The sequence below is a fragment of the Cucurbita pepo genome, chromosome 2, assembly GCF_057944985.1.
Source record: "Cucurbita pepo subsp. pepo isolate OVF chromosome 2, ASM5794498v1, whole genome shotgun sequence".
Taxonomy (NCBI): Eukaryota; Viridiplantae; Streptophyta; class Magnoliopsida; order Cucurbitales; family Cucurbitaceae; genus Cucurbita; species Cucurbita pepo.
This window is the reverse complement of record NC_141799.1, coordinates 6836839-6908927: the sequence shown is the minus strand read 5'-3', so window position 1 is coordinate 6908927 and position 72089 is coordinate 6836839. Positions and strand designations below refer to the sequence as shown.

Sequence of the window (72089 nt, the reverse complement as noted above, 5' to 3'; positions counted from 1 at the left end):
CGTCCACTTGCAAGCGCAAGGATTGTGGCACGCCGTCGAGAAGGAGGAAGGAGAAGCGATCAAGTACTGGGAGGATCGACTGACGTTGACCACCATACTGTTGGTTGTGCCTTCGGAGATGCTGGCGTCTCTCTCCACCAAGTGCACTGCACAATCAGCCTAGGAGGGGATCAAATCCCGTAGGGTTGGTGTGTTGCGAGTGTGGGAGTCCAACGTCGAGCAGCTGCAGAAGGAGTTCTCAGAGATTTGCTTCAAAGATGGCGAATCCGTTGATGATTTTTCATGAGGATCACGGGGCTCGCCAACAACATCACCACTCTCAATGGGAGCATCAGCGTGACGGAGATCGTGAAGAAGATGCTGCTGGTCGCCCCATATCACCTCGAGCAAGTCGCGATTTCAATCAAGACATTGCTAGATATGAATGACCTAACAGTGGAAGAATTGACCGAAAGATTGCGCAATGTCGAGTAGAGGAAGAAGAATGTCGCTTCAGCTATCAATAAGCAAGGTCGTCTTCTCCTCATTGAGGAGGAGTGGCTTACACGCCTGAAGCTCCGTGACAACTCCGGTGAGAGCGGTGGGTCCTCTGGCGGCAAAGGCAGTAAGAAATAGTGGAAACATCCCAGGCACACGCGGGGGAGAGAATAGGAGCAGAAGAAGGAGTCGGCGGATGGCGGGCCAATCTAGTGCTCAAACTGCGAGAAGAAAGGCCACTCGAGTAAGAATTGTTGGAGCAAGCCTAGGAACAAGGAGAAGGCTCATGTGGCCCAACCTGAGGAGGAAGAGTTGACACTTTTCATGGTGACCGCATCGGTGTTATGTAACGACCCAGGCCCACCGCTAGCAGATATTGTCCTCTTTGGGCTTTTCCTTTCGGGCTTCCCCTCAAGGCTTTAAAATGCGTCTACTAGGGGAAGGTTTCCACACCCTTATAAATGGTAGTTTGTTCTCCTCCCCAACCAATGTAGGACATCACAATCCACCCCCCTTCGGGGCCCAGCGTCCTCGCTGGCACTCTTTCCTTCCTCCAATCGATGTGGGACGACCCCAAATCCACCCCCCTTTGGGGCCCAGCATCCTTACTAGCACACCGCCTCGTGTTTACCCCCTTCGGGGAACAGCGAGAAGGCTGACACATCGTCCGGTGTCTGGCTCTGATACCATTTGCAACGATCCTAAATTTTACCTATTTAATTTAAGGTCATTACCATACCTTGAAATGCGAAATTTACATTAAATAGGCTCTTATCATAAATGCGCCTTACAATGGCCTTTTATTACCTCATGAAAAACGAATACAAGGGAAAGAAAGGAAAAAAAACAACACCAAAACAATTGACTTATACTACCCTATGGTTTATTATGCGATTACAATTCAACCTATTCTAACCAATACTAATGATGCAAACGGGAATTCAACCTAATCTAACCTATTCTACGAAATGAAAAATAACTATCCTATGCATGTGCCACGGTCTCGTGGTGAGCGATGCCGCCGTTGATCTCACATGAGTGCCTTGCCTTTATAAAAAAGTATAGTAGCACAAGACTTGAGTATTTCTAGAATACTCAGTAAGTGACCCCCTATCGGGGTTATGCAACAATCACATGCAATGAGATGATGGGACCTATCATTCAATCTGTCTTCCTACGGAGCTCCCAGAGTATGCTCGCCCGACAAGGAAAGTGGCTCGGTGGTGTGCGAACTAGTTGGTGAGCCCATACTTGCACGTATGGGCTCTGGGAGCTCACCAACTAAGTGACCCCCTATCGGGGTTATGCAACAATCACATGCAATGAGATGATGGGACCTATCATTCAATCTGTCTTCCTACGGTACTGTTCTAACGGGTAACTTTGAACGTGTACCATATACTCTACACACAGCCCATACGTGCGAGTATGGGCTCACCAACTAGTTCGCACACCGCCGAGCCACTTTCCTTGTCGGGCGAGCATACTCTGGGAGCTCCTTAGGCCGGAGACCCGTTAGAACTAGTAACCATCACGGCAGCGCTATGCAAAGCATAACGATCGTTGTCCTGCCATTGGATGTACGAGTCCGTACCCTCGTGATGGAATAGGGGTATCCCCCCAAATGCATGAGCACACATAACGCTTGAGGTCCCCATTACTTCTACTTTTGTCATTAATGAATATAACTCCACTATCATAATTCATGCTTAACACGTCATTTCTCATTTTCAGTCTACTTGTCATGCATATTCCTAACAGGGTTATAATTCAAGCAATTTACCATGTTTCATGTCATACATTTCATGCCATAATCATTCAAGAACACCATAAACATCATAAACATTACATATCGCATCATGCTAAACATACATTCACGTTCATGTCATACATTTCACGCCATAATCATTCAAGAACACCATAAACGTCATAAACATTGCATATCACATCATGCTAAACATACATTCACGTTCAAAAGGTTACGTACATAAGCACAAACAATGTAGCATACTATTTAATGACACATGCGATTCCACGGGCACGTGCCAACATACAACAAACAACGCGTAACCTACGACGGGTGAGCCACTTACTTGGTAGGCCTTAGCCGAAGTACTTCCTAAAATATAAACGTAAGCTCCTAGCTCCTCGTGAACGTCCTACGCTTTCATTGGTGGTTGGTTCCTATCGGATCATTCGACACCTTCGTTAGTATTTCACAAACATAATTAATTTTCAACTTGAATTTGTGAAATACGACCTTAAAATGATCTATTTTACCTTAAATGGGGTCGAAACTAAGTCCGAGAGGGTCGAAACGGTGACAAATAGGTCAGAAACAGGTTTCCCAAACCGAATAAGCCGCCAGAGCCGAGAAGTCATCGTCGAGCCGATTAAGCCGCCGGAGCCGAGGGGTGTCGCACTGCAAACGTGCCACATGGCACAACCAGAGGGGGACGCATGTGCAGCGGTCTCGAGTCAAGGTCCGAGTTATCGGGTTGTGCGCATGGGGTTTTTAGTCGTAGTCGCGGGTCTGAGTTGACCGCGGGTAATGGGTTGAGCCTGGACTGAAAGGAAACGTCTGTAGGTGGGCTGGGTTGTGAGCATCGGGTGTTGGATTGGGCTTGCGGGTCTCGGGTCGGTTGGGTTTTTGCGCTCGGGTCGTTGCTGCTAGCTTAGGCCGTAATTGGATTTCTGGGTTGGGCTGAGGCGATTGGGCTGCGGGAGTGTCGTCGGCCATGGTTTGGGCTGGAGTGGGTTGGACTCGGTTCGGATCACGGGAGTTCGGGCCTCGGGTTGGACTTCGTCTTCTTCAACCGTTACCGCAGTTTTCCAGCGATCTCTCTCTCACCTTGGTAACGTCGTTTTGACGTCCTTTTTCCCTCCCTTTTCTCCATTTCCGAGTCTCCTTCTCCCCCTCATTCCGTTTTTGGTATTTTTTGGTTCGTAAAGGCCTAACACTCCTGGATATGAGAGGTTTCAGAAATCTGACGTTCTGTCTCCCTTGCCCGATGGTGTACAACGTGTAGGACTCGTCTAAATCTACCCCTGGTGTGTGTAAAAGTCTTTGGGATTAATCTTGTTGCCTAAAACGGAGGTTCGACGTCGATTTCGTAGTGTCTGGCTTTGCCGGAGCTTCGTCGGATTTTCTCACTGTGTTTCTCGTTTTCACTATTTTCCTTCTCTAAAGGTGTCTTGAGGGTGGTTGAAGGTCGGGTTTTGTTTCCGTGGTGACCTCGACATCGGGCGTCCTTTGTGGGTCGTGCGTGAACGTTTTTGGTCCTACCGACGACCGTTTTTTTTTATTATCTGATCCGTTACATTATCTACCCCTAAAAAAAATTTTCGTCCTCGAAAGTCTCAAACTCTTGGATCAATTTAGGATATTTTTCCTTTATTTCTTCCTCTCGTTCCCATGTCGCTTCCTCGATTTTGTCGTTTTGCCACAATACCTTGACGAACCTTATGTTTCTATTACGTAAGGCTTTCACTTCTCGGGCTAGGATTTTAATCAATTTCTCCTGATAACTTAAGTTTTCCTCTATCTCGAGGGGTTTGTAGTCACGTGCGTAGGGTTTGTAATATATTTCCTTAACATGGACACATGAAATACATCGTGTACGCTCGAGAGTGAAGGTGGTAAGGCTAGTTTGTATGCTACTGAACCTATTCTTTCAAGAATTTTGAACGGTCTAATAAATCGGGGGCTTAGCTTCCCCTTACGTCCGAATCTTAGAACACCTTTCATAGGAGCTACTTTTAGGAACACTAGGTCCCCCTCTTCAAACTCCAAGTTCCTACGCCTAACGTTCGCGTAGCTCTTTTGCCTACTTTGTACGGTGCGCATCCTTGCTCTAATTTTCTGTACCGCCTCGTTGGTGATGCAGACCAGCTCGGGTCCTACCAGTTTTTGTTCTCCTACTTCGTCCCAGCACAATAGGGATCTACACCGTTTTTCATACAATGCTTCAAATGGTGCCATCTCGATGGTTGCTTGAAAACTGTTGTTGTATGAGAATTCCATTAAGTGTAGTTCAGTGTCCCAACTCCCTGTGAAATCCATAACACATGCCCGAAACATGTCTTCCAGGATTTGGTTTAATCGTTCTGTTTGGCCATCAGTTTGTGGGTGGAAGGAAGTGCTAAAGTCGAGGCGGGTACCCAACACTTTTTGGAGTCCGCGCCAAAAGGCCAACGTAAAACGTGAGTCCCGATCCGACACTATAGACACCGAGACTCCATGCAGCCTCACAATTTCTTTCACATACAGTTGAGCCCAGTTGTCTACTGTATATGTTGCCTTATCCGGTAAGAAGTGTGACAACTTTGTCAGACGATTGACCACTACCTAAATTTCCGTATAGCCCTTTAGTGTCTTGGGTAGGCCTACTATGAAACAAACGAATGGGTAGATCCCGAATCAAACAGTGTCAATGCAAAGTGTCCTAGTATAGAAAGCGTACCTGTCACCACGGTGCCAGACATTCTCGCCTTTTACTGGTCGTTGCATATGCCCTGGTCTGTTGGCGAGTTTGTATGATGGGTTCTCGATTGACTAGTCCTCCAAGGGGTTCCCTTGGGTTTCCCGTGCCCTTTACAGGGCAAGCTCTGGCCAAGTGACCTGCACGACCGCAAACATAACACATACCAGAGCCTGCTAAACACCTACCACCATGTTGTTTTCCACAGTCGTGGCACAGGGGTTTCTCCGGTACTAGGTATCGAGCTATTGGGGGTGGAGCAGGTGGCCTGTTCTGATGTTGAGATCTCTGGAGCGGTGGTTGGAATTCTGTGGGTCTGACCTCGGTAGGACGTTTATTTCCTGTGACAACCGTTGACTCTCGATTTTTCTCCTCCAGAGGTTCCTCCAGGCCTTGGCCGTCCTCAGGGCCTCTTCGTAAGTTTTAGGGTTAAAGGCCTCCAACATGCGGCAGGTCTTCGGGTTCAACCCTAACACAAATTTCTCCATCTGTTTCTCTTTTGTGTCTGCTAGCGACGGTGCAAACCTTCTTAATCTCATGAATTCCTGATCATATTGATCCACCGTGCGTTGACCTTGGGTTAAGTGGTTAAATTCTTGTTGTTTCTTTATATGGGTTTCCTTTGGATAATAATACTTCAGGAAGGCTTCCTTAAAGGTTTCCCACGTTGTGATCCCCTCTCCTGGGTTGATACTCTGTTTATTATCCGCCCACCACACTTCTATGTCTTTTTGCAGTACATACGTTGCACACGCCACCTTATGTTCATGAGGGCATCTCATTGATTTAAAGGTTGTTTCCATGTTTGCGATCCACATCTGAGCTACTGTGGGATCTTCCTTTGAACCGACAAATGGATGGGGGTTATACCGTCTGAAGTCTTTTAACCAACTCGCCCCCTGTCCGGTTACAGGTTTCTGGCTGGTTGTATGGCCACCGCATCCACCAGTTGCGTGGCCGTCGCGTTGGCTAGTTGCGTGGCCATTGCTGCGACTTGTTGCGTAACTAACAACGTGGCCTGTTGTGTAGCCAGCATTGTTTGCATTGTCGTTTGGAGTGACTCCAACATTAATCTTGTGGTGGGGTCTAACCCGGCCTGTGGTGCAGCTTGAGGGGGCGGTGCGTATTCAGGAGAGGGTACAGCTTGTGGGGGAGGTACGTATTCAGGAAGGGGTACAACTTGTGGGGGAGGTACGTATTTAGGAAGGGGTACAGCTTGTGGGGGAGGTACGTTGTACATATTCAGGAAGGGGTTCAGCTTGTGGGGGAGGTACGTATTCAGGAAGGGGTACAACTTGTGGGGGAGGTACGTATTTAGGAAGGGGTACAGCTTGTGGGGGAGGTACGTTGTACATATTCAGGAAGGGGTTCAGCTTGTGGGGGAGGTACGTATTCAGGAAGGGGTACAACTTGTGGGGGAGGTACGTATTCAGGAGGTGGTTCAGCTTGTGGGGGAGGTACGTATTCAGGAGGTGGCTCAGTTTGTGGGGGAGGTACGTATTCAGGAGGTGGCTCAGCTTGTGGGGGAGGTACGTATTTAGGAGGTGGTTCAAACGCATAGGGTCTTCTTCTTCCCCCTCTCCTAATGGGAGGTCGTCCTCTCCCTCTCCTACCTCTTCTACGACCTCTGTGCAGCATGGTTCTAGAAACCAATAAAATGATTCTATCTAAGTTTATACATTCCTTACATTCTACTATATAATTCAGGGAAAAGAAAACGTAAATGCCGTAACGTGGAGACATATATTGACAAGATCACATCACAATACCAAATCATACAGTATCATAGCATTCAATATTTATAGCCAACCACATTAAATATATCACACAAAAGATCCGTCCTTCCCTCATCCTAGCAAGGTGTACCTGACAACGACGGAGCATCGCTAATTGGACCGTAGAACATGTCAAGTCTACGGACCGTGGAACATGCCAAGTCTACTTCGTAGGCTAGTCTACAAGATCTATGACCTAGGACTCTGATACCAACAGTAACGACCCAGGCCCACCACTAGCAGATATTGTCCTCTTTGGATTTTCCCTTTCGGGCTTCCCCCCACCACTAGCAGATATTGTCCTCTTTGGGTTTTCAAAAAGGTCTGCTGCTAGGGGAAGGTTTCCACACCCTTATAAATGGTGGTTTGTTCGGCCCACCGCTAACAGATATTGTCCTCTTTGGGCTGGGCTGGGCTTTCCGTTCCGGGCTTCCCCTACCGCTAGCAGATATTGTCCTCTTTGGGCTGGGCTGGGCTTTCCCTTCCGGGCTTCCCCTCAAGGATTTAAAACGCATCTGCTAGGGGAAGGTTTCCACAACCTTATAAATGGTGGTTTGTTCTCCTCCCCAACCAATGTGGGACATCACAATCCACCCCCCCTTCGGGGCCCGTCCTCGCTGACACTCTTTCCTTCCTCCAATCGATGTGGGACCGCCCCAAATCCACCCCCCCCCTTTGGGGCCCAGCATCCTTACTGGCACACCGCCTCGTGTCTACCCCCTTTCAGGGAACAGCGAGAAGGCTGGCACATCGTCCGGTGTCTGGCTCTGATACTAACTGTAACGACCCAGGCCCACCGCTAGCAGATATTGTCCTCCTTGGGCTTTCCCTTTCAGGCTTCCCCTCAAGGCTTTAAAACGCGCCTGCTAGGGAAAGATTTCCACACTCTTATAAATGGTGGTTTATTCTCCTCCCCAACCAATGTGGGACATCACATGTTTTCTGTCTTCCCCAATTTCGATTCCAAATCTACAGAAGCAATCGAAAGTGGCATCGTTCCGGTGAGTGTCATCGGTGAGGGTTCGATAGATCTTAAGGAAGAGCTCCAGCTGGGCGTGGAAAAGGCACCGATTGGGGAGCTAATTCAGCTGAAGAAGGAGAAAGTGTTCGCTCAGATCAGCGAAAGGGGCGAGCAACCCGAGCACTAGCGATGGGTCCTCGACACAGGGGCAACAAACCATATGACCGAGGCCAGGTCTATTGGATCGATATGGCAACCCTAGAAGGGGTGAATAGGGTTTCAACAATATAATAATTTAAACGTGATTAAAATTTTCTAATTATCGATGTTTTTTTAAATAAATAGAATATGATAATTAATACAATAAACTAAACGAACAATTAAAAAAAAAAAAAAAAAAAAAAAAAAAAAACTTAAAACATGCAATAAAACTTATTAACAATTTAGAATTTAAATAGGAAAGGGTTAGAAAATATAACACCGTAGTTTTATAGAGGTTCGGTCAAACTCGACCTACTCCACTCCCCAAGCGCCTCTTGGAATTTGAATAAACCTATCTTAGCTCTTTCCTCGGATCAGAACCCAATTCCTACACCGCTCTTTTTACGAGTTTAAGAGCAAACTCAATCCTTTGCACGGCTCAGGATCAAACCGGTACAATTGTCTGAATTTTATAGAAACACACCACAACTCTTTGAAAGAGTAGATTTACAATTTGATCGCTCACCTCACAACTATCTTCTCACGATACAATAAATATCTCTCTCAAGAATAAAATAAATAAGAAATAAAATTGGAAGCGAAAGAGCAACAATGGAGGCTTTCAAGATGTCAATTTTGCCGCCGGTCAATTTTACCACCACATCATCACGTCAGGTATCTTTTTTTTACTGAAACTTCTTCGTTTTAGCTCTAATTTGAGTGAACAAAAAAAAAAAAAACGTTGAAATAGTAATTCTCAACTTTACACTTTGGACAAAATACTGAGAATTGTTAATAATTGAAGGTATATTTGTTATCATCAAAACATCAATTAATTAATTTAAGATGAAGGGCCAAAGCCAACCATCTCCACTTTATTAATGATGACAAACCATTTCAAGAAAAATAGTATGAAATCCATAAATCCATAAAACTTAAAACAATGCACATGTTCAAATAATAATATCATGCATCTATCATAGACATTCTAATATTTCATTATAAATTTGAAATTCACTCAAATCCATATTCTCTCCTATGATATAGCCTCAATGAATTATGAAACATCACAAAATGAAGTGATTCATTAATTATAAAACAACAAACTTAGAGCATATTTTCCTAATTTTCTCCGCCTCTTTAATCATAAAAAAAAAAAATAATAAAAAAAAATAAAAGAATGACATGCTCCCCTAGGAATATGCCTCTAAACAAGATTATAAAATTCAAGATATATCACGAATAATACCAAACTCAAGCCTATCTTTGCAAAAAAAATTATTCATTTAAGGGCTTGGTAAAAATATCTCCTAATTGATTATTAGTGTAATAGCCTAAAAATAAATAAAGAAATAAATAAATAAATAAATTATAAAAAAAACATAGTTAAAATAATAATAATTAATTAAATAATTAAAATTATATATATATATATATATATATATATTTCCCCACCTCTCTCCACTAACCTCTCGTCCCTTCCCACAATTATCTCTACTCGACCCATCTTATGCCAACTTGCAAAAAAAAGAAAGAATAGAAAAACAACAATGGTCAGATTTGAGAAGTAAAATGGCTTTCAACAGATTGCAGATTCAGAGTTTGTCCGTTATTACGGTAAAATCATATCTCATATTTCCTTTTACTCTATAGTTATGGTTATAAGAAATTAATTTAGTTATGGTTAGAAGAAATTAATTTAGGATCAAATCTTTTTTGGATCAAATCTTCTTTCCTATATAAGAAATTAATTTAGATCAAATCTTCTTACGATCAAATCTTCTTTCCTATCTTACCATTTCTAATAATCAGATCCCATATACAATTATTAGATTTTTGTTAGCATTTTAGTTATACCAAATAAGGTTATAAGATTAGATTCAATAAAATTTTAGGTGGCAGATCTATAAACTAAAATTGGCCGGTAATATCTGTTTACACAATAAAAAAAATGAGAGAGAGAGAGGGAGGGAGATTGAAGAAAGATTTGTTAAACAGTATTTAACCATAAAAGGAAATATTAGAGGGCAGTCAGCTCTATAGCTCCTTCAAATTTTGTCTAAGAGAAAAGATCATAATTTTTATCAGAGGGTTTAAATTTTGTCTAACAAAAAAAATCATAATTTTAAGATGACCAATGTAAATTACGAAAATAATGTTATAGAGTTCAAACTTGAAACTGATGTCTGAGCTCATATAGGTTGACTCGAATTTCAAAGGACGGAATCGAACTTTCATTAAAGATATATTTGTGACAATGACTTAAGCGAGCCAGGTAAGTGACCTTACTATCGGCATGGTTATTTTTTATGTTGACACGTGCCCTGTGGTTCTGCACGTGTCATATATGTTGATATGTGTGAATTGTCTATGGATCGATATGCTTCCTATATGTTATGTTATGTTATAATATGTGGATTGTATGATAATAATTATGGTACGATGTGCTTTAGGAGATGTTTGAGATAGAATACGAGAAGGATGCACAAAACAAAATGTAACAATAGGAGTAAGATATGTTCATGAAACGTTAAGGTTAGGTTACATACTGGAGTGGTATGGATAGGAGAGATTGATGAAAGAATACGGTTAGGTTATGGGTAGAAAGGGATAGGTTTGTGATAGATTGATAGAACGATGGCGTTAGGATACGTTCTGGTGATGATATGACTAAGGTACGTTACGTAATGATATGTCTGTGATAGGTATAAGAACGTTAAGGCTATGGTAAGTTAGAGAACGATATGACTATGAAGTGTTTACGTTATGACTTGTTTATGATATGATGCATTGTATGCTAGATTATTGTGCTTAAGTACGTAGTTATGTGAACGTGAATGTATGCTTTTAGTCTGATGTGATGTGTAATGCATGTAACGATGTGTGGTCCTTGAACGATTATGGCTTGTTTGTATGAATATTTGAATGTAATTGCATGAATTGTATGACATGAAATACGGTAAATTGCATGAAACATAACCCCGTTAGGAATATGTATGATATGTAAAGAAATGAGAATGAGAATGACATGTAAGCATGAAAACGTGACAGGGGGTTATGTTCATTAATGATAACTGTAGGACTAGTGGGACCTCATGCATATTGTGTGCTCATGCATTTGGGGGGATACCCCTATCCCATCACGAGGGTACGGACGCGTACATCCAATGGCAGGACAACGATCGTTATGCTTTGCATAGCGCTGCCGTGACGGTTCTAGTTTTAACGGGTCCCGGTATAAGGGCTCCTAGAGCATGCCCACCGGCTAGGGACAGTGGCCCAGCGGTGTGCGAACTAGCTGGTGAGCCCATACTCGCACGTATGGGCTGCGTGTAGAGTATATGGTACATGTCCACGATTACCTGTTAGGATTACACCGTAGGAAAAACGAAACGAAACGAAAGATAGGTCCCATCATTTTACTGCATGTGATTGTTGCATTTAACCCCAATAGTGGGGTCACTTACTGAGTATTTCTTTAAATACTCAAGCCATGTGCTACTACATTTTTCAGGTTAAGGCAAGGCATTCCTGTACGGCTGACGACGACATCGCAACTCGAGATCATGGCACATGCATAGGATAGTGGTATTTTTTTCTTAGACTTACGATAGAATAAAATGTTTTAAACTTAAACGCTTATTTATTTTATTTCAAGTCTTTTGTTGTGTCGTTTTAAAGATGTTTTCGAAACACGTAAGTCCATGACTGTGTTTTAAGTTAGAGGTTATGTTTTATGGAATTTAAATGAAATCTTCTGCATTCAATGTTTATGGTACGTATACAGTAGCGATCTTAAATTAAGTAGAAAATTTTTTGTCGTTACAATTAGAGTTTACAAAATCAAGAATAATATGTCCATTTTGCACATGCCCTCTAATAAAATGATATTTAATGTCAATATGTTTAGTTCTAGAATGATGAACATGATTTTTGGTTAAATTAATAGCACTATGTGTTATCACAAAATATAGGCACACTATCAAATTTTAATCCAAAATCACAAAGAGTTTGTTTCATCGAAAGAATTTGAGCACAACAACTAACAACCGCAGTATATTCCGTTTCGGTAGTAGATAAGGCAACCAAGTTTTGTTTTTTTATTAAACCAAGAAACTAATGAACTACTAAGAAATTGACAAGTTCCACTAATACTTTTAGGATCAAGTAAACTTCCCGCAAAATTCGCATCATAATATCCGAATATTCTTTTAACGGCATGTAAGTGAGATTCCTTAGGACAAGATTGAAACCTAGCACAAAGACATACACTAAACATAATGTCACGTCTACTAGTAGTCAAGTAAAGTAAGGATCCAATCATACCTAGATAAGATTTTATATCTACACATTTACCTTTTTCATCATTGTCAAGCTTAGTAGATGTGCTCATTGGAGTTTTTGCAATCTTACATTCATTGAACTTGAACCTTTTGAGTAAATCCTTGGTGTATTTCTCTTGATTTGTGAAGATACCATCTTTCAGTTGTTTGATCTGAAGTCCAAGAAAGAAACTGAGCTCTCCCATCATACTCATCTCAAACTCATTATGCAGACATTTAGAAAATTCTTCACATAAAGAAGGATTGGTAGAATCAAATACAATATCATCTACATATAAAGAAAGTAGGGTCGATGTAACGACCCGAAATTTTCTACTTAATTTAAGGTTGCTACGGTATACATACCATAAACATTGAATGCGGAAGACTTCATTTAAATTCCATAAAACATAACCTTTGTCTTAAAACACAGCCATGGACTTACGTGTTTCGAAAACATCTTTAAAACGACACAACAAAAGACCCGAAATAAAATAAATAAGCGTTTAAGTTTAAAACATCCTATTCTATCCTAAGTCTAAGAAAATAAATACTACTATCCTATGCATGTGCCATGATCTCGAGTTGCGATGTCATCGTCAGCCGTACAGGAATGCCTTGCCTTAACTTGAAAAATGTAGTAGCACATGGCTTGAGTATTTAAAGAAATACTCATTAAGTGACCCCACTATTGGGGTTAAATGCAACAATCACATGCAATGAAATGATGGGACCTATCTTTCGTTTCGTTTCATTTTGTTTCGTTTCGTTTTGTTTCGTTTTCCCTACGGTGTAATCCTAACAGGTAATCATGGACGTGTACCATATACTCTACACGCAGCCCTTACGTGCGAGTATGGGCTCACCAGCTAGTTCGCACACCGCTGGTCCACTGTCCCTAGCCGGTGGGCATGCTCTGGGGGCCCACCGGGACCCGTTAAAACTAAAACCGTCACGGCAGCGCTATGCAGCGCATAACGATCGTTGTCCTGCTATTTGGATGTACGCGTCCATACCCTCGTGATGGGATAGGGGTATCCCCCAAATGCATGATCACACAATATGCCTTCCCCTTACTTAACCTAATGGGTCTCGCTCATTGCTTCCCGAGGTCCCACTAGTCCTACAGTCATCATTTAACGAACATAACCCCGTGTCACGTTTTCATGCTTACATGTCATTCTAATTCTCGTTTCGTTACATATCATACATATTCCTAGCGGGGTTATGTATCATGCAATTTACCGTATTTCATGTCATACAATTCATTCAGTTACATTCCAATACTCATACAACAAGCCATAATCGTACAAGGGCCACACATCGTCACATGCATTCATATCACATCAACTAAGCAGCATAAATAACATACATTCAAGTTCACATGATTTCGTACTTAAGCACAATAATCTAGCATACAATGTATCATATCATAACCAAGTCATAACGTAAACACTTCATAGTCATATCGTTCTCTAACTTACTATAGCCTTAACGTTCTTATACTGTAACAACCTAAAATAATGATAATATGTATTTATTTGTTGTGTGTTTGGTGATGATGATGATAATAATAATAATAATTAAAAAAAAATATATATATATATATCGAAACGAAGCAGCTGCGTCAAGCAGCTGCTGTAAAGGGGGATGAGGGGCGGCGAACGCGTAGGCTGGAGGCGTGGGATGGATGAGTGGATTGTTAGAGGGTATGGAGGCGTATTAGGGCCTTGATTAGGTTTTAAAAAGGAAGAAAAACGAAGAAGAGTGATTAGCGAAAAACCCAGAAAACAGAGGAGGAAATTTTTGAGAATTCGAGTTTTGGTTGCTTAAAATTGGACATCAATCGAGGGTAAAGGAAGAGGGGTTGTTGCTGAGGAATCATTTGAGGAAGGGGATACGGCCACGAGCTGAATCGGACGGTGATTCGAAGGTAATGAAAAACCCATATCACCGAACCTTTAAATCTCGATATCTTGATTCATACTGCATAATAAGTTATGAAATAAGGCTTGTTAGAACCGTAGTTAGAAGATCTATAATGTTGTAGAAGAAATCAGAACGAAATTCGAGCGGTAGAGATGAAATTTTTGCTTCGGGACACAACGGGTATTAAAGGAAAAGATTGGGAAAAAAAATGGCAGGGAGGAGAGGTTGAAGACGAGCGCGTGAAGGACATGCGAGGCGCGTGGGAGGCCGCGAGTGGAAGTGCGATTGCGCGCGGATCAGGCGCGTGAGAAACGAACCCGACCTTGTCTTGGCGCGTGAGGGCGCGTGAGCAGGTATTTTGGCTTCCGGTTTGTCCCGTTCGACTCCTTTTGACCTGTCCTATCAAAATTGGTCTATACTTATGTTGAGATTGATAAAATATAGGTCTAATAGGAAGGAATTGTGTTGAAATACTATTAAACGTACATTCAAGGGGGAAAAGGAGTTCGAAACCAAGTAAGTAGCGTATCGATCTATGAACTAGTTCTTAACTTGTTTTACAACATGTGAGTATGTTGTTTACCTGATTAAGAGCTTAGTATGTTATGATGAGCTTTGATGATATTGAGTGTTTATTGTATATTGTGACTGCTTGCCTGTGATGTAAGCATAATATAAATGATTGTCAGAATGTTCTATGTGTTGAACATGATACATGTATGAAAGCATGCAGTAACAGTAACTGTAACAGTAACTGTGAGTATGTTATGCATGTTAATGGAAAGGTTATGACTCTAGATATGCTTATTGGTTGTTGAGCTATGGCTTATTTATATGAGTATGATAGTCTACTAATTCCCGCGGAGTTCCTGGCCAACGCGCTGTGTGCTAAGTCAAGGAGCATGAGTACTCCTGACCGTTGGTATATGAGATAAACAGGCCGCCAGAGCAATTAGTAGACGGGCCGTATTTGACCGAGAGCGAGTCTTACATACGAGTCCGAAAATTCTAGATAAGCATATCGAAGGAGAGTCAGTAACCTAGCTGGAGGTAGCTGAGATACCTCATTAACGAACAGATGACCCTAGTAAGAGAACTAGGAGTCAGTGATGAATAAAGCTTAAAAACACCTGGAAAGATTAGTTATGAACCCGTGAATGATAAGCTAGCTACTTACTGAGTAATCTAATTACTCATCAAAATTATTATAACTTTTCTTTCCAGATTTAGATGATGCAGGCCAACCGAGGACGAGACCAGCGGGCTAGAGACTACTGGGAATCCATGTCTGGGTCTATTTATGTAATTATGGTTTCGTTGTCGAGAATCTACTTCGGTTGTTTTAAGTTTAAATAGCACTCGTTTTAAATGTTTTACTTGATGTTTTTGGAAATATTTTTTTGAAATTTATCATTGGTTGTCGGAGTTTATTATCGAGGTCAGTAGTAACTCCTGTGAATCGCGTTGACGATGAGCGGGGTGTTACATATACCTATCACAGACATATCATTACGTGACGTACCTTAGTCATATCGTCACAAGAACGTACCCTAACGCTAGCGTTCTATCAATCTATCACAAACCTATCCCTTTCTACCCATAACCTAACCATATTCTTTCATCAATCTCTCCTATCCATAGTACTCCGGTATGTAACCTAACTCTAACATTTCATGAACGTATCTTACTCCTATCGTTACATTTCGTTTTGTGCATCCTTCTCGTACCCTATCTCAAACATATCCTTGAGCACATCGTACCATAATTATTATCATACAAACCACATATTATAACATAACATAACATATAGGAAGCATATCGATCCACAGACAATTCACACATATCAATATATATGACACGTGCAAAACCACAGGGCACGTGTCAACATCAAATATAACCATGTCGATAGTAAGGTCACTTACCTGACTCGCTTAAGTCATTGTCACAAATATATCTTTAATGAAAGTTCGATTCCGTCCTTTGAAATCTGAGTCAACTATGAGCTCATGACATGAGTTTCAAGTTTGAACTCTATAAAATTATTACCCTAATTTACATTGGCCATCTTAAAATTCTGATCTTTTTTGTTAGACAATGTTAGACAAAATTAATGAAGCTCACTGCCCTCTATAAAAATTCTGATCTTTTCTGTTAGACAAAATTTAAAGGAGCTAAAGGAGCTAAAGGAGCTCAAGGAGCTCACTGTCCTGTTCTCTGATATTTCCTTTTATTGTTAAATACTGTTTAACAAATCTTTCCTCAATCTCCCTCCCTCTCTCTCATTTTTTTTTTTGTCTGTAAATAGGTTTTTCAATGGTTAAACAGATATTACTGGCCAATTTTAAGTACAGGCTATCTTTTAGTTTATAGATCTGCCACCTAAAATTTTATTGAATCTAACCTTATAACCTTATTTCGTATAACTAAAATGCTAACAAAAATCTAATAATTCTATATAACCATAACTAAATTAATTTCTTATAACCATAACTCTAAAGAAAAAGGAAATGTGATACTTCTCAAATCTGACATATTTTTTTTTTTTTTTTTTTTTTTTTTTTTTTTTTGCAGTTGGCATAAGATGGGTCGAAGAAAGATAATTGTGAGAAGAGATGAGAGGTTAGTGGAGAGAGGTGGGGAAAGATTTTTTTTTTTATTTTAATTAATTAACTTATTTATTATTATTATTATTATTTTAACTTTTTTTTTATTTGTTTATTTGTTTATTTATTTTTTTTGGCTATTACAGTGGAGCCTACCATTTTGAAATCATTCTCAATAATAAAATTACTAAGTTTATCGTACCAGGCTCTTGGAGCTTGTTTTAAACCACAAGCCTTTTTCAACTTAGAGACATAATGTGTAAAATCAAAATTTTCAAATACAGGAAGTTGTTTTACATAAATTTCCTCCATAATATAACCATTTAAGAATGCACTTTTCACATCCATTTGATACAATATAAAATTTTTGTAAGAAGTAAATGCAAGTAACATTCTAATAGCTTCTAATCTAGCAACGGGGTAAAAGTTTCTTCATAGTCTATACCTTACTCCTGACAATAATCTTGAGCTATAAGTCTAGCTTTATTTCTAATGATATTCCTATTTCTATCAATTTTATTTCTAAAAACTCATTTGGTTCCAATAATAAAAATATTAGAGAGTCTAGGGACTAATTCTCAAATTTATTTCTAATGATATTCCTATTTCTATCAATTTTATTTCTAAAAACTCATTTGGTTCCAATAATCAAAATATTAGAGAGCCTAGGGACTAATTCTCAAATTTATTTCTAATGATATTCCTATTTCTATCAATTTTATTTCTAAAAACTCATTTGGTTTCAATAATCAAAATATTAGAGAGCCTAGGGACTAATTCTCAAATTTTGTTTCTTCCAAATTGATTTAGTTTAGATAAAATCCAAAACTCATCATTTTCGGCCTCCCTTAAGACTTTTTGGTTCAATTTGAGAAACAAAAGCAAGATTATTAAATAAATTAATAGAGTAATGAGTTTTCACACCTTGTTCGGGATCACCAATAATCAAGTCATTGGGATGAGACGAGGCATACCTCCATTCTTTTGGCACCGATGAAGAATCTTCTTCCTTCTTTTCATTTAAGCCCACTTCTTCTTTCCTTGAGACAGATTCTTTTCCTTTGTTCTGACAAATAAATCTCCAAAATTTCTTTCTAAATCATCCCTACAAATAGACTCATTAAAAAAATTATTACAAGATTCATCAAATACCACTTGCATAGATTCTTCAATAACTAAAGTTCTCTTATTGAAAACTCTATAAGCTTTACTACTAGATGAATAACCAAAAAAAAAATATCAATATCCGTCTTATAATCAAATTTCAGCTTTTCTTTTTCTTTGTTGTTCAACATAAAACATTTGCAACCAAAAACTTTAAAATACCCAATATTTGGAATTTTATTAGGCCAAAGTTCAGAAGGAGTTTTATCTAATTAAAATTCTATTTGAAACATAACAGACAGTATTAACAGCTTCCGCCCAAAAATATTTAGGTAAATCATATTCATTTAACATTGATCTAGCAAACTCTTATAAAATAAGATTTTTTCTTTCAACCACACCGTTTTGTTGAGGAGTCCTTGGAGAAAGAAGTCATGATAAAAATCATTATCGTCACAAATTTTTTTAAATGAACACTATGGAATTCTCTGGCCTGGTCACTCCTAATTTTAGTAATTAAAAAATCTTTTTCATTTTGAACTCTTCTTACAAAACTAGCAAATCATCTCAAAATAAAAAACCTTTTTCATTTTGAACTCTTTTTACAAAAACTAACCAATCTTTTCAAAACATCATTTTTATGTTTTATCATCAAAACCAGGTAAATTTGGAAAAATCATCAACTATCACACATAGTAATTCCCTCTAGCTAGCTATTTTAGAAGGGTCCAATAAGTCGAGTGGAAGAGGTCTAATAGTAGAAATTACATTTTTAGATTTGAAAGACTGACTTGATTTGCTTACCCACTTGAGAAGCAGATTTTATCATTTCTAAATTTAAATTTAGGAAGACCTCTAACTAATAATGAATTTTTTCAGATATTTGAAATCAAGTGCGTACTAGCATGTCCTAACCTTCCATGCCTGCCATAAACAAGAATTATCATGCAAAGCCGAAATACATTTATCATTTGTAGGATAATCATTTAAATTAATAATGTACACATTATCATCTCTATTTCCAACCAACAATACTTTTCTATCACTAACATTTTCAATTATGCAATTATTTTTATCGAATATAACTTTAAAACCTTTGTCACATAATTGACTAAGACTAAGTAAGTCCTACTTTAAACCATCAACTAAAAGTACATCTTCAATGAGAGTACAAGAGTCATCACCAATAGTACCCTTACCAATTATTTTACCATTCTTGTTGTCGCCAAAAGTACTAGTCACCCTCCTTCTTGGAAAGACTCACAAACTTGGATTGGTTTCCCGTCATGTATCTTGAGCAACCATTATTCAAATACAACTTATTTTTCTTGGAGACTTTCAAATAAACCTAAAAACAAAGATATTCAAAATTGAACTTTAGGTACCCATACTTCTTTGGGTCCTAACAAGTTAGTCTCCACAAATTTAGGAATCATGTTTGCATTCATAGGGTCCTAACAAGTTAGTCTCCACAAATTTAGGAATCATGTTTGCATTCATATTAAAAAACTTATCACATGAGAAACAAACAACATCAGACAAGAATTTATTTCTTAGACTAAGTTTAGGTATTCTATTTGACCGATAGGGGATTGGCTCCGAGTGTAGATAGAGTCAAATCTGCAGGGGTCATGCAAATACATAGGCCCCTTCTCTTTTGTATGAATGGGGTTCTTTTTCCGGCGCTTTCCAATCTACGGTCCCTCGTAGCGAGGGGTTAGGCAGGTAGTATGGGCCCTCTGACTTCCAGCTATGTGCTGTGCGGCTCCCGCGAAGCGAATGAAAGGAAGCTGGCGAAGAAAGCTCGAGGCGGCTTATGTAGTGGTCGGACGGCAGAAAGCTCGCTAAGCTTCGCTTCCCTCTTCTCTCCTTCCCTTTTTCAATGAAGTGGAAAGCAATAGAAAAATTATTTCTTAAAACATTGTTAAATTTTATATTTTAGAAAATTTTATTCCGGAAGGAATGTTTTGAGAATTTTTCAATTTGAAGCAATTATGTCTAATATGACCTTCAACACCATACTAATGACATATAGACACAAATCTAGATTTATCATACTGAGATATAAATTTGCATGTGTTAGGCTTAGACATAACGGGGATGCTTTAACAAGTATTGTTTTAGTACTTGATGGGGTAGAACATTCATCAATATAGCCTAATCCTCTTATATCACCCCCAAGGCTTACCTGCTTCAATTATTTTATCTTATTTTTGACCACCTATAGTTAACTTTTTAATAGACTCTTTGGCCTTACCAAGTTCTTGTATAGTATTTAATTCATTTTCTTTTGATTAATTTAATTAACTTATCTTTTTCACAACAATCGTGATCAAGAAATTTAATTTTATCAATTAATACATTTTTCTCATCACAATCAAATACATATTTTTCACGAAGTATATCAAACTTTACAACATTATGATTATTCTCTTTTAAGTGAGAAATTTCATTTAATAAAGACTTATTTTTAAGTATTGAAGCCTTATACTTTTTGAGACACAACATATTAAGTTTTTCTAAATCAAGTTGCATCTTTTCAAAAACTTTAAATAATTCATCGTAAGAAGAAGATTCAAGAATTACCTCATTTTTTTCATCCTCTTTGTCACTATGAGCCATGAAGAAAAACTTTACTACTTCTTCATCACTATCATCCCAAGTAGCCTTCATTGCTTTCTTCCTAGATTTCTTAGATGATTTGAGGAGAGAACAATCCGGTCTTATATGACCCGACTTTTTAAATTCATAACATATTATCTCATCATGTTTGCTCTTTTCACCTTTTTGGTTGGTAAAATGTTTCCTAAATTGTTTCCTCCTTTTGATGAAATTTTTATATCTACATGTGAAGTAGGCAACATCGTCTTCATCAAGGGCTTTCTCATCGTCGGAGTCAACTTCCAATGTGATGGACTTTAGGGCTATACTTTTCTTCTTTTTTTTATTCCTCTTCTATGCGCTCCTCCTCTTTCATGCGCTCCTTCATGGTAATCTCATGCATCATGAGAGAACCAACAAGTTCATCCAAAGGAAGCTTTGTGAGATCCTTTGTTTCTTGAATTGCCGTTACTTTTGCTTCCCAACTTTTAGGTAGAGACCTAAGAATTTTATTGACATTTTTGGAAGTATAATATATTTTTCCAAGATTTTTCAAACCATTTAGAATATTAGTAAATCTAGTAAATATATCACTTGTAAATTCATTTGCAACCATTTTAAATAGTTCATAATTATGAACTTAAATTCATTTGTAACCATCTTAAATAGTTCATAATTATGAACTAACATGCGCGGAAGAACACATAGATACTCTATTAAATTCATAATTACTTGGGCACAATAACCACATTTATAGCACTGGCATTAAAAAAAACATTTGCTCATCAAATTCATCCTTCATTTTAAGCTCCTCAATATTATTAACAATTTTTATTGGAATAGAAGGGCCTTTATTAACATTTAACCATAATTGATAATCAATCGATTGCAAATAAGATTTCATTCTAGCTTTCCAATACGTATAATTTCTTCCATCAAAATAAGGAGGTCTAGAAGTTGATTGTCTTTCACAAAAATCGTTTTTAACACTAGATTTGCCGTAAGCTCTAACAATAAAGTTTATATAAAAAAAAAAAAATCAATAAGAGAAAACTGCTCTGATACCAATTGTTGGATCGATATGGTAACCCTAGAGGGGTGAATAGGTTTCAACAATATAATAATTTAAACGTGATTAAATTTTTCTAATTATCGATTCTTTTTTTTAAAAAATAAATAGAATATGATAATTAATACAATAAACTAGATGAGCAATTATAAAAGAAACTTAGAACATGTCATAAAACTTAATAACAATTTAGAATTTAGATAGAAAAGGGTTAGAAAATATAACACCCTAAAATATATATATAATATATATATATTATTTTAAATAAATATTAAAACCATTTTAAATTCATTTTTATTATATATATATATATATATATATATATATATATATATATATATATATATATATATATATAAATTTAATAATATAATAAAAAAAAATTTAATGAAGATGTCATTGAATTGTATGCCAGTTTAATGTGCTTAAGTACGAACTCATGTGAACGTGAATGTATGCTATGTATGCTGCTTTGTTTGATGTGATATGATATGCATGTGACGATATGTGGTTCCTGAATGATTATGGCATGATTGTACGGAATATTTGAATGTAAACAGCATGAATTGTATGACATGAAATACGGTAAACTGCATGGAAACATAACCCTGATAGGAATATGTATGATACGTAAAGAAATGAAAATGAGAATGACATGTAAGCATGAAACGTGACAAGGGGTTATGTTCATTAATGTTAAATGTAGGACTAGTGGGGACCTCATGCATATTGTGTGTTCATGCTTCTGGGGGATACCCCTATCCCATCACGAGGGTACGGACGCGTACATCCATTGGCAGGGCAACGATCGTTATGCTTTGCATAGCGCTACTATGACAGTTACTAGTTTTAACGGGTCCCGGCATAAGGGGCTCCCAGAGTATGCCCATCGAATAAGGAAAGTGGCCCAGCGGTGTGCGAACTAGCTGGTGAGCCCATACTCGCACGTATGGGCTGTATAGAGTATATGGTACACGTCCACGATTACCCGTTAGGACAGCACCATAGGGAAAACAAAACGAAAGATAGGTCCCATCATTTCATTGCGTGTGATTGTTGCATAACCCCGATAGGGGGTCACTTACTGAGTATTCTAGAAATATTCAAGCCTCGTACTACTTTACTTTTTAAGATAAGGGCAAGGCACCCATGTGACATCGACGACAGCATCGTACCCCCCGGGAACGTGGCACATGCATAGGATAGTTGTTTTTCCATTTCATAGTCTAGGTTGAATTCGGTTTGCATCATTAGTATAGGTTAGTATAGGTTGATTTGTATTTGCATAATAAACCATAGGGTAGAATAAAACATTCATTTCAGTTTTGTTCATTTTCCTTTGTCTCAATAATGTTTAATGTTCTGCTCCTTCCTTTCCCTTGTATAATTCTCTTTCATGAGGTAATAAAAGGCGAGTGTAAGTCCCATTTATGAACAGGACCCATTTAATGTATATTCTGCATTTCAAGGTACAGTAATGACCTTAGATTAAATAGGTGAAATTTAGGGTCGTTACAGTTGGTATCAGAGCTCCAAGTTATAGATCTTGTAGACTAGCCTACAAAGTAGGTTTGGCATGTTCCACGGTCCAATTACCGATGTCCCGTCGTTGTCATGTACACCTTGCGTAGTATGAGGGACGTATAATTTTTGTGATATATTTAATGTGGTTGGCTTTAAATGTTGAATGACTTGATACTGTATGATTTTGTGTTGCGATGTGATCTGGTGTCAATGCATGTCTTTACGTTACGATATTTATGTTTTGTTTATCTGAATTATATGGTAGAATGTAGGGAATGTTATAAGTAAATCATAAGCTTAGTTAGAACCCTTAATGCATGTATTTTCGGTCGCCCCTAGCAGAGGTAGACCTAGTTACGAAAAATAGAGTAAAAGACGGACAAGTGGTAATAGCTTGACACATCCACGTAGACTTAAAAGTAGTGGATATGACGGATTTTGACGTCATACTACGAATGGACTGGCTAGTCAAAAACTTTGCTAGCATAGACTGCCATAAGAAAGAGGTGATATTCACACCTTCAAACAGACTCACCTTTAAGTTTAAAGGAACCTTCACAGGTACCACCCAAAAAATAATATCGATGATGAAAGCGAGACGCCTGGTACAATAAGGGGGTGGGTGTTTCTAGCCTATGCAGTAAACACAAAAGGAAAGGAAAAACCCATAGATACAGTGTCCATAATAAACGAATTTATGGATGTCTTCCAAGAGAAGCTCCCGGGGATCCCTCCATCGCAAGAGGTAGACTTTGGAATAGAACTAGAACCAGGAACGGGACCCATCTCTAAGGCCCCGTACCGCATGGCACCCGCAGAACTAAAAGAATTAAATTAAAAAGTTAAATATTATTAGCAATTTTTAAAAAAAGTAATAATAAAATGTATTGGATGCATTGGGCTATCCACCAATAATATCGGGCACGCGAAACATGCTGTGGACCAACTGGGTTTGTCGTTTACCCATATTATCTATTATTTATTTTTTGTTCTTTTTTTTATGTTTTCTTCTTTATGTCTTTTTATAATCATTGGTTTATTCATGATTGTTGCCACAAATAGATTCAATATTGAGTGTGTTTAGTACCCAATTTACATTCTATTTTTTAAAACAATTATGAAGATGTGCTTTAAAATATTATTCCAAATTCTATGATCGATTGAAAATAACATTTTTTTTATATATTTATTGTTGTATATAGAGTTTTAATTTTAAATTTTAGAACAAAGTATTATATTAAAGAAAGATTTTTTTTTAAATACATACGACTTCATGTTGTAAATTTATTTTATTTTTTAAATTAAAATGTGTATAGTATAATATGTTATAAATGAAATAATTTATTACAAAAAATTATGTTCATAAAGTAATTAATAAAATGATTTATTACAAAGTTATTTACATAAACACATTTTGAATTATTGTTATTGTTACCAAATAGCTTCAGAATTATTGGGGTTGTTTTTTTTAAAAATATATATATATATATATATATATATATATATATATATATATATATATATATATATATTGTGGGTCATACTTGTTTGGTATAAAATTTAGGTTTGAACTTCATTTCCATTTTGGAACTTCTGAATTAATATTTAAATTGTTAGGGTTATCCAATTTTACATTATTTTATTTTTTTGTTTAAAAAAAATAAAAATTAGATGATAGGCTTTAGTTTTTTTAAACTTCATTATATCTATTTTAGCCCATATTTTATATATATTTATTTTGGTTCATAAGTGTCAAATAACTATCTTATAACAGGACATAGTTAATTAAGAGATATATTTTGAACAAACGTTCAAATCTTCACTCAAAATGTAATAATTATAAATAATCATAATATAATAAATATGAATAATCCTTTTATCTTATTTAATATGATAAGATAAATATTGTGACATCCCAAGCTTAATGCTTACCTCATGAAAATGAAAAAAAAAAAAAAAAAAAAAAAAAAAAATTGAGGTCTCGAAAATTTCGACGACCGCTGAAATTTTCGAATCTCACAACCATGACCTCGGTGGTTCATCCCAGACGCACCCCTCCCGTCTCCCGCCTTCAACATCACCTCAGAGTACCTGCAAGGAAGGAAATCAGTCAGGAATTCGAGAGAGGAAGAGAAAAACATTGACTTTTCCTGCGGCTCTTTGGTGACCTTTCCGGCAGCTCCCCGGCTATTTTCGGCTCGTCTTGCCATTTTTAGCATGGTTCCCACCGTTTCGACCCTCTCGGATCTGTTTTCGGCCCCGGTTAAGGTAGTGGTTGTTTTAGAGCAGTATTTCACATTGTTAGTTGGATTATTAATTAAAATGTGAAATACTAACAAAAGGTGACGATCGGTGTGATAGAAAGTGAACCCCGACAACCTTTGGAGCAGCACTTGAGGAACGAGAGCTTACGTTAATTAAACTAGGGAGTACTTCGACTAAGGCCAACCAAGTAAGTGGTCTTACTATAGGATAGGCTAGAAATTGTATGAGTTACAATTTATGATGAATGAGCTATGATGAAGTACGAGTTATGATGATGTATGAGCGGTATCGTACGATGTTGTATACTAGTATATGATGATGTATGAGCTATGATGATGTATGACTTATGATGATGGATGAGGAGTATCGTATGATGCTGTATACTAGTATATGATGATATATGAGCTATGATGATATATGACTTATGATGATGTATGAGGGGTATTGTATGATGCTGTATACTAGTATATGATGATATATGAGCTATGATGATGTATGACGTATGATGATGTATGAGCGGTATCATATGATGTCGTATACTAGTGTATGATGATATATGAGTTATGATGATGTATGAGCGGTGTCGTATGATGTTGTATTCTAGTATATGATGATGTATGAGTTATGATGTTTGATATATGACGTATGATATGATGTATGAGTTATGATGTTTGAGTTTCGATATATGACGTACTTGATATGCTTGATGCACTTTGTGGCGATATGATGAGTATGATGATTGCATGATGTTTGTCTTAATATGACTATGTTTTCCATATTGAGCATGTTGTATGATGATGAGTGCCATATTGTATCATGTCGATAGACCGACATAGGACACAACCCTAAGAGCATGAAAATGATATTAATATAAATATCTACGAGCATGTGTTACTTAATGTAACAAAGATGTGAGATTAGAGGGTTGTGTCAAAAGAGATGATAAGATGGAATTAGAGAGACATCATGCATGTTGTATGTTAATAAGCATAGGGATACTTCCCCTAGAGATGATGAGTGCAGACGCGCACAATATGATGATGAGGGTGTTCATGAGGCGCATGACACCAGGGATTCTGCTGACCTCCAGACGTCGCTACAAATTAGTTTGACTACAGAGGGTCCAGGGGGTGTGCGAGCCCACCTAGGGATTCACACTCACATGTGTGGGTCGTGTGTAAGGAAGTACTACACATCCATAGTTGTCCGAGACTAGAGGTCACCCTAGATGAGAATAGAGATAGGTCCCAAGAGCATGATTGCATGTGTTTGCATTTGCATGGCCCCCTATAGTAGGGCCACTTACTGAGTATTTTCAAAATATTTAGGTTGTGTGCCACATCATTTTTCAGGAAAAGGCAACGCGCACTTGTACGAACAACGACGATATCGCAAATAGAGACTGTGGCACGTACATAGGATAGACTCATATTTAAATTCCTAGTCTTAGGTTACAATAGGTTGTTTTGCATTTCATTGTTTTAAATTATTGTGTATTTGTCTTTATTTTCTCTTTTCAGTATTTCATATTTAAACATGTAAGATCATGACTGTGAGGATGTTTTAAATGTTTTCAACATTTATATTATAGATGATGTTTTCTTTTAAGAGTTATATTTCACATTAGAGATGAGCATGAGAAGTTAGTAGCGTCTCTGAGTATGTAGAAATTTAGGGTTGTTACATTTACTAACTAACAAAGGGACTGCAATAACCTCTTACGAAAAGTTGGTAAGATAGATTCATATTGATTGAATATCCACTAATGAAGATTTTACATTTAACTACTAGAAAATAATAAATAAATAAATAAATAAAATATAAGAAAATTTAGAATAAAAATCATAGTCGACCACACAGTTCAATTGAAACGACCCTAAATTTCCATATACTCAGATTCACTACTAACGTCTCATGCTCATCTCTAATGAGGAAATATAACTCTTACATGAACATCATTTATTAACTTCAACTTCGAAATCGCTTAAAACAACTTCTTCTCTGGAAAACACAGTCATGGTCTTACGTGTTTAAATACGAAATACTCAAATTTAGAGAAAATAAAAGCAAATACAAAATAATTTAAAACAATGAAATGAAAAACAAGCTATTCTATCTTAAGACTAGGAATTTAAATATGAGTCTACCCTATGCACGTGCCACAATCTCTGCTCGCGATGCCACCGCCCTCCGTACAAGTGCGCCTTGCCTTTACTTGAAAAAAAAATGATGTGGCACTCGACGTGAGTATTTTAAAGAATACTCAGTAAGTGGCCCCACTATAATGACCATGCAAATGCAAACACATGCAATCATGATTTAGGGACCTATCTCTAATCATCATAAGGGTGACCTCCAGTCTCGGACAAATTGGATGTGTAGTACTTCCCACCACACGATTCACACGTGCGAGTGTGAATCTCCAGGGCGCTCGCACACCCCCTAGACCCTCTAGTCAAGCTAATCTGTAGCGACGTCCGGAGGTCAGCATAACCCCATAGTGTCATGTGCCTCATGAACACCCTCATCTGTGCGCATTCGCACTAATCATCATATTATGCGCGTCTGCACTCATCATCTCTAGGGGAAGTAGCCTATGCTTATGAACATACAATATGCATGAGGTCCCTCTAAATCCATCATAATGTCTCTTCTGACACAACTCTCTAGTCTCATCTCTTTGTTACTCTATGTAACGACCCGATAAAAAGAAAACGAAAAAAAAACTTAGCTGCCGGAAAACTCGCGAGTTTTCTGGCGACAGCCAAGTTTAGCGGATCTCACTCGAAACGAAAACCGCACCCGCTCACCCTTCCCCACGACTTCCAAAACCTTTAAGAACACCTGCAAACAGAGAAAAGAAAGAAAATACTTGAGAGAGAGAGATTTTGAATAACGTCGGCGAGTTTCCAATTTTTTCGACGAGTCCCAAACCACCCGAAAATCGACGCCAAACGCTCAGTTACCACCACGAGAAGGATCCCTAACGATAGCACAATAACTCAAGGTACGTTTTGTGCCTTTTCGTAAGCGTCGTCATTGGTAACCGAGGTCGGAAAATTAGATTTTCCTAAACGTTCTTAGATCTGTGGTTTTAGGAATTGTTAGGCCACAAAACTTCGAGGAAGGAAAGAGGAATGACAAAAACAGAGGAAAGGAAGAAAGGGGACTAAAATCGGCAACGAAAACGCCATGGGAAGGAGAGAGGAAATCGCGCTGAAAATCGACCGAAGTCCGGTAGGAAGACGAGATCCACGGATCTGGGTCAACCCGAACCCAAAACCCGAGAGAGCCAGCCTGACTTCTTTCTCCCTTGGCCTCTGCCTTCGGCCCAGCCCAACTACAGCTGCCCAAACCTCAATCCAGCCTAGAAGTCACAGTTTAGTTGAACCAACCCAAGACCAGACCCATGGTCCAATCGAACCGCCCTGCAACCCAAACACTTGCGGCCCAGCCTAGCCTAGTAGCCTTCTGCAGCAGTCGACTCAAACTTGAGTGTGACCCGTGCCTCGACTCGACGCATACACGACGTCACACGTTCTGCTTCTGTCATGTGGCACATAGCGACGCAGGCGGTCCCTCGGCTCGGCTTGATGAAAACAGCTCGTAGGCTCCTCCGGCGACTCCTAGCGGCTGTTCAGCTCGGCTCCCTTGTTTTTGGCTCGGTTTCAACTATTTTGACCCTCCTGGACCTATTTGAGGCCGTTTTAGAGCCGTATTTCACATTTATTGAATTATTGGTAAATTAATTGTGAAATACTAACAGAAGGTGGACAACGATGTGATAGGAAACAAAGCCCGACAACATAGGAAGCAACTCTCACAGAACGGGAACTTATGTTTAGCTAATTAGGGAGTACTTCGGCCATGGCCAACCAAGTAAGTGGCCTTGCTATAGGATAGGCTAAAGATTGTTTGAATTATGATTATGTATGAGTATGACGTGTGTTGTGATGTATGTTAAATGTAAGTTATCTATGTTTCGATACATGACGTACATGTTATATTTGATGCACTTAATTGCTTCTATGATGAGTATGATGTATGCATGACGATGTTATTAACATGATGATGTTTTTCCATGTTGAACATGCCTTATGATGTTGTTTTCCATATTCCATCATGTCGTTAGATCGACATAGGACACAACCCTAAGAGTATAAAAATAATATTAATGTAAATACCCACGAACACGTGTTACATAGTGTAACCAAGAGATGATGATAAGTGCTTACAATGCTGGAATTTGCAAAGCTAGAGGTCCTTCTAGAATCCTTGCAAAACATTCACAGAGAAAACTAACTTAACGGATTGATTCCAACCAAGAGCTGGTTAGAAGATGAATGACTCTTAGATCGAGCTTGGAATCTATGATGGTCACTCTTAGATACCAAGACAATTCACTCCAGAATTAGCTTGATCAAAACTAATTCAATGAATCGGTTTAAACATCAAACCTAAAGCAAGGTTTGAAAAAGAATAACACCAAAAGTGTATCAAGAAAACACAAAGGTTTTTTTTCTGTATTCAACAATTCATCCAAACATGAATATTACATGGCTTTAAATAGGCCCAAAAGATAACTCTAACATAATAAAAGTTCAGCCACCAACTACAAATCACTAATAAATGCTATTAAATACAAATTGAAGAAAATAAGGCATTCATACAAACTATTAATAAATGCTCTTAAATACAAATTGAAGAAAATTAGGTATTCATAAATTGTCTTAATTGGAAGTTCAACTACCAAAGGCAAGTCTTCTAATCACTTTCCAATGTCAGCCACTCCATTATTTTCTTGATTTGATACTTGAATCTTCTTTGTATTGCTTCTTGTAACTGCTCGTTCGGGTACATGGGAGTGATCAGTTGTTGGATTCGTATCATCCCCCCCTTTCTTTAAAAGGATTTGTCCTCAAATCAAACTCTTCGTCTTTCCGGACAAGAACTGAATATTGTTTTTTTTTTCTCACTTTTTTTTTCTCACCTTTACCTTAGTTTCTTCTCTCCACTGTTGTTCTTCATATTCTTTTCTTTTCTTCTCTAATTTCAATTGGTCACAATGTACTTCATATGGAGACAATGAAAGTAAAGTAAATTTCTTCCCACACAAAGTAAAAGTATACTTGTTCATCAAACCATCAAATGTTACCTCTCTATTATATTGTCAAGGTCGGCTGAATAAGATGTCCCCCACATGCATTGGTACGACATCACAAAGGACTTCATCTTTATATCTTCCAAGAGTAAAAGAAATAAGAGCTTAGGAGTTCACCTTAATTTCTTCTTTGTTTGTTAACCAATGAAGTTTGTATGGTTTTGGATGGGGATGGACAGAAAGTTGAAGTCTTTTTACAAGGAAGCTGCTTACCACATTTGTGCAACTTCCACTATCAATCACCAAGCTGCATGGGTTTCCTTTGACCAAAAATCTTGTGTGGAACAAGTTTTCCCTTTGATCTTCAAATTTCTCTTCCTTGATTTGAACATTGAGTACCCTTCTTGTGATCAAAGATATGGAATTACCTTCTTCAACATACTCATCATCATATGCTGCGATTTCTTCCACAAGCTGTGAATCATGATCCTCACATTCATCATCTGAATCAAGTATATCATTCCTTATCACCATAACTTTTTTATTAACACACTCTTTGCTCATGTGTCCAAACCCTTTGCACTTCCAACATTGAATAGAACTAGACTTCTCCTTTACCGTCTTTGAAGCTTCATTCTTTTTACCATTGGAACTCTCAGCCTCCACTCTTTTAGCAGCCACAAACTTTTCTTTTGGTGACATTGATTCATTTCTATTCACAAAACTATCCTTGTTCCAAGTTTTAGAATTTGAAAAGGTGTTAGTTCGTGATGTGTACCTTTTTGAATGCTCTTTTTCTTCCTTCAATTGGTTTTCAATTTTGAGAGCATAATGATACATGTCTTCCAGATATGGTGGTGGATTTCTGTCAACAAGATGAGCAATTTCTTGATTCAAACCTCCAAGGAATCTAGACATGGTATCTTCTTCTTCTTCTCTAACATTTGCTCTTTCCATTATAGTTTCCATCTCTTGATAATATTCTGCCACACTTTTTGTTCCTTGACTCAAACCTTGCAATTTAGTTTTCAAATTTCTTTCATAATGTTTTGGAACATACCTTTTTCTCATGGCTTCTTTAAGTTCTTTCCATGTCTCTATTGGATCATCCTCTTTTCTTCTTCTCTCGAATTTGAGATGTTGGTACCAATCACCAGCATGATTGGTAAATTCGGCAATAGCAAGTCTCATCTTCTTATTTTCACTATAGGTGTTGCAATCAAACACATGCTCTATCTTTCTTTCCCACTGCAAGTATGCCTCAGAATCTGCCGTTCCACAAAATGGTGGGATTTTGAGTTTAACTCTCCCATCTCTATCTTCATGTACTCTTTCCATCATTCTAGGTTGCATAATAGTTGCATGGTTATTTCTTCCTCTCCATCTTCCTTCAACTTGTCTTTCTTGTACTACTATACCTTCATCTTCTTGTAATGTTTGTTCTTGTCTTTGTTGTTGCGCCCTTCTTTCTTGTCTATCTTCCATCATACCTCGAATTGCTTGAAGAATGGTTGTATTAAGATCTGGTACTGGTGGTATTGGTGGTATTGCTCCTCCATTATGTGACATTTTGTTATCAAGGGAACTCTCCACACTTCTCACAAAAATTTCACTCAGGGACACTCGTGTTTAACACTCAAAGGTAGGCTTTTGGTACTAGGTCAAGAATGTAAAGGCTGACTTTTTTTTTTCTTTTTTTTGGTGCAATCTTGCTTTAAGCTTGATTATAACCAATTCAACGATCAATTCTAACAAGCTAAGACTAGTATCTCAAGGATCAATAGCTTGAAAATAAATGATAAGAACTGAATATATTTTTTTTTCTCAGAACTGATTTTTTTTTTCGAGAATCTGAGGAGAAAAAAAAACATGATAGGAAAAAAAAACAATAAAGATATTTCACCTCTAGAGCGGTCAAAGAACGTCGACCAAATGCTCTGATACCAAATGATAAGCGCCTACAATGCTGGAATTTGCAAAGCTAGAGGTCCTTCTAGAATCCTTGCAAAACATTCACAGAGAAAACTAACTTAACGGATTGATTCCAACCAAGAGCTGGTTAGAAGATGAATGACTCTTAGATCGAGCTTGGAATCTATGATGGTCACTCTTAGATACCAAGACAATTCACTCCAGAATTAGCTTGATCAAAACTAATTCAATGAATCGGTTTAAACATCAAACCTAAAGCAAGGTTTGAAAAAGAATAACACCAAAAGTGTATCAAGAAAACACAAAGGTTTTTTTTCTGTATTCAACAATTCATCCAAACATGAATATTACATGCCTTTAAATAGGCCCAAAAGATAACCCTAACATAATAAAGGTTCAGCCACCAACTACAAATCACTAATAGAGGGTTGCGTTAGAAGAGATGTATAATTGGACTTAGAGGGACCTCATGCATATTGTATGTTCATAAGCATAGGCTACTTCCCCTAGAGATGATGAGTGCGGACGCGCACCGTATGATGAGTGTGAATTGACACAGATGAGGGTGTTCATGAGGTGCATGACACTATGGGGTTCCGCTGACCTCCTGACGTTGCTACAGATTAGCTTGAGCAGAGGGTCCAGGGGGTGTGCGAACGCCCTAAGGATTCACACTCGTACGTGCGAGTCGTGTGTAGGGAAGTACTACACATCCAATTTGTCCGAGACTGGAGGCCACCCTTATGATGATTAAAGATAGGTCCCTAATTCATGATTGCATGTGTTTGCATTAGCGTGGCCCCTATAGTGGGGTCACTTACTAATGTATCATATTATTTTTCAAGTAAAGGCAAGGCGCCCATGTACGGTTGACGGTGGCATCGTGATCAGAGACTGTGGCGCGTGCATAGGATAGTTGCATACTCAAAATTCCATGTCTTGGTTAGGATAGGGTGTTTGCATTTCATTTATTTAAATTATTTAATTTGTAATTTTTTTATCTTATTTTGGACTACAGCATGATGTTTGAAACATTGGCAGTATTTTCTAACGTTTTAATGTATTCTGAAGTTTTAAATTTTTCCGCTAATAAAGATGAGCATTCTTAGAGTTATATTCTGTATTAGAGATGAGCATGAGACGTTAGTGACGACTCTAGATATGTGGAAATTTAGGGTCGTTACAGTTGGTATTAGAGCTCTAGGTTTTATGTAGACTTGGCACGCTCCATGGTCCCAATGTCGATCCCTATCACTGCCAGGTACGCCTTGCATAAAATAAGAAAAGAGAAACATTTTCGAATTGCATTTTTTATGGATACTACTGAAATTTTTATGATATTTTAAGTATTTATCAACGAGTATGATATAATGTATAGCATGTTGAGTGTTTACTTCTGTGACATTAAGATGTATTGTATGTTGTGTATATTGTTATTTATATATGCATAGTATTAAGGTCTTAGACTTAAGCAACCTTATATTGGTTTATAGAACCATGCCCAAAGGACAAAGAAGAGGAAGGATTAGAGGAAGAAGAGGATGGGGGTGACCTCGCAGTAGAGGGCCCACCTCGAGAAGGATCAGAGACTGGGTCGGTAACAGTTACGCCACCCCCAGTCTTACCACCAGTTGCGCTACCACCTCTGGTGCCTCAACTACAAGTTGAGCCTCCACTACAAGCTGAACCTCCACCCAAACTTGCTCTACCACCACAAGTTGCACCTGAAGCTGCACCTCCAGCGGCCGGAGTAGATGCTAATACTAAGTTAATGTGTGACTCCATCCAAGCCTTAATTCAAACCTTGGTAACCACTCAGCAAGCCAATCTACTGGCCAGCCAACAGGCCCAGGAACAGGCCCAAGCACAGCCCCAAGCATAGGCACTGACACTGGCACAAGCACAGGCACAGGCCGATGCTCAGGCCAACGCCCCAGTAAATCCTCCATAACCTGTTAGATGTTCAAACTAGATAAAGGATTTCAAGAGATATGACCCTTGATCATTCGTTTGTTCCTTAGAAGACCCCATAGAAGCCCAAATGTGGATTGCAACTGTAGAAACAACCTTTGAGACTATGGAGTGCCCAGAGAACCAAAAGGTCGCCTGCGCAACATTCGTCCTACAAAAGGACGCAAATATGGTAGAGAGATAACAAAACTCTTCTTAACTAGAAGGGAGACCTATAAACTGGGAATGGTTTAAGGAGGCCTTCCTTGATGAATATTATCCTAAGTCAGAGCGACTTAAGAGGCAGCAGGAGTTCGCCCATCTGGTATAGGGCGGACTCACAGTGGAGAAATATAACCGAGAGTTTAAGAGACTCAAGAGATTTGCGCCGTCCATGGTGGACACCAAGGAAAAGATGACAGAGAAGTTTGTACTGGGTCTGGAACTAAGAATCCGCCGCATGCTGGAAGCGTTCAACCCAAAGACCTATGAGGAAGCCTTGAGAACTGCCAAGGCTTTAGAGAAACCAAAGGTGAGGAGCCGGTAGTAACTGGGCAAAAGCGCCCACATGAATCAAGAGGCTCTGACTGTTCACCACCACCACTAGGCAGTGTTCCAACAACAGACCCCCTCCAAGATGAAATGAGCGACACCCTCCTCGACGTACCGACAGGAACCCCAAGAACCAAGATGGGGCTAGAGGGAGGAGAGAGAAAGGGTGCACTATCTGTGGAAGACTACACGGTGGGAGGTGCATGGCTGGCAGCCAAGCGTGTTATAGATGTGGTCAAGAGGGGCACATCGTCGTGAACTGCACGATCGGAAATGCTGAAGCACAAGCAAACCCGCCTAGAGTAGTAGAGCAAACGGAACAACCAGCACCACCGCGAGCTCAAGCTAGGGCCTACGCATCTACAAGCAAGGACACAGGGAGGTCCGACGCAGTGGTGACAGGTACACTATCTATTTTAGGTCATTTCGCTTTTACCTTATTTGATTCTGGATCCACGCATTTCTTTATTTCTATGCCTTTTTTTGTACAAGTAGGGTTCGAATTAGAACTCTTATTGCATGAAATGTCTGTAAGCACCCATTTGGGGGTAGACTTAGTATCTAGGGATAGAGTAAAGGATGACCAAGTAATCATATGGAACCAAACTTTAAGCGTTGACCTAATGGTAGTAAACATGACGGATTTCGACGTCATACTAGGCATGGATTGGCTAGCCGAAAATCGAGCTAGTATATACTATTGTAAAAAGGAAGTAAAATTTTCACCATCGACAGGACCTACCTTTAAATTTAAAGGCACAAGTACCGGGATTGCCCTCAAGGTAGTCTCGATGATGAAAGCAAAGAGGTTAGTCCAACAAGGCGGATGGGCTATATTAGCATGAGCTGTAGACGTAAGAGGAAAGAAAAGACCCTAGAAAATGTGAAAATAGTAAACGAGTTCCCGGATGTATTTTGGGACGACTTACCTAGAATACCCCCTTTTCGAGCGGTCGACTTCGTCATCGAACCGAGCCGGAGGGCCTATTTCTAAAGCACCCTATCGCATGGCGCTAGCAGAGTTAAAGGAACTCAAGACGCAATTGCAAGACTTACTAGATAAAGGATTCATTCGACCTAGCATGTCTCCCTGGGGTGCGCCAGTGTTGTTTGTTAAGAAGAAAGATGGATCGATGCGTCTGTGCATCGATTACAGAGAGATAAATAAGAGAATCATAAAAAACAAATATCCTCTGCCTAGAATAGAAGACTTGTTTGATCAACTCAGAGAGGCAACTGTGTTTCCCAAGATATATCTTCGGTTCGGTTACCACCAAATTAGGATCAATGAAAAAGACGTACCATAAAAAGCATTTAGGACAAAGTATGGTCACTACAAGTTCATAGTGATGTCATTTGGCCTCACCAATGCCCCAACTGTGTTTATGGAGTTAAGGAATTGGGTATTCAAGAAATGTCTAGACATGTTCGTGATCGTGTTCATTGACGACATCTTAATATACTCAAAAATAGACCTGGAACACGAGGAACACCTCCGAAAAGTCCTAACCACCCTAAAAGAGCACAAGTTGTACGCCAAGTTCTCCAAATGTGAATTTTGGTTACGACAAGTCTCTTTCCTAGGACACGTGGTGTCAAAGGATGAAATATCTGTAGATCCCACCAAGGTTGAAGCGGTCACAAAGTGGGAACGCCCAACTACGGTAACGGAAGTAAGGAATTTCCTAGGATTGGCGGGATACTATCGAAGGTTCGTGCAGGACTTTGCTATGATAGCCTTGCCTTTAACAAAGTTAACAAAAAAAGGGGTACCATTTAGATGGAATGATGCTTGTGAGGCAAGCTTCCAAAATCTAAAAAAGAGATTGGTAACCGCCCCGGTACTCACAGTACCCGTAAGCTCAGAAGGGTATGTGATTTATAGTGATGCCTACATGAAAGGACTAGGATGTGTATTAATGCAACACGGCAAGGTTGTCGTATATGCGACTCGTCAACTTAAGGAATACCAAAAGAACTACCCTACCCACGACCTAGAGTTGGCCGCTCTAGTGTTCGCACTGAAAATTTGGCGACATTACCTGTATAGAGAGAAAACTTAAATTTTTACCGACAATAAAAGTTTAAAATACTTCTTCACCCATAAAGAGTTAAATATGAGGAAGAGAAGGTGGTTAGAATTGGTGAAGGATTATGATGTAGATATCCAGTACCACCCTAGAAAAGAAAACGTGGTCGCAGATGCTTCGAGTATTAAGACGGTCCACTCGTCGGCCCTCATGACGAGGGAAGTAAGGGTACAAAGAGAATTCGAACAAGCCAACATAGCTATAGCGACCGAGGGAGTCATAGCACAGCTGGCCCGACTCATAGTACAACCTACGCTTAGGCAGAGAATTATTACCTCCCAACGAGAGGATCCTAACCTACATAAAGTCCTAGGACAGCTAGACAAAAGTTCAGTAGATGGATTCTCGAAGTCCTCAGATGAAGGACTATTATATTAGGGACGCCTATGTGTTCCGACAATAGAGGATTTAAGGAAAGAGATACTGATGGAAGCTCACAACTCGCCATTTGTCATGCATCCAGGAGATACTAAGATGTACCAATGTTTGAAACAACACTTTTGGTGGAAGAGCATAAAGAGAGATGTGGCCGAGTTTGTGAGCAAGTGCTTAGTTTGTCAACAAGTGAAAGCTCCTAGACAAAAGGCGATGGACTTCATAGTAGAATTACCCAAAACGCCCAAAAGCTATACAGTTATCTGGGTAGTTGTCGATAGGTTGACCAAGTCGGCACACTTCCTACCTGGGAAAGTTACATATACAGTTGACAATTAGGCACAACTGTATGTGAAAGAAATAGTAAGACTACATGGAGTCCCAGTGTCTATAGTTTCGGATCGAGATCCACGCTTTACGTCAACGTTTTGGCGCGGACTTCAAAAAGCACTAGGTATCCACCTCGACTTTAGTACCGCCTTCCACCAAAAAAATTAATGGACAAACGGAGCATTAAACCAAATTCTAGAGGACATGTTACGCGCTCGCGTATTAGTTTTTAAGGGGAGTTGGGATTCCAAACTCTACCTGATGGAATACTCGTATAATTGTTGGGTTTTATGTCCTAAAACTCATAGTTTGTAAACAAAAACATATTCTATTTTCAATAAAGTTGTTATTGTTGTTTATTCAGTAAAGATTGTTATTGAATAAAGTGAACTTTATGATCATTAATCTAAATCCAATAAACTATGAACACTCTGGCTATAGTATGATTACTTGAACTATATGTAGAGACATAAGAGTGGATCAAGTTCAAGTAAATATAGTCAAAATGATCTATAGTATAAGGATAAGGCTGAGTACCTTATTCTGGGGACACTATGGATGCGGCCCACTTTTATATATGATATAAACAATGTGATCACTAAATTGTACATGTGGAGACATGTGAGTGGGGGCGTCCTATGCAATGAGTATTGCATAAGATCGGACCATGAAGAAAACCACTCTCACTTTATAATGTTGTTTACTGTTGAGACTGATTTTCTTTTCATTCGATAACCTAGGTAACTCGGTTTTAATCCTGAGCTAACCATGAACTCCTGTTTATTCGGAATTATCCTTAGATTTGCATGGGTGAAAGTGGCTCTAGTTCGCCGACTCAATAGGCCTCCCATTTCAGGGGTAAGACTGGGTGAATGGCTGGGGACGTGGGGTGCAAGATGGAATTCACTCCTACCCACTTTTAGGGATAGAAGAGAGGTAGTTCCCTTAAGCACTGACTCCAGGTCTTGAACAAGGGGCCCCACCCTCTCATTAGCCTGAGAGGGATTCGATTTACTCGTTGGACCACAAACCAATTGTTCATTAGAGGATCAGTGAGACATAAGGAACAAGAAGTAACTTTAGGGGTAAAACGGTAAATTGACCCAGCTCTAGTTACGAACAACCTGTAAAAGATCGACTTACTAATCATGGTTATATCAAATGGACAGAAATATATCTATAGTGAGGGGAGTGCAACTACTAGGCTATAGTGGAGTGTCCTAGTAGTTAACGAATGTTGGTTAACAAGGTTAATGAGTTTAACCGGTTAATCTTGGATCTTTGGAGCCCATGATCTATAGGTCCATTAGGTCCCTCTGCTAGCTCATATCGGACTAAACCATAGAACAGTGTGACGAGTGAGTTCGAAGTGTTCGAATTCAAATTAGGGAATATGCGCTACATATATATGATATATATAACCTCATTTTTTGTTTTATTTACGAATTAAACAAAAAGAGAGAATTTGAGATATTTAAATAAGATTTAAATATCTTAATCAATTATGTGTCGGAATTGATTGAGATTGACATTTGAATTAATATTAAATATTAATTAAATAGTTTAATTAATCATTTAATGTTACTTTAATTTGAAATTCATTATTCAAATTAATTGTTGAATTAAAATGAAGAAAGTCAAAATGTTGACTTCATTTAATAGAAAAATCCATGTTAGTGGAATTTTGAGGTGTCAAAATTTGGTTTAACGAAACTTGCATGTTTGCCAAATAAACCCCACAAGTTTGAGTGGAATTTTGAGTGTCAAAATTTGGTTAACTCAAACATGCATGCTTGCCACATAATCCCAAACATTTGAGTGGAATTTGAAGTGTCAAAATTTGGTGATCTCAAATTTGCATGAACATGCAAACATGACTCTTTAAATAGAGTGATCATGGTACATGGAAGATCTTCTTCTTCTTAGTGAAAAACCTTAAGAAAAAACCTCTCACAAACACTCTCTTCATATATACAAAATCCCTCCCAAGTTAAGTCACTCACCAGATTCCAAATCTCTCTCTAAGGCCGGAGGATAGTGGAGAAGACACTAGTGGTGGTTCGAAACCGGTTCGTGAGGAAAAAGAAGTTTGAACTACAAAAGGTTAGTATCTAAACTCATTAAGTTTTAATACTTATGAACATGCTAGTTATTTACTATAATTGATGTTCTAAAAGTGCCTAAGATCCAAATTGCTTCCGCATGTGTTATATTACCACCATCGATAATAACAGGTTCCAAGCAACTATTGGAATGACACCATTTGAGGCCCTGTACGAGAAATAGTGTAGGTCCTCACTATGTTGGGACGAAGTAGGCGAGAGAGAGTTAGTAGGACCCGAGCTGGTTCTACTCACCAATGAGGCTGTCCAGAAAATTTGAGCGAGGATGCATATTGCTCAAAGTAGACAGAAAAGCTATGCCGATGTAAGACGTAGAAGCCTGGAGTTTGAGATAGGGAACCTAGTATTCCTCAAGGTGGCACCTATGAAAGGTTTCTTGAGATTCGGACGTAAGGGCAAGCTAAGTTAGCCCTACCTCCAGCCCTCTCATGAGTGCACGATGTATTTCACTTGTCGATGCTAAGGAAGTACATTACGGACCCTATCCACGTAATAGACTATGAACCACTCCAACTCAATGAATATCTGAGCTATGAGGAGAAACCAGGAAAAATCTTAGCTAGAGAAGTAAAACCTTATGCACCAGGAACATTACGTTTGTCAAGGTACTGTGGCGGAATCACCACAGCAAGGAAGCCATGTGGGAGCGTGAGGACGAAATAAGAGAAAAATACCTCGAGTTAGTACAAGAGTTTGAGACTTTCGAGGACGAAAGTTATTTTTAGGGGTATATAAGGTAACGACCCAAAAAAGGAAAAAAAAAAAGAAAAGAAAATGAAAAAAAAAAAACCCCAATTTCTCAGCCAAAACTTTCTCCAGATTTCCATTTATAGTAAGAAGTTTGCCTAGCCAGTAAAAATTCTCCATGAGTTCCCATTGATGAAGTAAGGATTGTCTCTAAGGAGAGGCTGTCAGAGTAAGTCGATTTCCCAAAAACATTTTTTTTTTTAATCAAGTTGCACCAACATAAACATAATTTGAATTATGTGATCGATATTGGCATATTTATTTAGTTAAATGAAGTTAGGAATTAAAAGTACGGAAGGAATTAAGTGAATGTCTTTGATAGGATGAAGCACCTCGGTATAAGTGGAAAAGAATTCGAGAGACAGAAACTTCGGCTAATGCCAACCATGTAGGTGGCCTTACTATCGATATGGTTAGAATTTGTATCATGTATGATGACATGTGTTATATGTTTGACATATATGCAATGTTATGAAATGCTATGTTTGTGATATGATATGATTACGATATGGTACGTTAATGATATGATACATGTTATTATACGACGTGTGGATGATATGATATATGTCATGATACGATATGTTTGACGATATGATGCATATTGTGATATGCTTTATGATATGATAAGTACATGATATGATATGGTATGTTGGAGGACATGTTATGTGACATGATATGTTTTATGATATGACACATGTATTCATAATGTGACACGATGTCTGATATAAATGACATGTGATTAGATGTTTCGACGTGATGCACAAACCCGATATATGTTTTGAAAGTTATGATAAAAATGATATGATGGTAGGGGTTGTTTTACATGTTTAATGAACGAAAATGTTGGGATCTCATGCATCATTTTGTATTACATGCATCATTTTGTATTACATGCATTGGAGAATCTCTCCTTTTACGATGGTAGGAACACGTAAGTTATGAAACAGGAATATGATCATTATGTTTATCATAATGTTGCGGCGGTCACTATTCCTACCAGGTGTCCAGCAACAGCACCAGAGAATGTTAGATCGACCAAGAAATGGGCCCAAGAGGTATGCGAACCGGCTGGTGGGCCATACTCGCACGTGTGGACCGTGTAGAATAGTAAATACACATCCAATTACCCGCTTAGGATAGTCGCCTAAGAGAATACAAATTTAAATGATAGGTCTCACTCATGCTTGTATGTGTTTGCATCTAAACCCAATAGAGGGGCCACTTACCAAGTATTTCTTAAAATACTCAAGTCACTGTTACTCTTATTTTTCAGGTAAAGGCAAGGTTCCTCTGTACGGTTGATGGTTGCATCGCAACTTAGAAGACCATGGCATATGCATAGGATAGTTGTATTTAATTTCTTAGACCTTTGAAATGTGGTGTTTTTATTTTAATGTTTATTTATTTTATTTAGTATTCTATTATGTTGTTTAAAGATTTTTTTCGAACACATAAGTCCATGACAGTGTTTTATGTTAAAGTTTTAAGTGTTCATTTCCGCATAAGAGAATATTTTATGATGACGGTAGTGACTTTAAGTTATTAGAAATCTAGGGTCGTTACACAAACAATGTAGTATTATAATCATAAAAATTGATAAGATGTACCCATGCACACTAGTGATATGTGAATGATATATATATATATATATATATATATATATATATATATATATGTGTGTGTGTGTGTGTGTGTGAATGACGAATCAACGCATACATATTGTGATATGCTTTATGACATGATATGTGTACGGTATGACATGATATGTTGGGAGATACAATATGCTTATGATTTGATACATATGACATGTTAAGAATTATGATATGCATGACATGCAATAAGATGTTTCGACATGATACACAACCTTGAAATTACATAAAAATTATGATAGTGATATGATATGATATGATATGAAGGAAAACACTAGAGGGGTTGTCATACATGATAACGGAAAAGGAAAAATGTTGGGACCTCATGCATCATTGTGTGTAAATGTATTGGGGAATACCCTTTTTTATGATGGTACGGACACATACGTTACGAGGTAGGAAAACGATCATTATGGTTATCATAATGCTGCGACGACCAGGTAGCAAAACGATCATTATGTTTATTCTAATGCTGCGACGGTTGCTATTCCTAAACGGGTGTTCGACATCAACAACTACCAGAGAATGCTTGTTCGACAAGAAAGGGGCCTAGGAGGTGTGTGAACCAACTAGTGTGTTCATACTTGCACGTGTGGATTGTGTGTAGAATAGTAAATTCACATCCAATTAGCCTCTTTACGATAGTCGCCTAAGGAATATAAACTCATATGATAGATCTCACTCATGATCGTGTGTGTTTGCATCTAACCCTAATAGTGGGTCACTTACTGAGTATTTCTTAAAATATTCAAGTCACGTGCTACTTCTATTTGAGATAAAACAAGACATCCTTGTACAGCTAATGATGACATCGCAACTCGAGACCATGACACATGCATAGGGTAGTCACATTTATTTTCTTAGACCTAGGTTAGAATAAGATGTTTTTAATTTAAATGTTTATTTATTTCATTTAGTTTATTGTTGTGTTCTTTTAAGGATGTTTTCGAACACATAATGTCGATGATTGTGTTTTAAGATGAAGTTTATGTTCTATGAAAGAGTTTAAACGCTTATTTCCACATAGAAATGATTACGCTATACTAATGACAGTGAATCTAGGTAAGTAGAAATCTAGGATCATTACAGGTTCCTTCTTTAAAGTTGTGCAACTTCTGGTCGCAAAGCTATAGAAACTCTTACCAAAGGTTAGCTCAAATGGAAACTTGGGTTCCATAGGTTTTTAAGGCTTGAGTTGTTCATAAAAGTTGTTAAGTTTCTTCCTTAGAACCTTTGGATGGACATGGGAGGAAGAATTTTGAAAACTAGTTTCACTGTCAACTCACTATCCACTCACTAATCCAGCCACCAATCTGTCACACTTCAACCCTTTCTCAATCTCCCACCGCCAAATGCAATGATTGGGCATCCAAGTGGCCAATTTGGCCATCAAATGGATTAGTTTTTCAATTTTCCAAGAAATTTGAGGTCATTTTTGTAATTTTCCAACTTTTAAGGCAAATTCTTCATTTCCAAATTTTGAGGCTATTTTTCCAAATTCCAACTTTTAGAGCTAGTTTTCTAAATCTTTTATTTAAAGATTTTTATGTACCTTCTTTCTTATTATCTTCCTCTTTTCCTTCTTCCACTACTTCCCATTCTCAACCACAAATACAATAAAATTAATTCATTTAAATCACTAAAAATTTCATTACAAAATTAGGGTGTTACTTGTCCTATAAACATGGACAAATGTAGAATTGGGATGAAGGGTGAATTAGGTCGCTCTTTGATCTGCACAATAAGACCTACGAGCTCTCTTGATGGTAGAGATCTCTCCACACCAAGGAACTATAATGGATCATCCTTTTTCTTTCAATTAGTGAAGTGGGAATTGAGAAGTTTGTTCTTGTTTGATGAATAAGAAGTACTATGTTATAAGTCTTTTTTGTTTAGTAACAAGCCCTTCGAAATGATTGTACTTTGACTCTACTTTCCTTTTTTAGTAAGATTGGATGCCTAGTACTTCTTACACAAAATCTATGTTCATGTATGTGTGCCCACTAAGTGGGCTCGTTAATGTACCCATTAGGCTTGACTATGGGCAATTGCAAACTAACACTATCAAAACTAGTGGAAAAGAAAGGAATGCAAGTAATATGATGAGTGTATTCGTTTATACATTACGTAATTAGAGAAGTAATCCATGATCACACAACATGCATGAGATCAAACCTATAAAATCATGGTTCAATAGAATGTTGTACATAATAAGGTTGTGCAATCTTGACTTAATTCTTTATCAGTCATACATTTCTAATTCATAATATCTCGTAAATCTTGTGCATAGTCATATCATCGTATTTGTCATGGTCAATCATATATGGAAGTTAGTATTACCCTAGATGACTAATTTATGTTATTTTAGGAATCGACTAAGAACTTGCTAGCAAAGAGAAGATTTGAAGTGAAGCAAGCTATTTTATGCTATTATTACTAAGGAGCATTCGAGGTACGTGATTTTCCTATTGAATGCCTTACATTTCAAAATTGTGAGAGCCCACAATCCCATGTTAATTGGGGAGGAGAACGAAATACCCTTTATAAGGGTGTGGAAACTTTTCGAGGAGAACGAAACATCCTTTATAAGGGTGTGGAAACCTTTCCCTAGCAGACGCGTTTTAAAGCCTTGAGGGGAAGCCCGAAAGGGAAATCCCAAAGAGGACATTATTTGCTAGCAGTGGGTCTGAGCTGTTACAAATGGTATCAGAGCCAGACATCGGGCAATGTGCTAGCGAGGATGTTGTTCCTCGAAGGAGGGTAGACGCGAGGCGGTGTGCCAGTAAAGATGCTGGACCCCAAAAGAGGGTGGATTTGGCGGGGGTCCCACATCGATTGGAGAAAGGAATGAGTGTCAGCGAGGACACTAGGTCCTGAAAGGGGGTGCATTGTGAGAGCCCACAATCCCACATTAGTTGAGGAGAAGAACGAAACACCCTTTGTAAGGGTGTGAAAACCTTTCCCTAACAGACGCATTTTAAAGCCCGAAAGGGAAAGCCAAAGAAGATAACAAATTAGGTCGTTACAATCGGTTTCAAAATCAATTTTAAAAAATAAAAAAGCTAAGTGTTATAATCATTTTAAAAATATTTATTACCTATTTTATAAGTAGAAAAAAATCATAATATAATGTTTTTGTTTATATTTTTTAAAACCAACTTGAAAAAAAAAAAAAAAAAAAAAAAGTCAGCAATATAAAAAATTTTAAAATAAAAAAACCAAACATAAAATAGTTAGAAAATTTTTAGATTCTAAAAACAAAAAGATTTTAAAAACAATTTGTTTTGAATTAGAAAGGATCCATATCTTTCCCAAAACATATTTTATATTATTTTTTTTCATTAGCTTATTGGTTTATCAATTAATTATGGTTCCAAATTAAATAAAATGCACTAAGTTGCCAATTTAATTTATATTACATTGAGAAGCATGATCCTCATGCATCACCAAGATAAGCTATTATATTAATTAATCTCTCCAATGACTTGGCGCTTACGTGGAATTAATTATTTTATTGCTTTAAATCATTAATTTATGTCCTTAAAATCTATATAAAGTGGAGACAATTACCAATAATATATTTTTACTTCTTTATTTAAAAAATGTCTTGCGTTGACTCATGGGTATTCTAAATTACAGAAATACCCTCTAGTGTGACATGATGTATAATTTATTCTGCTTCGGCTTTGTCTTATCTCTAATATGTTGTGGGTTTCAACTCAATCTTCAACTTGTCAATTTATAACAAATTTTAGTAAAAATTGCTAACAAAAGATTCTTTCAAAATTGGAATATCATTGTACAACTTTCGATATAAAGAAAACATATAAATTCGATAACCGGCTCGAAACAACTTTATCTTTAAAATTTTAGAATCTCGTAAAAATATTAAGTTAGCATAACATTTTATATTGAATAAACACAAAATTATTTATATAAAAAACGAAGATGAGTTGAAGAGATGAGTCAAACTTGCACGCTTGATAGGATCTAAGATAAGACTCTGGTATATCACAATTGCTCCATTGAACGCTCTTGTCGTACACCATGAGAATCATACTAAATATATGGTGGTGTGACCCTATAATTGAACCAACTATTCAAATATAATGTTGATCTTGGTCATTTATATAGTTCATTACTAGAGAGTTGGCGACCCTTTAATAATTCTCACATAGTATCCTCATATCATAAACATAAGTGGAATGACACAGTGCATCCTCATATCATAAACATAAGTGGAATGACACAGTGCCTCAACCAATCACTGAGATATATATATGACTATGTCAATTTAAATAGTTCACTATTGGTGATTAGTTGATAAGTCTTTAATAGTACTCACAAAGTAAATTGATAATAGCAACTACTAAGATACAATATCATGAACTCTATACAAATAGTTTGTTACTCGAGGTTTTTTGTTACCGAAGGTTTGTTGGCAACCCTCTAATAGTCCGTAGTAACCTAAAAACATGAATATAAAGAGACACATTGAACATAAAGAGACACATAATCAGTGTATCATACGTAGGGAATGATTAATGCGAACTTTTGACTCTAGGGTATTTTGTTCTGACTCTTCAAGTCTTTATAAGTCTAGGAGCACTAGGGTTTAGACCTCTTGATCGCCACCATGCTCCTAAGGTGTTCAATCTATTGAAGGCTTCCTGACCTAAGTCATCGTCTAGTCGACCAGCTCTAGTACCCTAATCTTAGCTTTGTGTTGATAAACACGCTCTATAAGAGGAACACACAATTAATCACATAGAACTAAACATACTATATTGTGCATATATACAAACTCAACGAGGAGCTAATATCCATTAATCACCGGGAGCATAGATCACAATATCTCATCGTCTATTCTAACACAAGCATTAAAATTGGCATGCATCATAAATTCTCACCCTGTAACGATACGGAAAAAAAATTGCACGATTGCCAGCAAAGACGCGCACCCAACTCGGTCTCACCTCCATCCGACACTCCCGCATCGCCAAATTCAACCCACGAAACTCTGCTATCCTCCAAAGAGTCACTTGCAAGGAAAAATCGCAAAACAAATAGAGAAACCGAAAGAGAGAGAGGAGAGATCCGAAACTCCGACAAAGCCATACAAGATCAACGCCAAAACCTCCAAGTTCTACCACAAAAGGGATCATTGGAGACCGTACACACGTAAAGGGTAAGTTTTCGCACCCCATTCGCGCCGTTCATCGTCGGAAAGGAGAACACTTTTCTTTTTAAAAAAACCTCATGGATCTGTACCTTTCAGGTGTTTACCATCCATAAAGGCACGTAAGGATTGAAGAGGAAGGAGAAACAACGAGAAATCGAAGAAAAACAGTGGAAAACAAACGTCTGAACGTGTTGGGTTTTATGTCCTAAAACTTATAGTTTATAAACAAAAATATATTCTATTTTCAATAAAGTTATTATTGATGTTTATCCAGTAAAGATTGTTATTGAATAAAGTGAATTTTACGATTATTAATCTAAATTCAATAAACTAAGAACACTCTAACTATAGTATAATTATTTGAACTATATGGAGAGACATAAAGTGTTTCAAGTTCAAGTATATAGTCAAAATGATCTATAGTAGCTGAGTACCTTGTCCTGGGGACATTATGGATGCGGTCCACTTTTGTATATGATATAAACAATGTGATCACTAAATTGTACATGCGGAGGCATGTGAGTGGGGGCGTCCTATGCAATGAGTATTGCATAAGATCGGACCATGAAGAAAATCACTCTCACTTTATAATGTCGTTTACTGTTGAGACTGATTTTTTTCATTCGATAACCTAGGTAACTCGATCTTAATCCTAAGCTAACCATGAACTCCTGTTTATTTAGAATTATCCTTAGATTTGCATGGGTGAGAGTGGCTCGAGTTCGCCGACTCAATAAGCCTCTCATTTCAAGGGTAAGACTGGGTGAATAGCTCGGGACATAGGGTACAAGATGAAATTCACTCCTACCAACTTTTAGAGATAGTAGAGAGGTTGTTCCCTTAAGTACTGACTCTAGGTCTTGAACAAGGGGCCCCACCCTCTCATTGGTTTGAGAGGGATTCGGTTTACTGGTTGGACCACAAACCAATTGTTCATTAGAAGATCACATAAGGAACAAGAAGTAACTTCAGGGGTAAAATGGTAAATTGACCCAGCTCTAGTTATGAACAACCTTTGAATGATTGACTTACTAATCATGGTTATATCAAATGAACAGAAATATATCTATAGTGAGGGGAGTGCAACTACTAGGCTATAGTGGAGTGTCCTAGTAGTTAACGAATGTTGGTTAACAAGGTTAATGAGTTTAGCCGGTTAATCTCGGATCGTTGGAGCCCATGATCTATAGGTCCATTAGGTCCCCCTACTAAATCATATTGGACTAAACCATAGAACACTGTGACGAGTGAGTTCGAAGTGTTCGAATTCAAATTAGTGAACATGCGCTAAATATATACGATATATTTAACCGCATTTTTGTTTTATTTAGGGATTAAACAAAAAGAGAGAATCAGAGTTATTTAAATAAGATTTAAATATTTTAATCAATATGGGTCGGAATTGATTGGGATTGACATTTGAATTAATGTTAAATATTAATTAAATTGTTTAACTAATCATTTAATATTACTTTAATTTGAAATTAATTATTTAAATTAATTGTTGAATTAAAATGGAGAAAGTAAAAAATGTTACTTCACTTTATGAAAAAATCCAATCCATATTTGAGTTAGTGGAATTTTGAGTGTCAAAATTTGGTAATCTCAAATTTGCATGAACATGGAAATATAACTCATAAATAAAGTGATCAAGTTACATGAAAGTCTTCTGGTAAAAACCTTGAGAAAAACCCTCACAAACTCTCTCTTCACATATACTAAATCCCTTCCAACTTTAGTCACTCATTGGATTCCACAATCCCATTCTAAGGCCGGAGAACAGTAGAGAAGACACTAGTGGTGGTTCGAAACTGGTTCATGAGGAAAAAGAAATTTGAACTACAAAAGGTTAGTACTCAAACTTCTTGAGTTTTAAGACTTATGAACATGCTAGCTAATTTACTATAATTGATGTACTCAGAGTGCCTAAGATTCAAATTGCTTCCGCATGTGTTATAACAACACCATCAGAACGGTGTGAAGAGGAAAGAGAATCATGCATTATTGTGTGCTCATGCATTGAGGGATACCCCTATTCCTTCATGATAGTACGGACAATTATTATGTTTGACATAATGCTGTCGTGATGGCCGCTACTCCTAACGGGTGTCTGGCACCAAGAGCTACTTAGAGAATGCTTGCTCGACAAGAAAAGGGGGCCTAGTAGGTGTGCAAATCAACTGGTGAGTTTATACTCGCATGTGTGGGTCGTGTGTTGGAAATTAATCATACATCCAAGCTGCCCGTTAGGATAGCCGCTGTAGGAAGACTGTTATGATAGGTCTCATGCACGCACTCACATGTTCTTGCATTATAATCTCAATAGGGGGTCGCTTACTAAGTATTTTTAAATACTCAAGCCTCGTGCTACTTCTATTTCAGGTTAAGGCAAGACATTCCTATAAGGTTGATGACGACATTTAATCACAAAATTGTGGCGCATGCATATGATAGATTCGTATTTAACTTAGTAGTATAGGTTGATTTGTATTTTCATTTAGTAGATCATAGGTCAGTATAGGTTGAATTTCATTTTCATTTAATAATATAGATTAGTATAGGTTGAGTTGTATTTCCATTCAGTAGTATATAGATTAGTGTAGACATTTTATTCTATATTATTTTTCGTTTATTTATTTTCTGTATATTAATTTTATGCCAAGGTAATAAATAAAGCATGCAAAATTTAAGGTTGAGTTTATGTTAAAGAATAAATAGAGAAGTTTTATACATTTAATATTTATGATAGGTATGCAGTACCAATCTTAGATTAAGTAGAAAATTTCGGGTCGTTACACATCCCAAAGGCATTTCAATATTTATTTTTTTTCTTAACATACATAAAGTTCTCATCCAAATTACCCCTCTAAAGTCCTAATTATGTATATTCTAACCACTCTGGGCAAGACATGCTTGCATGCTAATAGATCCAAACAATCCGATAAACAAGTTTGAATAGCTACTTAAATGGATGACGTGTGCCATTTTGAGCTAACTTTTCTGTATGATAAGAGCTCCAAACTTTATAAAATTCCTCTAATACATTCTAATCTAGTGAAAGTAAGGCGAGTATTGAAATTGAGGCGAAAAACTGATAAACAAGAGCCGAAATGGGACAAATTAGCAAACTCACATGCTCTAAAGTGCTGCAACATGCGACTAATGAGCTTCCACGCATGCAACCCACACGCGAGTTTGGATGTGCCTAAGCGGAAGTAGTCATGCTCTAGTTACGTCACATGTCGTTCTTAACTGACGCTTCTGTTTCAAGTTGAGTTGAGGTGTGGGTTGCTCAGGTTGGTTCAATCGGTTACGTCCAGAGCGATTGCTGTTCGATTCTTGGGTTGGGTCGCTTCGTGGATCGCGCTCACCAACTAGCCATTAACACACATCCATCCTCTACCAGCTGCATAACCCCACCCAATACCTGACCTAATGCGCTCGCTCCCTCTCTGTGCGACATGTGTCATCCCATGATTCATCTCCTCGTTTGCAAAATTTCTTTGGATTTTTGTACATCTTTCTACCGGACTAGAATAAACTTTCTTCCTTCAACAAAGTCGTGGAGTTTAAATCTTTCTTTTCATCAAAATTATTTTGTTCCATTTTGTTAATTATGGAGAGAAATAAATGGGTCGAGAACAGGCTTGAAACTAGAAAAATTACCATTTTTGAGGCAAATTCTACTTTCTAGTCCAATTCAACTCCATTTTCTTTCACAGGAGTTGCGCGAAATCCTCTCAAGAACAATATATTAAAATTTCAAAATCTAATTCCATCAAATCTCTCTAATCTAAAAAATCTAATTCCTCAATTTTGGATGAATTTGAGTGATTCAAGTAATAGTTCTTCCAAAGTCATTGAGCATTTTTTGGGATTTTACATTAGTTAAATTTAGATTATAGATTTAAGGGTGGGAACGTTGTCCATTTATTTGTTCTCCCTCCCTCAAACACTAAGGTCTCCTCTTTTTCAGTTTTTTCATATTTTTTCTTTTCTTCCTTAGTAATTTGGTTTAGGCTCTTACACACCCCATTATGAAAGGAAGGGTCAAAATGACCATTTTGCCCCTCGAAGTTAACTTCGACCCCTTCTTCTAATTTTTCACTATTTTTCTTTTATATTTTTTTTCTGGGTTCTTATAATTTTTCTAAGAAATTCAGCATCTAAGATCCTCGTTAAAATCTCGAAAGTATGAACTTAAAAAGAAAAATGCCCTTTTTAGATGCTTGGATTTGTATAGTTTCTAGTGATGAGGAATCCGAGCTTGAGACTATGAAACTATATAAAATTAGAGTCGCGAAAGGTTTTTAAAAGCTTTTGATAATGCTTTTATATAAGGTTGTACTTATCTATTTAAAACTTTCAAATAAAAGTAGTTTTATCAAATAATCCGTCTTTGAAGGTTTATTCTTAACAACACGTTTAAGTAAGTGTAAAATATCAAGTCAATGCAACCAAGCTTATATAAACTTTTCGAATACAATTTTACGAGAAAAAAAAGACATATATTCCAAATTTTAGAATAATTCTAAATGGAAAATATGAATTATACGAACATTCGTCTTTTTTCCACAATTTTTAATAAAAAAATTGTGTGGATTTAAAGAACGCAAAAGTCATTGTCCCACGAACATCCATATTCACGACTATTAGCTCAAATATTCCTTAAATATTTTGGATTGGAATTTATATGGCTTGGATTATAAAGAAATGAATCTTGAGTCTTTACTTTGTTCTTCAAGAATAACTCACAACCACGGAGGGGTATGAGGTCTGTAGGGTCCGAGCAACTAGGGCGGGAAGGGTTGGTCAAGCTAATCTGACGTCTCGTCGACAATCGTTCATACTTGGTAAAGGTTGTTGCAGCACGATAGAGAAACTGCTAAAATCCTAACTATACTAGACAATAAAATAGTCTTTCTTTGGGTTGAATTGATAGCATAAGAGCCTTACCTTTATATATATACAAAGGGCTCCTGTACTAATAGTTGAGAAAGGAGAGATAATGGAATTGTGTGAGACCGACAGGTTATTGAGCGAAGCCGTGAGACTGTAACCTCGGGTACGGTTCCGGAGCTCACTTGTCAGGCTCTGAGCAATTAATTACTCTTAAGGATGTGCATCTTTCTCCTTCACCTTTGCAGCAGTGTCAATAAATTTTTTTCTTCCAACATAGGGGTAAAACATTAAAAGACTTTTTCGTTCCATAAAGGCAGTTTCAAGAAAAGAAATTCTATCCCCATATAACTGTAAAACCTTAAAAGACCTTTTTCCATAATAGGAGGAGCTTCAATCAAATATTTTGTATCTAGTAGAGGGGTAAAACATTAAATAAATTCTGTATCTAATTTTATTGCTTTTATTTATAAGCTTTGATTTTTCCAAATTTTGTTTCTCCTTTCTGTCTTGTTAGTTGTTTCCAATGTTATTAGTTACTTTCTAGACTTTAGCTACATTTCTATGAAATTCCTTTATTCCCAATATATATATATTTGGTATAAATAAATAAGATTATGCACGTTAATTAATGAATATTTATTCATTATTAGAATGCTCATAAATTTGGCCCATAAACAAGGAAATGAAGGGATATTAAGGGGGAATTCCGTAATGTGTATTAATGGTTGCTTTAAATATTTATTTCCTAACAAAAGTGGATTAGAGAAACGTAAACTAGGAATTATATTTATTTGTTTTTTTTTTTTTAAAAAAATTTAATTAAATAAACTTATTATTGACATAATAGCTAAGTCATTATTCACTTATTTAAAAGCAATTACTTTAGATTGGTAATTTTACTATTTTTTTTTATTTATATAAAAAAAGTAAATAGTAATAATTAAAAAAAAAAAAAAAAAAAAAAAAAAAAAAGACTTGGGAGTCCACTTAGGTAAGAGAAATGGAATTTTAATTGGAATTAAAAAAAAAAAAAAAAGAAATAGGAAAGAGACAATTTTATGGTCACCTACCCATTACTTTTGATTTGGTCAATAATCAGGCGCTTCATTTCTCCTATAAATAAGCATCCCTTCTCTTTATACAATCCTCATCATCAATTTAGGCTGCGTTTTTCATTTTAATTGTTAATTATTTATTCTGCCTCGACACACTTGTCAGACGGAACCCTCAAAACTGCATCGTTTTTGTCCACGTCGGACTAAGGTCACCGGCAGTTCCCGTTTCCAAGTAACCTCTCTCTCTCTCTCTCTCTCTTAACATTTGTGGAATTGGATTTGGGAGAGAGATACACACACTGGCTTCCCCTTCCCGCTTCTTCAGCTATATAAATACCAGCTGTTGACACCTGCTGTTTTTTTTTTTTCTCCTTTTTCCTTATTTTTTCCCTTCTCTCTCTCCCTCCTAGTTTCTTCCTTCTCCGGCGAGGATTTCCCGGCGAGAGCGCCGACGTTCACTCTGATTCCTCCTCCTTCCTCTCTTCTGCTCTCTCTGGTATTCTCTCTTCCTCTCTCTTTCTCTCGCTCTGATTCCTTGTTTTGTGGTTGTTGTTGATTGTTGTGTCTGAGTAGAGCTTCAGATCTGGCGGTTTTGGTGCCATTCAATGGATGTCTGCCTACCTCTGTTTGTTCCACCTCTTTGAATTTCACTCTCTTGTTGTGGTGTTCTTTGTAGATATTGTTTTTCGGCTATCTGCTCTCTGCTTTCGAGTCCATGTTTTGCTTGATCGTGTTCTTGATCTGCTATCATCAAAGCTTTCTCCAGGATATTTTCTTCGACTTGTTTTGTTTTTTGTTCCTTTTTATTTGTTTTAGCTATGTGATTTCTTATTTTGCTAGTTGATTAGTTAATAAGTTCGTGGCGATGGACCTTATGTGGTTTGATTTTACTCTTGTCTTGCTGAAAGGGCTAGAAATGATTTGATATGTAGAATATCTTGTAATATGATAGCGAATTTAAGTTTTGGCAAATCAACTTCCTAGTAATTAATGAACATTTCTATATCTGTCCACTTTCCTTCGATGCTTTTGGACGTTATATATTTGGCTTTTCGTTTCCTTCTGTGAGTCACGGGTTTTTTTTTATGTTTAAACCTTCGTGTATTTTACTCCGTGCAGGATACAAAGCCGGGTTTCCTTTTTCTGTACCATCGACTTTACGTTTCCGTTTAAATTAAAAAATTGAAGGATTGACCTTCGATTCTTTTAAATATTGTTGTGCACTGCAAACGGTTGTGGTTAATGAATGACTAATTGTAAATATCTGTTCATAACGCAGATATTTCTTGTTTGGATCATTTAGAGGAAAAAGGAAATGGATGGGTTTGGACTTCGAAATGTGAGCTCACATTGCTCGATCTCTGAGATGGATGATTATGATCTGTCTCGGCTTCTTGACAAGCCTAAGCTCAATATTGAGAGGCAAAGATCGTTTGATGATCGGTCTCTCAGCGAGCTGTCCATCGGCCTTGCTCGGGGAGGTTTGGACAACTTTGAGAGCTCGTATTCACCTGGTGGAAGGTCAGGATTTGATACCCCTGCTTCATCTACTAGAAACACATTTGAGACCCACCCAATGATAGGTGAAGCATGGGAAGCTTTGCGGAGATCCTTGGTGTATTTTCGTGGCCAACCAGTTGGAACTATTGCAGCCTATGACCATGCCTCAGAGGAAGTTTTGAACTATGATCAGGTCAATGGTTATGCTTCCAGTAAAAGTATTCGAAAATGATTTTGGATGTTTACAGTTTATGAAAAGAACTGTTAGAGACAATCTAATGTTTGGTTATGTTGCTTTTCTCTCAGGTTTTTGTTAGGGATTTTGTACCCAGTGCTCTGGCTTTTCTGATGAATGGAGAGCCGGAAATAGTTAAGAATTTCCTGTTAAAGACTCTCCAGCTTCAGGGATGGGAAAAGAAAATAGACAGATTCAAGCTTGGGGAAGGTGCAATGCCTGCTAGCTTTAAGGTTCTTCATGATCCTGTTAGAAAAACAGATACCATAGCTGCTGATTTTGGAGAGAGTGCTATTGGAAGAGTGGCTCCTGTCGACTCTGGATTCTGGTGGATCATTCTGCTCCGTGCATATACCAAGTCAACTGGTGATCTATCTCTGGCTGAAACACCAGAGTGTCAGAAGGGAATGAGGCTTATTTTAACTTTATGTCTGTCAGAGGGCTTTGATACATTCCCAACTCTACTTTGTGCTGATGGATGCTCCATGATCGATCGAAGAATGGTAAAATTTCTTTATATCTTCTGCTTGTTATAAACTTACGTTTACATGTTTTTCATTTCATATTATGTGATTATAATTTGATTGTCCTATTGAAACTACATTCACATGTTTTTCATTACATTTACATGTGCTTTTATTTCTAGGGTATATATGGTTATCCTATTGAAATTCAAGCCCTTTTCTTTATGGCCTTGAGATGTGCTCTGGCTATGCTGAAACATGATGCTGAAGGAAAAGAATGCATAGAGCGCATTGTGAAGCGTTTGCATGCGTTAAGTTATCACATGCGGAGTTATTTCTGGCTTGACTTCCAACAACTAAATGACATCTACCGTTATAAAACTGAAGAATATTCACATACAGCTGTAAATAAGTTCAATGTCATCCCCGATTCAATCCCAGATTGGGTGTTTGATTTTATGCCCAAACGTGGTGGGTACTTTGTTGGTAACGTCAGTCCTGCAAGAATGGATTTTAGATGGTTTGCATTAGGTAATTGTGTTGCAATTCTGTCTTCTCTTGCCACCCCTGAGCAATCCATGGCTATTATGGATCTTATTGAATCACGCTGGGAGGAGCTGGTTGGAGAAATGCCTTTGAAAATATCATATCCTGCCATTGAAAGCCATGAATGGCGAATTACTACTGGTTGTGATCCAAAGAATACCAGGTGGAGTTACCATAATGGTGGATCTTGGCCAGGTTTGTTCATTCCCTTCAAGTTACCAATCTCTTATTAATATTTTGAATGTTAATATTTTAGACAAGTTATCAATCCATTATCCCATTTGAATGTTAATATCATCTTCCTCCTTGCTCTGGATCCAGTGCTACTATGGCTGCTAACAGCCGCGTGCATAAAAACTGGACGACCACAGATTGCAAGAAGAGCCATTGAGCTGACCGAGAGTCGTTTGCTGAAGGATGGTTGGCCGGAATACTATGATGGGAAGTTTGGAAGATATGTAGGAAAACAAGCGAGGAAATATCAGACGTGGTCAATAGCAGGATACTTAGTTGCAAAGATGTTGTTGGAAGATCCATCACACTTGGGAATGATTTCACTTGAAGAGGACAAGCAAATGAAACCACTGATCAAGAGATCATCATCTTGGACCTGCTGAAAGAAGAAGGATGAAGAAGAAAGAGGTATCTGGGTTTTTCATTTTCCTTCCATTGTAACACTATTCTTTTACAGTTTAGATGTGTACGATACCATCATCAAATCTGCAGTGACTTGGCTTTATTCGGGTCTTCAAAAAAGGTATGCGCCTCACGTTTTTTGGCACAAAATTCTGCAAAAAGATATTCCTTTGTTGAGATTTCCTCAGCCGCTGAATGCATTAATGGCTGCTTGGCTAAAGGGTGAACTTCGTTAATATATGGACTTTTTGGGTCTTTTCTTCCATTCTGAACTTCATTAATAAATGGCCATTCTTGTCCACTTATCCTTTTATTTACCTACCTTTATATATAAAGTTCCTTGAGTTTTAAGTTTGAGATAGAGTATTTGAACCTGCCAGTCTCTTTTTACATTGGTAAATTGAATTATTGTTCTACATTTATACTTTGAAGCACTCATTTACATCCATTTTAGTTTAGGTTTTCAAAATGAAGTTTGTATTGATGATCTTCATCCGTACTAATTCACCATCAAATGTAAGTTTTGTTGATCTTAGATTCAGGCATTCGATGTGCATGTTGGTGATTTTGTTTTGTCTTGTCTATGTTTTGAAATTGTGTGCTTACCATTTACTTATTTCAAAATCATAGTTCAAATTTAAAATTTGATAACGATTAAATTTTTAAAAATTTATTTGTTTTTTCAATCATTTTTTAATAATATCACTTGATATTAGTGAAATTATTGACTAGGATGAGAGCTCTTAAAGTGTAAAACCCCAAGGGTCAACAAGTGAATTCAAAGAATGTAACTCAAATATGGGCTAAGGTTGAGGCCCTTGAGGTTGACTCCCATGGAGATTGCCAAGGGCAATATGACCGATCCCAACCTTGTAATCTTTTCGGGGAATCACTACAAGATTATAACACTTTAATGACTATAGTTTCTAGATCGCCTTATGGACATGACAAGTGATAAATGGAAAGATACGTCTAAAAAGCACCCATTTCTACCTCTATTATTGACTCAATTATTGACTTGAGCATTAAAGGGGAAGTAGTTTGACACCACACTCTTGTTCACTTATGTCTATTGATATCAACAAAAATTAATAACAACAATTATCGTTGTTTATGAGAATGGCGGTCACGACCCGATTTTTCGAGGCTTCGAAAAAAATGAATCGTGACTAAAAAGATAAAAGCAAAAATAAATAAAATTTAAAAGAAAATAAAATAGAAGGTAAAAATCTGATAAAATTTAAAACAAGAAATTAAAGTCAACCACACCAAAATTAAATTCAATTATTACAAATGTAAAACGAACTGATGCTCCGGAACAACACCCCTCTATGACAATACAGTTCTCGAACACCTCCCCATCTCGACGGGTACCTGAAAAAAAAAAGAGTAGAAAGGAATGAGTATACAAATACTCAGTAAGCAACCTACTTGTAGGCTCTTTTTGCATCCTTTTTTCTTAGTAGGTATCCACGGTCTTATCTTGGGGTTCTAGTGAGTGTGAACTAAGTTCGAACTCTCTTTTATGTATCTTAGGAGGCTTGCTCATCTTATGCACTGGAATAATCAGTATCCTGAGGTGAGACGAGACCTCAAAAGTAAATCTAAGTACTCTCTTTGAACAACCCTCCCACGGAGGTTAGTTGACAACCCTCCCACGAGACCATACATCCACTAAAATCGGGGGTTGCGATCCCTTGTGTGCCGGTCAGCTACTAAGTCATCCTATGTGGTTCCACATTTCCCTGCTGAGGGACGGATTTATATGGCCTAGGAGTCTTGTTCATAAGACCCCTTAGCTATCACCACTAGGTCGGGACACAAGTCACACTTCCCTGTCCGACTTTGCCTAGCTCAACAATCTCAGTTGGCACTATCCACACTGTTCAACTCCGACGGGCTACCTACAGTTACCGTGGTGTCCTATTAGTCTTTCTAGGGTAGATTCTTGTTGGCTTGGACTTGGATTCATTCATCTCTAGGATTCTCGTGCAAAGTCTCACAAACCTGTCGTGGTCTGGAATACTAGGGCCTGGGTCCGCTGATAATCGCTTTGTGAGCCTAAATACATGATATTCTAGAGGTATCCCCATTCTAGGGTTCTATCTAGCCTACATAGTCTCAAGCGCCCTAGTCTAAGCTCGTAGTTCCCTTCTATTCAAGAAGAAAGATAACACAAGCAATCATGCACTAGAGTTAATATGCAACAGTTCACACAATATTAACAAACATGCTCAAAAGAAAGATAACATCCATCTTCACCCGGAGCACAGATTTCACAAGTTCCCTTCCTACTCATGCATACTTTCAATTATCACATCTATTTATAGTCATTCACATTTAGATTCCATTAATTTCTTTAATCAATTCATTTCCATAATTTTCATACTAATATGCTAGGTTTGGCTAGCTAAGTTTATCGGTATAATAACATGTATACTTATTCCAAGCGGTTCCTACAAGTATTGCTCGTGAGAATCCAAATGGTTACTTACTTTGTTGACGCGTACCTTCCCAAGCTTGAATTACTTGCCGGAAAAGGGTCCATAAATTAATTTCCTTGATAGGTCCTAATTCACATAATAATAGAATCAGTATTGAAATCGGGGCGAAAAACAAGCAAACGAAAACCAAACAGGTGAGAGAATGGGGTCCCACACGTGTGCATGCGCTAGCACACTCCCGCACGCATCGATACGCTCCCACACGTGCGGCCTCCTTGTGCAGGGCACATGCACGGGCAGCGTGCAGGCAGTGCCACGTTTTGAACCCTAGCGGACGTAAGCTTACCTTTCGAATTTTGTGGGCGATAAATGTGGCGCACAGTGATTGGGAGATTATTGGGTAGGACCGTGTGATTTTAGACCGATTTATTGGACGTCCGGGTCGACTCGTGTCCGTACGCTCTGACGCGTGTCGACGGTGTGGCTGAACGCGCTGCACTAGTGGAATGTCGCCATCCGCCGCGCTCCTTCATTCGTCGGTCGACGCATGGCGGTTCTCTTTCTCTCTCCTTCATGTGTTTCAAATTTCTAGAAGTTAGCGATTTCGCATTTTTGTTCTATTTTCTTTGGATTTTCTTATCTTCTAATCCTTAATCCATAGGGAGTTTTTTTCACGAATATTGTAGATCTCATATTCTACTCCTACCATATATTTTTTATTTATTTTTTCTTGAACACAAAATGAGCTTACCATATATTTTTTATTTATTTTTTCTTGAACACAAAATGAGTTAAAGCTGTTCAAAGATATGGAAAACTCACATTTTCTGTTCTTGATTGGTTTACCCGAACTCCGATTAAACTCCAATTTTCATCCGATTTTCTTATGAAAACCTTTAAGAAAGCTATGTGAATCTTCTTTTAGTTAGATACTTCAAAAATTCTAGATCTATTGCTCAAGAAACTCCTCATATCTAGATAAATTCGAAACAAGAAGTTCGGAACCTTTGTTCGTTCTTGAATTTTCTTGCCGGAATGTGTGAATCTACCACCCAAACTCCTTTTCCAGCACCGAGAGGAGTCTTGATTCAAAGTTTGCGTTGGATTCAATCTACATCGGTGGATTTGAGGCGTGTTAAGAACAAAAAGAAAACTGGAAAGATCATAAAAATTTGGAGAAATCTCATGGTCTATTGAATAATGAAATGGGCTATTATATAGTCTTACTGGATACACTGAAAACAAGGAAAAAAGCCCGTCTAACAACTCCTACTCCTAATAACATGGTATGACTAAATCAAATTAACAAATCAAATAAACAGACATCCCTTACCACTGTCTTACCATATGAATGTTTTGACTAAGTGATGGTAGCAGAAGGGATATGAATGTTTTGACTAAGTGATGGTAGCAGACCACTAAAACAATCTAACATCTGGAATAACAAAATCTAACAATTCCTCCCCTAAACTGAATATAAATAGTAATCCGTTTATATTTATATTCAGTTTCTATCTATGTCAGTTTTCTCAACTTCAAGAAAGTATCTAATTTTAGTGTTTAGTCATTACATCAGCTAACTGTTCTTGTGTGCCACAATGCACCAACTCCACAGTGCCAGCCTTTTGAGCTCTCAAAGGAAATGGAAACGCACATCTATGTGCTTGCTCCGACCGTGCACTATTAGGTTTTTTGAAAGCCTGATTGTGGAGCTACTATCACAGCGAATAATAGTTGACTTGTCTTGATTCTGACCTAGCTTTTCCAACACCCTTTTTAACCATACTGTCGGGCATGCACATGTAGCTGCAACTATCAATTTGGTCTCTGTGGAAGATAAACTTACTATTGGTTGTTACTTTGATGACCATGATACTGCTCCAGAACTCAATAAGAACACATAGCTTGAAGTACTCTTTCTCTCATCCAAATCTCCAACGTAATCACTGTCTGTGTATGCAACAAAATCATCATCTCCTCCTTTCCGATAGAAAATTCCAAACCAGTTGTTCCCTTCAAATAATGTAGTACCCTTTTTGCTACCTGTAAATGAAGTTCAGTGGGATTCTCCATATATCTACTAATCAGTAAGTTTTGTCCATATTGTAACGACCCTAAATTTCCATGTATCTAGAGTCGCTACTAACGTCTCATGATCATCTCTAATGCAGAATATAACTCTAAGAATGCTCATCTTTATTAGCGGAAAAATTTAAAACTTCACAATACGTTAAAACATTAGAAAATACTGTTGGACTTACGTGTTTCAGACATCATGCTAGAGTTCAAAATAATATAAAACAATTACAAATTAAATGATTTAAATAAAATGAAATGCAAACACCCTATCCTAACCAAGACTAGGAATTTTAAATATGCAACTATTCTATGCACGCACCATAGTCTCTGATCACGATGCTGCCGTCAACTGTACATGGGCGCCTTGCCTTTACCTGAAAAACAATATGGCACACGACCTGAGTATTTCGAAGAAAAACTCTGTAAGTGACCCCAGTATAGGGGTCATGCTAATGCAAACACATGAAATCATGAATTAGGGACCTATCTCTAACCATCTTAAGGGTGGCCTCCAGTCTCGGACAAATTGGATGTGTAGCACTTCTTTACACACGACTCACCTTCTGCTCATGTTCCTTTTGCACATATCCACAAGGTTGCTCCACAAAGACCTCTTCATTCAAATCACCATATAGAAATGCAGATTTCACGTCCAGCTGATAGATGGATCAACTTCTTTGAGCTGCAAGTGTTACCACCAAACGAATTGTCTCCATGTGCGCAACAGGTGCAAATACTTCAGTATAGTCAACCCCATACTGTTGAGTATACCCCTTTGCTACAAGCCTAGCCTTGTATTTGTCGACTTTCCCATTTTCATTGAATTTTGTCTTATAAATCCATTTTACTCCAACCTTCTTTCCGCCCTTAGGTAACTCCATCAATTCTCATGTGTCATTTCTATTTATTGCTTCCATTTCAAGATCAATGGCTTGCCTTCATTTCTCACTCTTCATGCGTCTTCAAAGCTTACAGATCAATAGTGGTAAACATGGCCAAGTGAGCTTTATTATCTTCTTCATAAAGATCTTCTCTTGTTGCATAGTCTCTCATCCAGACTGGTGGTGTAATGATAAGGGTTTCAAAAAAGCAAAAAAAAAAAAAAAAAAAAACGCCTTAAATCTCGCCAGAAATTGTGGGATTTCCTGTGATGGGCGTATTAATGCCTTGAGTCCCCATATTAAACCCTAGTTAACTTAGTAGCCGTCTTTTCCTTTCGAGTCACTATCGTACCTGTGAGGGAGGAGCCGAAAGGTTAGGTGAGGGATCGAAAATTTCGCGAGACTTCGGACTTCTGTGAGCCCTTAGGTAGGAGCAAACCGACGCCAGGGTACTTTGGGACAAGCGGGACAAACGCATCGCCAAGGACGATGGAAGGCGGTGGTCTCATCGGCAACGGCAGTCAAACTCTACGATTAGGGTTCATCGGGATCCTCGGGTGAAGAAGACGCAAAGTTGGGTCGGGTTTCAGCCTTTGAACCGGCCCACGGAATGAACACGGGCCCTGTGCGTTTTGGCCCAACACGGACACGCGTTGCAGCCTTGGTCTCGGCCCTGCACGCGTGCTCTCGGCTCGGCTTGACGTGTACGGCAGCTCGGCTTCGTCAAAACCCGCGGCTCGGCTCAGTCAAATCCCGCAGCTCGGCTTGGCGGCTTAGCGGCTTAGTTGGTCGACTCGGCAGCTCGGCTTGGTGACTCGGTATCACTATAATATATCGATTCCAAGGTTTTCGACTCTTCTGAAGTCGTTTCTGCCCTTAGTTTTACCATCCGAGGTCAGTATGGTTCCTAAACGTTAAAGACAGATTAGGTCGGGGGTTTATTTTGATAAATAGCATGAGGTTTAGCTAGGGTATGTTATGAAAGGTTCCTAAGTTTTTATGTGGTTATCATAGGACGTATTTAACCGCTGGGATTAGCTCGTTGTGAGTAACTTCAACCAAGACCATCGAGGTAAGTAACCTTACTGTTGTCGTTAGTTATGAATGTATGTTGGTGCGTGCCCTGTGGCCCTTGCATGCACCATGTGTGTTGTTGATGTATGCTAGGTTAGATGTTTCTTGCAGTGAAATGCTATGTATGCCATGTTTATGTATGTGATTCTTGCAGTGAAATGCTATGTATGCCATGTTTATGTATATGACGTTGTGATACGGTTTGCTATCCTGTATGTATGAGCTTGATTGACATGTCATGATTGTAATGAGAACCCCGCATGCCATGAATGTGATGACCAGTATGTTGCGATATGCTTACTCGATGTTTGACCCAGTTATGCAATGTAATGCGGTGAGGGGATGGAACGTTGTATGTATAATGCCATGGAGGTAAACCTTAAAAACCTTATGCACGCTATGGTTATGTACATGGGGTACTCCCCCGTTATGCTACTGATGGTATGGATGCGTATATTCGATATTGTGTTCGCCACGATATCATGCAGGCCCTCCTTTTCCGTAGCATCGGTAATGTATGTCATACATACCCGACCAAGCCAGGCCCAGGGAGTTCGCATGCGACCTCGCCTGGTGGGCCCACAGTCACGCACGTGGGCCATGTGTGGGAAAGTACCATGTATCCACCCCCGCCCAGACAAAGCAAGGGCCTAAGGCCATGGGAAGGAATGGAAGACAGACACCTCTCTCGGTTTCTTTCTTTTGACACTTGTGCTTATGTATGTGTATTGTATGTGATCGTGTGTATGCTAATGTATGATTATATGCTTAACCCCAACAGTGGGGCAACTTACTGGGTATTTTATATAATACTCAAGCCACGTGCTACCCATATTTTAAGGTAAGGGCAAGGCCCCCATATACGGCTGACGGTGGATGCTGCGAAGGCCATGGAAGTCTTAAGGAGGGTTCGTAGTGTCGTAGGCATCTTGTTGGATTCTCTCGGTTAATAGTTATTGCAATTGTCCCTCTAGTTATCTGTTGATTATTTCTAGGTTAGGCTGTCGTTATTGTTTTCCCCATGTATGAATTGCTTATAATAATGAACGTATTGCCATTTTTTAGGCGGTCTTACATAAACTATTGCACTTTTGTTATATGATTACAAGGTAACGTCGCTAATTAGGATAGAGAAAATTAGGGGCGTTATAGTTGGTATCAGAGCCCTAGGTCATAGGTCTTGTAGACTGGCCTCCAGCAACCACACCATCACCGTCACCGTCAGGTATGTGTATATATTGTAAGGAAGAATTACGATGGTACGCTCTCTTGTCCTGATGTTAGTGCGTTCCATGATGTGATAGATATATGCTTATGTGTGTATCCGACTAATGCCATTGCATGTGTACGCGACTTATGCCCTTGTGATTGTTCATAGAATGGATAGATTAGTATATAATGTAATGATCCTAAATTTCCACATATCTAGAGTCGCCACTAACGTCTCATGCTCATCTCTAATGCAGAATATAAATCTAAGAATGCTCATCTTTATTAGCGGAAAAATTTTAAACTTCAAAATACTTTCAAACATTAGAAAACACTGTCGGACTTACGTGTTTCAAACATCATGCTGGAGTTTAAAAAAGATAAAAACAATTACAAATTAAATAATTTAAATAAATAAAATGCAAACACCCTATCCTAACCAAGACTAGAAATTTTAAATATGCAACTATTCTATGCACGCACCACAGTCTCTGATCACGATGCTGCCATCAACTGTACATGGGCGCCTTGCCTTTACCTGAAAAACAATATGGCACACGACCTGAGTATTTCGAAGAAAAACTCTTAAGTGACCCCAGTATAGGGGTCATGCTAATGCAAACACATGAAATCATGAATTAGGGACCTATCTTTAACCATCTTAAGGGTGGCCTCCAGTCTCAGACAAATTGGATGTGTAGTACTTCTTTACACACGACTCACACGTGTGAGTGTGAATCCCCAGGGCGCTCGCACACCCCCTGGACCCTCTGGTTAAGCCAATCTGTAGCGACGTCCGGAGGTCAGCGGAACCCCATAGTGTCATGCGGCTCATGAACACCCTCATCTGTGTGCATTCGCACTTGTGCGCATTCGCGCTCATCATATGGTGCGCGTCTGCACTCATCATCTCTAGGGGAAGTAGCCCTATGCTTATGAACATACAATATGCATGAGGTCCCTCTAAATCCATCATAATGTCTCTTCTGACACAACCCTCTAGACTCATCTCTTTGTTACTTTAGGTAACACATACTCATGGATATTTATATTAATATCATTTTCACGCTCTTAGGGTTGTGTCCTATGTCGATCTAACGACATGATGCAATATGGCACTCATCATCATATAGCATGCTCAATATGGAAAACATCATCATATTAAGGTAACGTCATGCAATCATCATACTCATCATATTGCCACAAAGTGCATCAAACATATCAAGTACGTCATTCATCAAAATCTATATATACTGCACACATCATCAAGTATCGTAACCCACACATCATCATAACTCATATACCGCATCGTACGACATAGTTCATACATCATCATAACTCATACAATTTTTAGCCTATCCTATAGTAAAACCACTTATTTGGTTGGTCTTGGGCCGAAGTACTCCCTAAATAGCTAAACGTAAGCTCCTGTTCCGTGAGAGCTGCTTCCTACGTTGCCGGGGTTTGTTTCCTATCACACCGTTTACCACTTTCCGTTAGTATTTCACAATTAGTTTACCTATAATTGAATAAATGTGAAATACGGCTCTAAAGCGGCCTCGGATACCTTAATCGGGGCCAAAAACAGATCCGGGATGGTCAAAACAGTGGAAACCGGGCTGAAAACAGGTGAGCCGAGCCGAACAGCCGCTAGGAGCCACCAGAGCGTCACTGGAGGGAGCCCGAGCCGTTTGCGCTGAGCCGAGCCGAGGGACCGCCTGCGCCGCTGTGTGACACGTCGCAGCAGCAGAGCGAGCCACATCGTGCGGTAGCGTCGGGTCGAAGAGCGGGTCGCGGGCTGCGGAAGGCTACTGGGCCAAGACTAATCATTTGGCCTCGGCTTACTGGGCTGGGTCGCAAGTGTTTGGGTTGCAAGGCGGCTTGATTGGACCGTGGGTCTGGTCTCGGGTTGGTTCAAGTGAACCGTAGCTTCTGGGCTGGTTTGAGGTTTGGGCCGTTGTAGTTGGGCTGGGCCGAAGGTAGAGGTCGAGGGAAAGAATGGGCTGGCTCTCTCGGGTTTTGGGTTTGGGTTGACTCGGGTTCGTGGATCTCGTCTTCCTTACCCGACTTTGGCCAATTTTCCGGCGAGTTTTCTCTCTCCTTTCCGCGGCATTTCCGTTGCCAATTTCGGTCCTCTTTCTTCCTATTCCTCTTTATTTGTCGTCCTTCTTTCTTTTCTGGGAGTTTTGCGGCCTAAAAGTTCCTAAAACCACAGATCTAAGAACGATTAGGAAAGTCCAATTTTTCGACCTCGGTTACCGACGACGGCGCTTACGAAAAAGCACAACACGCACCTTGAGTTATCGTGCTTTCATTAGGGATCCTTCTCGTGGTGGTAACTGATCGTTTGGTGTCAGTTTTTGGGTGGTTTGGGGGCTCATTGGAGAAATTGGAAACTCGCCGACGTTTATCTGAAATCTCTCTCTCTCGTATTTTCTTTCTTTTCTCCCTTTGCAGGTATTCTGATAGGTTCTGGGAGTCGTGGGCTGAAGGCTGGGCGTGGTGTGGCCGTCGTTTCGAGTGGGGTCCGCGAAACTTGGCGGTCGCCGAAAAACTCGCGAGTTTTCCGGTGACCGAGTTTTTTCTTCGTTTTCTTATTCTTTCCCTTTTTCTTTTTTTCTTTTTTTTTCTTTTTCTTACTCGGGTCGTTACATTTAACCTCACAGCTATTGCTAGGTTTAGATATGCCACCGAGGACGCGAGGAGAGAGTACTAGGAGGCGAACCCCAGTCAGGGGTAGGAGCGTGAGGGGACAGGGTCCCAACCACGAGGACACCATGGAGGGGCCCAACGTAACGATGATGTGCCCACTGCCAACGACACCCCAGCCCGCCCGAGACTCGGCAGCGGAATTGGTAGACGTATTGCGAACCGTAGTATGAAACCTGCCCGATGGCCAGCCATTTAATGACTCAGCCTCCACCAGGGAAGTCAGATGCTTACGGGATTTTAAGAGGGGTGACCTACAAACCTTCAAGGGAACTTCCATGACCCGACAGAGGCACAGTTATGGTTGAGTTCCATAGAGATCGTGTTCAGGCTGACAAACTGCCCCGAAGACCAAAAGGTAGAGTGCGCAACGTTCATGCTACGGCCGATGCACATATATGGTGGCGTTCCACCCGAGAGCTTATCTGACCTGGGGGGTGAGATTTCGTGGGCAGAATTCAAGGAGGCTTTTGCGGAGGCGTACTCCCCAGAGGACGTCCAGACTCACAAACATCAGGAGTTCACCCACTTGAAGCAAAGAGGGCGTTCGTTATGTCAGGGAGTTTGCCAAGTTGAAATGTTTTGCTCCAGATTTGGTAGACACTGACTACAGGACGGCTCGTCGATTTTTGCTAGGGTTAGACAGGAAGATCCGTAATGTGGTTGAGGCGATAACGCCCACTACATATGCCGACACCCTGAGGGTAGCAAGGGCCATGGAGGGAACCGATGGATCGAACGAGTCCCGCTCATTGACTGAGAGACAGAAATGACGCCGGGACGGTGATGATCGTGTAACACCCCAAAAATGAAAGGAATTAGATCCTACAAGAATAAAATGCCCATGTAAGACCCAAATGATCAAAAGAGGAGGAATTAAAGGATTAAGCAAGGATGATGATCACAAGCAAGTCATCCTTATACCCTAACAAGTAATGTTAAGGAGTTTAAGACCGATGGAAAAAGGATTGGAAAGTAAAAGTAAGTGAAAAGGGCAAAAAGGTCATTTTTCTAATTATTAAGGACCTTCCCAGATTTTTAGTTGCTTATCTAGAAGAAATTTCGAGATGCTCAAGAAAAAAATGACGAACATGAGATGAAGGATTTTTAGAAAAAATTATGGATTTTTCAGGAAAAATAATATTAAAATATTCGGAAAGAGACAAATGACCCAAATACCCCTAGAAGAATGTATAATTACTAAAATGCCCCTCTGATCAGAAACAGAGCATCTACAGTGACCATCTGAGAAATATCTCACGAAACTCAAATCCCAGCCGTTGGATCTTCCCCAAATTTGGATATGATCTAGAAGATGGACAGATCATCACATCCAACGGCTATTATGCAAAACCAAAATCGATGAGGCTCTGACCGGAGTAGATATTTCCGGCGGATTTTCCAGAAAATCCCACCGCCAATTCACGACGATTCTGGAGCTTTCAATGTCGGTTTAAGCTCTGCCTATAAATTCTGGAGTAGGGGCAACAATATGGAACAAGACTCGAGCAAGGTCGAGCACCCATTCGAGAGTTATGAGCGTTTAGTTTGTGGGTTTCCTACTCTCGGGTTTCTTCCAAATTCGAGAGCAATTCTCCACCATTCCTCCTTAAACTTATTCCTATAGTTTCCAAACAAGATTACTCACAAGTTATATAAAGGAATTGAGAGCTGAAACGTCGTAGAACAAGATATTCAAGAGATTGGAAATCCGGCGTTTCGGGTGAGTTGTATACCGAGAACGATTTCTGGAAATTAAGGTTCCACACTCAAAGACGTTCCTCCAAACCAGTTCCTATAGCATGAGGAAAGGATATGAAAGAGGTTCCATGAAGAAATCGGGCCTTGAAAACCCCTACAATCGGCTACCCGATAAGAAATCTCCTGTTTTAGCTATGGCGAGGAAGATGATTTTGGACGAACTTTGGAGGCTAATATCTTAGGCTATGATCCACGAAAAGGTATGAAATCAATCCCAAGCTCTTGTAATATTATCGTTAAGTTTCATGAAGAAATCGAGGGGCTAAACGAAGATATCGGGGCTGTGGAAGGCCACTTTCAGACGGCGGCGCTAAGGATGCGCGCGTCTTCTTCCTGTCCAGAGGAAGAAGACGATGACGTGGCCAGTTCAGTTGAACCGGCCAAGTCAGCCCAAAATCTGGCATTCTCTCGATGTTTCTCAATTTTAATCTTCTTCCAGGTTGGCTCTCATGACAAACTTTATGGTTCCAGAAACTAGACACAATAAGGAGTCTATGGAAGGAAATGTGAAGTAATTCAAATACCGGAAGCTCAAGAACGGAGGTCCTGAACATCGACGATGAAGTAAGTAGCCACCTTGGACTTTTCGTAAGAAATACTTGTAGGAATCACTTGGATTTTCGTATGAACCCTAAACCAAGTATTAAACAAGGATCTATGAAAGAAAAACTAAAAGAACCGTAAGTTAAGGCGCTGAACCGACCAAATTGCTCGGAATTTAAGGAACATTAAAATAACTCACTAAATGAGCTCCAATGCCTATGAAACTTTAATGATGAGCATATTATAGCATGTTTAGGTTATGTGTGAAATTTAGTGGTCAATGGATAAGGATAAGTAGGTAAACAAAGAAATGGGGAAAAATGACCATAACGCCCTTAAGGATATCTACCTACGGTTCATGACCTAGATGACCTCCAAATGCTATGAAACTCTACAGTAGATCTTATTGTATGATGATTGATGAGGTGGTGAAGTTTGAAAGCCACTGGAACTCGTTAAGTAGCAAAACCAAGAATTAGGGGTAAAATGACCATAATGCCCCTAAAGAAGACTACCTACGGGTTAAGCCCTAAATGACCTCCCAATATTATGAAATGTTATATGAATCTTTATCTCACAATGTTGTATAAGGTAATGAAGTTTGGGAGTCATTGGGAAACGTTAGATAGCGAAACCAAGATATGGAGAAAAATGTATATCACGATCCACATTACTTTACCTCCTAGGATGACTAACGAGGTACCCATGAAATAAGAGATTCCCCATAGGTATCTATGGTTGCTAAATAAGATTCTAAGTGCACAAGGTTACGTTGGGCTATTTCTAAGAAGAACCTTTAAGTTCCAAGCTTGACCCAAGATGTTATGCATAAACCTAAGATCCCCAAGAATACAAGGAAACACCTAGGTTAATGCAGATGGCATGCTTAACAAGTTGCTACGATCCATGCCCGGAGTAACCATTATCTCCCATCATGAAGTGCACTACGAGATCCCTATTCCTCTTTAGGTGAGATGCCCTGCTATATGTACCACGAGCAGGTTGTCATGATGGACTTATTATTTTCCTCACCTAAATGAGATGCCCTGCAACACGATATGCTAGCAGGATGCCACGTTTGTGGTAATGTCACCTATGCACTCATGGGGAGAAAACTAAGGGTTACTTTGAAAGTGTTTTCAGGACTAAAACGTGATATATGACATGACAACCTCTAAGGGTTAGTTCCTGAAAACGAAACAAGAAGTCATATCCTAGCTCAAGGTCTAAATATGCTCCAAATCACCAACCATGTCCTATAAGGTCTATTTTATATGACACGAGGACAAACTCAAGATTTCAAGTTGGTTGGAGCAAGTTTGGAACATAAGCCAAGATGGAACTTAAGGAAACGCCTAAAGAAAACATGTTAAGATTCAAGACTCCTCTAGAACCTCACGCTAAGATGGGTTCATATGATTACGAATATGCTACGAGTTATGCTTCAAGAAAATAAGAATCTTAGAAGCTTATAAGATTAATAATCAAGAACAAGTTATACAACCACCAAAACAAGAAGAATGCTAGGTGCCACTCAAACATAAGGGACCAAAGTCCTCAAGATTCAAAATTCAAGAATGCTAGGTATTACTCTAGGCATGTCTAATTGTGGCCCATAACTCCCACCATGCGGGGCTTTCTAAGGAGGCCTTTTTCCTCTTCTAGGTGGGATGCCCTGCATCGTGTTTGCTTTGTAGGATGTCATGTTTGGCCTCATTCCCCTCACCTAGATGAGATGCCCTGCGCCATGTTATGATTTTCAGGATGCCATGTTCATGTATGCACCGATCACGCGACCTATATGGTCTATGTTAGATTATGTGACCTTTATGGTCTATGCCATGTTCATACATGTATCAATCACGTGACCTTTATGGTCTATCATGGGGAGAACCTATGGCCACGATGGAGCAAGAAGAGAGTAAGTTATCCTAGCCATGAATTAAGAACCTCCTAGGACCTCCCACGGTACATCATGTTTATGACTTAGACTACGCTGCTTGGAACATATGAAGCCTTGAGCGTAGGTATTAAGACTGTGTCGCTTGGAACGTATGAAGCCTCGGACACAGGTTGACAAGTTTATGTCTAGTACCGTAAATCTTAAGGGGAGTGTCTTGGAGAACGAATTAAGAAACATAACAAGAACTTACGACAAGAACAAGAACAAGAACAAGAAAACAAAAAGTGTGGTACCCTAGCATATCAAGGACATGATTAAGAGCCTACAAGTAGGCTGCTTACTGAGTCTTGTACTCATTCCTTATTCTCCATTTTTTTTTTAGGAAATAAGGAGTTGGTCGAGGTCGGGAGCGGACTCTGGAGCAGGTGCCATAGACAAACCTCACCCGTCATCCTTCAACCCTTTTGTGTCGTCCCTTAACTTGTGTTTTAACTGTTGTGTTGTGTTTTAAAATACTTTGTATAAACTTTATTTCGATACAATGTTTGATATGTTTTAAGTTTTGGTTATTTTATTTTGTTGAAAAATTTACCCGTCCTTTTTAGAGTCATCGAGTCAGCCCGATCCTTACAAATCGTCACAAATCCCGTTCATCGACAGAGAGACAGAGATGACGTCGTCACCGAGATGACTGTCGTGGTTCATATCCATCACCGACATCGAGATGACCAGATAGATGGCGTCGCGACTCCAAGCGGGGCCAGCAAGGAAGGGAAAGCAAATCGAATGATAGACCCGGTAATGT

General features: G+C 38.6%; 1 protein-coding gene and 2 long non-coding RNA genes across 3 annotated transcripts; all 3 read left to right on the top strand.

Moving 5' to 3' along the window:
• The first annotated feature begins 14462 nt into the window (after nucleotides 1-14462).
• Nucleotides 14463-15439, top strand: LOC147793440 (uncharacterized). The gene is made up of 3 exons (XR_015420033.1): nucleotides 14463-14499; nucleotides 14591-14662; nucleotides 15371-15439. It is a non-coding gene; the product is annotated as an uncharacterized LOC147793440 (long non-coding RNA).
• Nucleotides 15440-53563: 38124 nt separating this feature from the next.
• Nucleotides 53564-56982, top strand: LOC111788724 (putative alkaline/neutral invertase D). The gene is made up of 5 exons (XM_023669184.2): nucleotides 53564-53796; nucleotides 54580-54993; nucleotides 55107-55538; nucleotides 55682-56240; nucleotides 56367-56982. Exons 2-5 carry the CDS (start codon nucleotides 54616-54618, stop codon nucleotides 56660-56662), a joined length of 1665 nt encoding a protein of 554 aa, XP_023524952.2. The 5' UTR covers nucleotides 53564-53796; nucleotides 54580-54615; the 3' UTR covers nucleotides 56663-56982.
• A 4832-nt stretch (nucleotides 56983-61814) lies between these two features.
• Nucleotides 61815-64222, top strand: LOC147793439 (uncharacterized). Its single transcript, XR_015420012.1, has 3 exons — nucleotides 61815-63157; nucleotides 63477-63531; nucleotides 63648-64222. It is a non-coding gene; the product is annotated as an uncharacterized LOC147793439 (long non-coding RNA).
• The last annotated feature ends 7867 nt before the right edge of the window (nucleotides 64223-72089 follow it).

Coding starts and splice junctions, on each gene's coding strand:
- LOC111788724 (XM_023669184.2), top strand. CDS start 54,616: ATGGATGGGTTTGGACTTCGAAATGTGAGCTCACATTGCTCGATCTCT. Junction 54,994..55,106: donor AAGTTTTGAACTATGATCAG/GTCAATGGTTAT, acceptor CTTTTCTCTCAG/GTTTTTGTTAGGGATTTTGT. Junction 56,241..56,366: donor TAATGGTGGATCTTGGCCAG/GTTTGTTCATTC, acceptor CTCTGGATCCAG/TGCTACTATGGCTGCTAACA.